The following is a 72,089-nucleotide window of genomic DNA, read 5'->3' as shown; positions in this document are numbered from 1 at the left end:
AAACTAATGAAATGTTCCAGGGAAGGAACATCTTGCCATGGTTATTCCAGGTCTTCATTTAAATGTTGGAGGAATGACAGTGCCTTACTTTGAGTATCTGAAAAATCCAAATCATGCTGGCTATGAATGATCGACTTTCAAATATGAAAAGAATTCTAACTAGCACTTGTTCGTGTCTGTTCAAGAGAAGTTAGAAAGAAAATTTGGAAAGCATGGTGAAACTATTCTTGTTACATCCACTTCAGAGTTCTAAGACTCCATTTATATCCCATCAAAGGGGAAAGACATTGTGCACTCTGCCTTTGCCTACATGATGAAGTGTTTTGCCAGACACATTTTATAATTAGGCAAGAAGTATAACCTGGGCACTTGAACCCCAAAATGACTTTCCATATCAACACATTGGGAAAGTATTCCAGGTGAACTTCAAATAGATGTGTTATAACTCACTTTCTATTTCTCCTTGTTTCTGTGTCTTCTGTCAATCTCTCACCAGTTTACATGTAAGCACTAAAATATTTGTATTGTGACTTATTAAATAGTAGTCACTGTTCTAAAGGAGATCATCTAAATTAGTTCCTTAAGAAAAAAATATTAGGTTATGGCATCACAGATGCCAAGTGGAATTTGGTCTTAAAATAAAATATCACTCTTCCTCTTGGCTGTGTTGCCTTGCTTCAGGGTTCTTCCCAACAGGGTCAGGGAAATTGCCAGAGACAATGTTCAAAAGCACTTACTCACTTTTACTTTGGACAATTCTGGAATATGCTATAAATTTAGCACATGTAAGAAGGAAGTGTTTGCTTTTCAGAAAATGGTATGCTCTTCAAGTTAGTTATTGGTATTTTATATGAGGAAAAAACTCACCTTTATAAACTTCAACCAAAAATAAACTGTTTCTCACATATTTTATTCTTCCTAAGTAAGATGAATAAATGCCACTAGAAGAAAATTACCTTAATCATTAAGCCAGCCTAACTCTCCAACTGTAAGTGCCTATAGACATAAATAAATGAAAAATCAAATAATTTGGAACATAAAAAAGTAAATGTTAAACATCCTTAGTCATCAAGGAAATGCGAATCAAAATAACCCTAAGATTCCACCTCACACCAGTCAGAATGGCTAAGATCAAAAACTCAGGTGACAGCAGATACTATCGAGGATGTGGAGAAAGAGGAACACTCCTCCATTAAGTTGGAATTGCAAACTGGTACAACCACTCTGGAAATAAATTTGGAGGTTCCTCAGAAAACTGGAAATAGACCTACCTAAAGACACAGCAATACCACTCTTGGGAATATACCCCAAAGATGCCCCACCATGCCACAGGGGTACATGTTCCACTATGTTCATATCAGCCTTATTTGTGATAGCCAGAAGCTAAAAACAACCCAGGTTTCCCATTAAGGAAGAATGGATACAGAAAATGTGGCTCATTTACACAATGGAATACTATCCAGCTATTAAGAATAAGGACAACCTGAATTTTGTAGGCAAATGGATAGAACTAGAAAATATCATCCTGAGTGAGATAACTCAGACCCAAAAGGACATGCCTGGTATGTACTTACTAATAAGTGGATATTAGCCAAAAAAAAGAATACATAATACCCAGGATGCAATCCATAGAACTAAAAAAGGTTAACAAGCTGAAGGGCCCAAGTGAGGATGCCTCAGTCCCACTTGAGAGGGAGAAGAAAGCAATCACAGGAGAGGGGAGGGAGGGAAAGGGTACAGAGAGGGCAAGAGAGAAACATGATCAGGTATTGTTTTGGGGTTGGGGGGGTACAGGACTGAAGCCCTGAGGGCCAACAGAAAGAATGGAAACTGGCAACTTCAGAAGGTAGGAGGTGCAGGACCCTCTGGAATGTACCAGAGACCTGGAAAGTGAAAGACTCTCAGATCTCAAAGGGAGGAACCTTAGATGAACTGCCCTACAGTGAGGAGAGGGAACTTGTAGAGTCCACCTTCAGTAGAAAGACAGAGCATCAAGTGAGAGATGGGTTTTTCATCCCCCAATCAAAAACTCTGACCCAGAATTGTTCCTGTCTGAAATAACTGCAGGGACAAAAATTGGAGAGGAGCCTTTGGAAAAAGGAGGCCAGTGATAACCCCAAATCGGGATATGGTTCAAGGGGAGGCCTCAAGGCCTGACACTATTACTGAGGCTATGGTGTGGTCACAAAAAGGGTCCTATCACGACTGCTCTCTGAAAGACCCAGCAAGTAGCTGAAAAAGTCAGATGCAGCTATGTGCACCCAACCAATGTAGAGAAGCTGCTCACCCCCGTGGTTGAATTAGGGAAAAAATGGAAGAAGCTGAGAAGGAGGGAGACTCTATAGGAAGTCCAACAACCTCAACTAGCCTGGACCCCTGAGATCTCTCAGATACTAGGCCACCAATAATTCAACATACACCAGCTGATGTGAGTCCTCAAACACATATACAGTTGAGGACTGCCAGGTCTGGACTCAGTGAGAGAAGAAGCACCTAACTCTTAAGAGACTGCATGTTCCAGGGATGGGGAGGATTGGTGGGGTGGGGACATAATTTTGGAGACAAGGCTGGGAGGAGGTGTGATGTGGGACAGTCAGAGGGTGGACTGGGAGGGGGATAAAATCTGGACTGTAAAAAATAGATTAAAGAAATTTTTTAAAAAAGGTAGGCGCCCATGTCATGTATGTTCAGGAAGATCATTATAATCATCATAATCATGTGTATATAATGATAAAAAGTGTGATGGAAGTACAGAAGACAGATTACACAAACACCCTAAAGCTTGAAGAATCTTGAGGCCAGTGAAAAAGGAAGAAAGTGAGCCAATGAAAGTCAGAACGATGATGGGTAGAAGAAATTTCTTGTTGGTTCTTAAAAATTACTGATAATCTACTAGGATCAAGGAGACAGAAACAGTCACATTAAAATTATCTGTTCATGGTGACCTCCTCCCCCTTCTCCTATGAGGGTGTTCCCCCTCCCTAACTACCCCCCTTCTGACCTCCCCACCTTGACATTCCCCTACACTGGGCAGTCCAGCCTTGACAGGACCAAGGGCCTCTCTTCCCAAAGATGCCTGACAAGGCCTTCTTCTGCTACATATGCAGCTGGAGCCATGGGTCTGTCCATGTGTACTCTTTGGATGGTGGTTTAGTACCTGGGAGCTCTGGTTGGTTGGTATTGTTGTTCTTATGGGGTTGCAAGCCCCTTCAGCTCCTTCAATCCTTTCTCTAACTCCTCCGGTGGGGACCCCGTGCTCAGTTCAGTGGTTTGTTGCTACCTCTGGCAGAGCCTCTCAGGAGACAGCTATATCAGGTTCCTGTCAGCATGCACTTCTTGGCTTCAGCAATCTTGTCTAGATTTGCTGGCTGTATATAATTTGCCTGGATCCCCAGGTGGGGCAGGCTCTGATTGGCCATTCCTTCAGTCTCTGCTCCAAACTTTGTCTCCATATTTTCTCCTATGAATATTTTTGTTCCCCCCTTTAAGAAGGACTGAAGCATCTTCACTGTGGTCTGTTGATTGTATCTTGGGTAATTAGAACTTTTGGGCAAATATCCACTTATTAGTGAGTGCATACCTTGCTATCTTCAGGTACAAATTATTTTAAATGTTTACCAGAGAGTAAAAGAATAATAATAGTAGACAAATAATAGCTTCCTAATGTCCAAATTACCTAGTGAGACTATGGTTTGTTAAAATAACAACAAAAACCTTGAGTTCTGTTTTAATAATAGAAAAGTAGCCTTATTTGCTCTCGTTTTTCATCATAAACTATGACTTTCCAATTTATAGAATAGCTTAGATTTTATTCTTACACATAATTCTTTGTCTATCAAATGTCTGTTCCACATGTAAAAACTTAGAGTTCTGAGTCCTTTTCTACTTGATCTGTATATGCCTAGCCTTGGTTCATCGTTCTTCATGATGTCATTCAGTACCCAAATCCAACACTACCCAATATTGATAAATCTTCTTTAAAAATCACTCTAAATCCTAACTCAACTCAGATTACATTAACTCCAGATGACCTCATTTCATATTTCAACAACCTTTCAATTAGTTTCCCTGCCTTCACTCTTTCTTCTTCCAAATTATCTCTCATATTTCCATTGTATAAATATTTACAAATACCCAGTTAATAAATATCAACCAATGGGTTATTAATTGAATTTATTTTATATTTTAGAAACCTTACTTATTTATGCTTTCAACTGCTACTAGACTCTCAGGTCCTTAAGGTCACCATGAACAGATAATTTTAATGTGACTGTTTCTGTCTCCTTGATCCTAGTAGGTTATCAGTAATTTTTAAGAACCAACAAGAAATTTCTTCTACCCATCATCGTTCTGACTTTCATTGGCTCACTTTCTTCCTTTTTCACTGGCCTCAAGATTCTTCAAGCTTTAGGGTGTTTGTGTAATCTGTCTTCTGTACTTCCATCACACTTTTATCATTATATACACACAATTATGATGATTATAATGATCTTCCTGAACATACATGACATGGGCGCCTTAGGTGGTTTATGGATGGGAAATAGGGAAAGGGAATAAATTTGAAATGTAAATAAAAAATTTGAAATGTAAATAAAAAATCCAATAAAAACAGAAGAAAAAGAAATGTTTTTATTTATTCGAGCCATAGAATGTGCAAGAAATACTCAGACAAAGCAGTTTCAGCAGTCCCTTACTCTAACGATAGCCTTACTATTGGTGATCTTCCTATCTCCAAAGTTCTTAGGATCACAGGAATGTGCTACCATACAAGGTTGAATAGCATAGCTGTCATTGAAATTCACTTTGAAATAATCATTTTATTAATTAGGTAGTCTAAGGTTTGGTGCCTATTTTTGTTTCAGATTCCTCATCCATCCTGAGAACCACATTGCCTCCATATCCTCCCAAATTCACATCTTGGTAGGGTTGGATTGTTCGCCGTTGTGGAGAAACAGGCAGGCAGAAGAGTGAACTATTTGAGGGTTTAAGCCTCAAGAGGCTTCTGTGATTCTACTTGCTCATGGACCTTTACTAGTTTCAGAGAAATAACGTTACTTGGGGTAGTATATTTACTACCAAAGAAAAAAGAGTGAGGAAAAGGAGCGCAGTTTGATACCATAGTCCAAGTCAGTAGAGAATAATCAGTTTCTGGAAAAATTGGGATTAGCAGAGCTTCCCAGCAAATCCTAGCCTGAAATGGCTCACATAAGATATGTGAGCTGGACTGGCAGGTACATAGTATAATTGTGGTTGTAGGTAACTGAACATTTTGTATATGAGATTTAAAAATGTTCATAATATTATGTGATAATATGAATTCTATGTCCATGAATAAAGAAGCAATATATTTATAGAGTAAGAAAATAATTTTCTAAAGAAAAATAAATGTTGTCTACCCAAAAGAAATGTGGCGTCAAAAATAATCCATCAATAAGTTTCAATTAATTCCTGAGAGGACCTTTGGTATTTAAATGCAACAGACTACACATACATATGTAACAACAGTGTGTAAAACAGTGGGGGCATGAAGGCAAAAAACAGCGAGAATAGGTATGAGGAAGTCTTGGAGGGAGGCAAAGTAGTGGAGAAAGGGTATCATTCTATTATAATCTAATGAAATAGAGGAATATTTCAAAAGATAACAGAAAATCATTCAAACACTTTATGAAATATACTGGCCATGTCATATTAATTACCTTTTCTGAGATCTAATAATATGGTCTTCGGACAGAAAAATGTTTCAACATGCAAAATAAGTCATGGTGTTAGAATCTGGACAAATCCTACAAAATGTATCTACGTACATATACTATATGACCAGCGATAGTGCAAACATACTTAAGTGATGATGCTGTTACATAGCCACACATGTATGCGTGCACCATAGGTGCATATGTGACGATGCAGTGCCTCTCTTTCAGGCAGCTGCTTTGTAAGCTTTGGGCACTAAAGTAATGGAAACTCTCAGTGTTTTCTCCAGATCTGTTAATTTGCAAGGATAATTGTAAGAACTCTCTTGAAATATAAGCATCTCTTTGCATTGGTAAATGTAAGCCTCTTCCTAATGCTATATTATTTTGTTACAGTACTTCAAATTTGTTTCACAATTTTGTTTGTTTTGCTTTACAAGTAATGGATGCTTTGTGATTGAAAGGTAATAGAGGAGAAAGAAGATGGAATGTTTTTCTTCTTTGTCATTTTATTTTCTCAACTTAATATGTTTGTATAAATAAAATACAAAGTCATGCATATGCTTCATGGTTTTATGACCCTTTTCACAATTCAGCACCATATTATCAACATATTTCTGCATCAATAAAGACATTGTCCCAGTTACAGACTAACAGTCCAAATAGTATATACCATATCTATTAGGAATTAAATATTCAAGGGCAATATTTGGTAAATTTAACTTTTTTTTAGTACAGAACTGTGATATTGCACTGGACATGGTACTAGGCTGTGATTCAAGCATTTGGGAAGATGGCCAGGGAGAAATTGTGGGTTATAGTTGATTCTTAGCTAGATAATGAAACCCTTTCTTAAAATAAGCAAACAAAAAGTTCCTAACAACAAAAATCCTCAGTGACATTTGCTAAGATATAAACTGGTTTAAGCTAGCATGAGTAATTGTAACTTTTCCAGTTATAAATCTTTGCTTCCAATGCTGTCCTTAATATTATTGTTTTTTCGCTTTCATTTGGAAAAACATTTTACCTATGTTAATAATCTGCACATAGAACATACTAACATGATTTATCTGAAGGTTATTTGCCGTCAATTCTTTATACAACATTTGCTACATGGTCCTTTAAAATTATACTGCTATCAAATCTACCAGGTTTGTGTCTCTGGTCTCTACCTTCTACCACCCCCACCAACACCACCTGTTCCTTTTATTTTAGAACCTGCTGGTACAAGCTTCTGGTTGTTAGATAAATATTAACTGCAATTTATTCTACTAGTTCATGCTTTTACTCTTAGGATATTAATGCTTTGTTTTACATGAGAGTTATATTAATTTTATTTTGTAAATTAATGATGAAACTGACAAGCATGTATGATAAAACTTTGAATAGCAAGAGGTTATGTGTCATTAATTAATTTCAGATTGGTAAGGCTGTTAGAATCTTAATTTACAAATTTCTACTTTCAGTAAAACTTTAATATTGAGACTCACCTAAAATACACAGGCATTGCATGTTTTTATTATTTTATTTCCTTCCAGTTTCCAGTAGCTTATAACACTTTGGTTGGGTCCACAATGACAGACAGAATGCATTTTAAGAGATGGCCTAAAATGATACAGAAAGTATTCTAGACAACTATATGCGCAAGTAGGAAAAGCATAAGGTGTAATTTTTAGTAACATTAGTCTGAAAAGAGGACACTGAAACTTCTTATGGTAAATGTACATGCTTAATTTAATTTTAATTCCCTTGTCTGTTGCATATGATAAGCAGATGTGAAATATTAAGTCACTCGACATTCTTGTGTGTCCATACGATGGCTTAGCAGGTAAAGGTGCTTGCCATACAAATCTGGTGACCTTAGCTTGATCCAAAGTACCCAAATAATAGGTGGAAAGACAGAACACATTCTCTGACCTTTGCACCCACATCCTGGTACACATGCCCCCATAATAATAGCAATACATAAAAAATAAATATTTTAAGATTTTAGATAATTTACATGAGGAAGAACTTGAAATGTTTCCATAGTAGAATATACTAATAAATAAAAAATTAATAGGTTTATTAAACTTACACAAAATTGTAGTTTAGTATAGACAATAAATAATCCCTTCATAGATTTTATTAATGGAAATAAAACATGTACATAAAATATAGTTAAGCACTTCAACCAAAGTAGTTGATTTTGATCATTAAGGTTCATGTTGAGCTTATTTTCCCATACTGAATTGAAAACTGATCAGATTGATTCCACCAGTAAGTTGTTTAACTTCGGTGTTTAGAAATAGATTGTTTTCCTTTTCTCTCTCCATCCCTGCCACATCCTCCTCTCTCTTCCTCTTTCTTTTTCTGTGTTTCTCTCTCCCTCTCTTTCTGTCCCCTCCCTTTTCTCTATTTTCTGAGACAGGGTTTCTAAGTCAAGCTGATCTCAAATATCCTATGTAGCCAAGACTGACCTTGAACTTTTGGTCTTCCTGTCTCTATCTCCAAATGTTGTGATCACATGCTTGTGCTATCTCGAGTAGTTTATATACTGCTGGAGATGGAACTCAGGGCTTTGTGAATTCTAGGAAATAACTTGTCAACTTAGGTATACCCACAGCCTGTAAATTTCTTAAATTACACATACTCAGAGATGCAAAAGCTTCTTTGTGGATGCCTGTTAATCTGTTAATGGCATACCCCCATTCATTAACCTAAAAGTTTCTAGTTTGGAAAAATGACTTGAATACACCGACAATAAAAAAATTCACCTTGACAATAGAAAATAAAATTGAAGTGACAAATAAATATATTTGGAGATGTTCATATCTTGTTTTGAAAGTACAGAAGTATAAATTGGTTAAACGCATTCTTTGAAAGCATGGGATTTGTTTTTAAATTACAAAACAATTGTCTTTAATATCTAACTTCTATCTTGCTTCTGAAGCAAATGAATGCTCATTGACAAAATAAATTCATTTCTAAGTTTCAAGACAGTTTTCCAAATATGCCTCCCATTTACTATCATTTTTAAACAAACAACTATTTTTAAACAGGAAAAAAAACCCCAAAGTAGCCATGCCTCATTTTCTCATATTATGAGACACAGTATTACAGTCACATTCAGTAGTGGAGTCATTTTCGTATGCTGAGTAAGGGCGGTGGAGGACACCAGTCCTCTTCTCTTAGAGAAACTCCCTTCCTAGTATCTTTTGGGGACTATGTGTTATACTAGATTATCTATAAGATGCCATGACTCTGACGAGGATTTAGAGAATTGATGAGACCTAATCCATAAAAGCAAACTACATTCCTAGTAATAAAATGATGCTTTATTTTTAGTTTCATGCAGCTAATACTCAGGGGAACTTCTAGCTAAATCCAAGTTTAAGATATAAGCTTCTTTTTTCCTCTTTTTATATACTGTTTGCAGGAACTCTTTTTAAAAGAATATTACAGAAACTAAGCTTTTTATGTTATTCACACTTCATAACTTTGTTTTTTATGAATTTCACAAACGTCATTGGCCCTTCTTTTGCACACATGGATGCATACGCACAAAAATGAACACATATATTTCTAACAATGCTGTATTATTATAGCTTCTAAAATACAAATATGTATCAGCATATGGCAAGGGGCAGGGATAAAATAGAATTTAATGACAAGATTACAAGATGAAGATTTAACATTTTTTATGTTATCTGTCTTCTCTTTTTAAGGCTTCCTTTTGACCTTTTAAATTCATCTCAGTGAGTACCCTTTTAGACTTTTTTAAAAATTAAAATACAATTACAGCATTCCCACCTTGACTCTACTCCTTACAAACCCTCCCACGTACCTTTCTCATCCCCACTTCCTCTCAAATTAACTCTATAATATCATAACATGTCTACTCAGTATTCTTCAGTATTCATAGGTAATCATTGTGTTTGCTTCAAGTTTTAGTTGTGCCAAGTTAAACCCTTATATTTTCTGAAAAAATCTTTTCTTTTCTCTCTCATATACATAGTAATTTCCCACTAAGGAGGTTTAGTTATAACCTCTTTGCTCTGGAATTTTGGTATAGTTTATTCTATAATATATCTTAGATAAACATTACTTAGGAAATTCTTACACAAGTGGGATTACTGCGTTAAAAATGATAAGCATTTATAAAATATTTATGAAGTCTTGGAGAAAAATATTTGTTGTACAAACTTACAGTTACACAAACAGTACGTGAGTATGTGACTCTGATGACATTTTTATTCATTTTAGGTCTTTTATTGTAGTTGGATTTTTCATGGTTATATTTTTCCCATGGCCACTCTTTACTTTTAAAATTTTCCCTTTAGTCAACTTTAGTAATTTTCATTTTCCCAGACATTATTCATTTCACCAATTTCTATTTTTAGGCCAGTACTATGTACATGATTCTCTAACATCGACCCTGAATCATCCATGTTTATTGATAAATCCACATTTATGATACTTTCTGTGCATTTGTTTGCTTTATCTGTCTCTTGGTTTCTCTTTTTCTCTCCAACTGTCTGCTTCGTTAAATTTACCCATTCTTTTATTTTATATTCTCTTAAACTTTAGTTCCTTATTTTGGGTCATTTCTCTTTTCCTGCATGCCTTAGAATTACTTTGTGTTTTGTTCTTAACTCTTCAAGAAAATTTATTTTTATTTCTTTTTAACAATGAAATGTTATTTAATTAAAACATGAGAAGGCTTTTAAGTTGCTACTTATTGTGATGTTTTGATCTTTGACTTTAAATACACAATAGTGTTCTTATTGTTTGAGTAGTGGTCACAGTTTTTACTTTTTCTTTGATCTAAGAACAACTTTGTGTTTTTTAACCAGGTTGCTTTCTAGTTGCAGTTAATTTTTACCATAGATTGCAACCTGTAAATGGATTAACGGTCTTTTGAAAGTACACCATTGGTGCTTGCCAAAAGTGATATCTTAACCTTCATTTTCAGGTTATTCAATTAAAATTCACCCGAAACTTACTCACTTATAGAAATAATTCATGGAAGATTTAAGTACATTATTTAATCTCCAGATTTAAATATTTGAAGATATTCAGTCTATTTCATTTTCTATTATAATAAATTAACAAAATGTTGAAAATGTACACAAAATACACATACATACATACATACCTATGTGGTTTTTGTTGTTTAGCAATGATTCAGACAGTACACATTCTATTGAATAATCCTAACATTAAATAAAATAATTTTTCATTTTTATTTTTTTCTTCATATATATCACAGATAATTCCTAGTTTTATATTTGACTCATATAGTAAACTAAGACATAAACCCATGATTACTGTTTTTATTTGATTATCTTTAATTGTTTTTCAAAATTATTTTTAAACTTACAGTCTATTTATAACCATATTTGTTCCTAATTTTTGTGCCTGTGTTTCCAGTACTCATTGTTAGTTATTTTACGTTACCCCATAGCATAAATTCCTAATTCCTAAGGTTCAAATTTTTTGTACCAGGCACACACATTTTATAACATTTTTCTTTTTATTTTTGTATTATGTTTTTTAGTTTTAGGATCAGTAAGAGAGCTAATATGTGTGGGGGAAAAAAGGCAAGAAACCTTCTTAGATAAATCTTTATAGCTAATTTATCCTATCTTAGAAACACTGGTAACGCTCACAAAGGTTTTTGTTTCTCTTAAGTTGAAATTTAAGTGAAAAATTAGTGGGTACAACTTATAAGATCTGCATCAAAGTGACAAAGTAACTGATGCTACACTTAGGAACAGACACTCGAGGCATAAAAGAAAATCTCATAGGAAAGTATTTGGAAAATTGGAACATTCTGGCATAACTGTAACTTTGTGAACAAAGGAATTTTGAAACTCATGCACATGCCCAGGCAAAACACATTCTCATTCAGGCAAGACCCAAGACCTCAACCTTTCACAATGGGTTGAAAGCCAGACTTGAAGCAAGTCTAGAAAAGTGTTTTTAAAATGCCACGGGACAGACACAGTCTAAAAATACAGAGAGAATTCTTGGTACTCAAGCAAATCTCCATCAAACATTACTTGATTATGAAGTAAAAGAACAGAAACTGTGATGCTCACACATCAGAGAAAATTTGTTACAGAAAAATTTTTACAGAAATTTTTACAGAAAGATTCTTTTCAGAAACTTTTAAATGTGCCAATAAAAATGATGTATTATTATCTTTAATTGTAAAAAGCAAACCTTGAGTGTATTTTACTAAAATAATTGCATTTCATGACTTATCATAGTTTGATAGTTAAAAGCTAGTTGTCAAAACAGAAACAGGAAACAGAAAACAAAAAGCAATATGAATTGACAAACACCAACACAAGAAATGCCCAGCATTGTAGTAGCATTAGAGTTATTGTGAAATGCCTTTAGAACAACCATCACAAGCATTTTAAAAAAGCAAAACAAAGACAAAAACAAAGACACATTTTCAAAAAGTGAAAGGAAGGGTTGGAGAGGTGACACAATGGTTAAAAGCACTTGTTCTTACAGAGACCTGAATTCAGTTCTCATATATATACATATAAATAATTATATATGATTAACAAATACTATGATTATTTATATATGTATATGTGTATACACATGAATGTATATATATGTATATGTATATGTACATATGAATTAAAGTGTAATACAGAGGTCAGGAATTTGAAAGTAAGTGTGTGTCAGTGGGGGAGGTTGAACTAGCAGTAGCCACTAGAGAGTCCCAGATGCCATGGACCCAAGAGGTTCCCAGGACCCAACAGGGACTTTAGCCAAAATACCCAACAAAGGGGAGATAGAACCTGTAGAATATGTATCCATATTCAATGGATAGCCTCAACCACCATTGAGAGATGGGGCCACCCACCCACTTCAAAAATATTAATCCAGAATTCTCCAGTCAAAAGAAAATGCAGGGACAAAGAGTAGAGCAGAAACTGAAGGAAAGGCCATCCAGAGACTGCCCCACCTAGGGATCCATCCCACCTACTTTTGAATTTCTGACCATCTGTATTTCTCCCCCATCTCCTTCTGTATCTGAACTGAGAAGATGTTCCAACATATAACAAGGACACCTGCTCCACTATAGTCATAGCAGCCTTATTTATAATAGCCAGAAGCTGGAAAGAGCCCAAATGTCCCACAACAGAGGAATGGATACAGAAAATGTCATACATTTCCACAGTGGAGTACTACTCAGCTATCAAAAACAATTATTTCATGAAATTTTCAGGCAAATGGATGGAACCTGAAAATACCATCCTGAGTGAGGTAACCTAGTCATAAAAGAACACACATGGTATGTACTCACTGATAAATGGATATTAGCCAAAAAGAAGCTTGGAATGCCCACGCTATAACACACAGACCATATGAAACTCAAGAAGAAAGAAGATTAAAGCAAAGTATGGATGCTACAGTACTACTCAGTAGGGGTAAGAGAATAATCTCTGGGAAGTAAAGGAGAGAGTTATCTGGGAGGGAGAGAGGAGGGGGAGGTAAAAAGAAAAGTCATTTTAAGTAAGTTTAAACTTCTCTAGGGGTCAGAAATCCCCCCATTTAAAAATATCCACGGGTTATATATTGCACTAATTTGGAGGGTAGCTCCCTTGTGAATCTGACTCAGCCGAGCTGTAACCCATGACCTCTAGATATCCTGCACTATAAAGGGTGGGTGTTTTAACATGAAAGGGAAAGAAGGCCTCCACTTAAAAACCAAATGATGAGGGACTTGGATAAAAAAATCCAAGGGTGTGAAAAGCCTTCTGTGGGCACAGAGGCAGGACTATGTAGGTACTAAAATGGCTTCTGCTGTCTTGCCCCCTAAAACTATCCTCACACAACTGTCATTAACATGATGAGGGTATAACCAACACCACAGTCCCTCTTTCTGCTAGGACACAATGAAATGGTCTTGAGCAAATGTGTGACTCCAAGTATTGAGCCCTCTTAGATACATAGTGCAAAAAAAAAAAAAAAACCCACCAAAAACTCAACATAACTTTGGCCAGATCCAGCTGAAGTCCTGCTCTTGGACAAGTATTGTCAAAAAAGCAGCAGAAAGGAAAACAACTGTCATGACTGCTGCCCAACTTGTGCAGTTCTCCCCACTGCCTCCTCTTGAGGCAAATTCAGATGATGGTTAATGACAGAGTAGGAAGGGAACACTTCTCTTGCACCTGTTACCCTGTCCACAGTGGCCTGTTGAGGGACCCTTAGACAAACGTGTGGATCTGGTTATCACCCCACCCTCAGACACATGTCATAGCTAAAGGGTGTCTACCAAATGTTAGGAAGAACAGCTTCAGCTCCAGCCATCTCACGTTCCATCCGGCGTCAGTCACACTCCCACCACACCATGGCTGCTTTCGAGATTCCAAATCCGCTCAAAGGTCCTAAGTTATACAAACAAACAAAAAAACTTTAAAAATGAATCTAGACTGAGCATATGAAATATGTAGGGAGCTGGACTTCATGGGCCTCAGTTGCCTAGTCCAATACATATTTTTTCACTTGCATACATTTACCTGCAAATTTTATGATTTAATTTTTCTTTCCTGCTGAATAAAATTCTATTGTGGATTTGTCTCACATCTTTGTTTGAACTATTCATCAGCTGATAGACATTCTGGTTGGCTGTACATCCTTGCTCACATGAATTGTATCACAGTGAACATGAATATACAGGTATCTTTTTACCATAAAACCTTTTATGCTTTATATTTTTATACCCAAGAGCAATATAGCTCAGTTATCTGCTAGTTTTATTTTTTTTGTTATTGCTTTTTTTTTCTTTTCAGAAGTCTCTGGACTAATATCCACACTGGTTGGATTATTTCACGTTCCCAAAAAGTATGTGTAAGGGTTCCTCTTTCCCTATATCAGGGCCTGTATTATTGTCATTTATATGCTTGATGATAACCAGTCTGACAGGGATGAAGTGGAATCTCAAAGCACTTGGATCTGCATTCCTCTGATAGTTAAGGTTGGAATGCTTTGAAACCCTTTTCTACAAAGTCATTATTATTCTGATACCAATACCAAATAAAGATATAACCAAAAAGTAAAGTGAAGATTGATCTTTGTGACAACATGATAGAATTTTTTCAATAAAACATGTACAAGCTTTTATTGTATTATGTATGTTAAACTAAACTTCTTTGCCTAGGATTCACTCAAATTGTTCATGGTGAATGATCCTCTTCGTAAGTTCATGAATTAAGTTTTCAAAAATTTTTCTTGAAACGTTTCCATTAGTATTCATTAGCAAAATTCATGTTTTTCTGATCTCTCTCTCTCTCTCTCTCTCTCTCTCTCTCTCTCTCTCTGTGTGTGTGTGTGTGTGTGTGTGTGTGTGTGTGTGTGTGTGTGTATGTGTGTGTGATTATCCAGTTTAAGTTTTAGTACCAGAATATTATGGGCTTCCTGTAATAAGTTTGATAGCATTTTCTCCCTTTCTATTTTGTGCCATCTTCCTTAAAGTTTTGGTAGAGTTGTGCAGTAACTCTATCTAATTCTGGGCTTTTTCATGAGGAGAGAATTTTTGTTTTATTTCTATTTCAATATCATTGCTTGTTATAGATCTGTTATATCTTCTTGGTATAATTTTGTTTGTATATATGTGTGTGTGTGTGTGTGTGTGTGTGTGTGTGTGTGTGTGTGTGTGTGTGTGTGTGTGTGTGTGTGTGTGTGTTCATAGATATTGATATATATTTTTTTTAAGGTTGGGGAATAGAAGACTTCAAGATATTACCAAGTGATCATTTGGATTTTATTACAATTTTTTTCTAACAGCACCCCTTTGGCCCTCAATTTTATAACTTTTGACCTTTTCTCTCTTTTGCTCAACCTACCTAAGAGTTTGTTATTCTTACTTGTCTTCTTGAAAAGTTCACTTTTGCTTGATTAATACTATGTACTGTGTTTTATTTTCCCTGATATTTATTATTTCTTGCTATCTACTGCTTTTAATGTTGTATTGTTTCTGTTGTAAAATATTGTAGTATACCACTGTATTTGCTTAAAATCTGAGTTATTAATGTAATCCTTCATACATGTAAACCTTACTCTTACTGCTGCCTTATCTATATTGCTTTCAAAGGAGTTTCTTAATTTTTGCTCATTTTCAAGATTCTGTTGTTTCCATTTTATTACTGATGTTTTCAAAGACCCACTGATCAATCAAAAGTTCATTATCTCAGCATTTGTGCATTCTCTTTTGCCCTTTAATTCTAGTTTTATTAACAACATTATCTGATATAATACAAAGAAATATTTAAAGTGTTAAGAGTTGCTTTGTGGTCTAAAAATTAGACTATTTTAAAGAAGATTCCATAAGCTAGTGCAAAGAATGTGTAGTCTATCCTTGTTGGGGGGACTATATATACTAGATATCTTTTAAGTCTAATTCATCTATGATATTGTTTAACTCTGTCTTCTTTCTGATGATTTTAAGTTTGGATGATGTATTTAAAGATGAGAGTACAGATAGGTATTTTAACAATATCTATGTGCTATATGGGGAGAGCCACAATATTCAGTCTATATCTTTATAGCATCAATGTATGTATGCTGTAATTATGTAAGACATTTATGAGTATGCATGTGTGAGTGTGAGTGAGTGTGTGTGTGTGTGTGTGTGTGTGTGTGTGTGTGTTTGTAAGTACCCTGGATTTACAAATAAGCCAAAGGAAAACATAGACTAGGGTTCCATTTCCATAAAGCTCTACTCTAATTCCTTGCTAGAAGCTCTTTGATTAAACATGGAGGTGGGCTAGCTGCCAACGAAATCCACTGATCCTTCTGACTCCACCTGTTCAGTGCTCTGGTTACAGCGAGAGCATGGGACCACACCCAGTTTTTCCACAGATGCTGGGCATTTAAACTCCTGTCAAACAGCAAGCATTCTTACCCATCAAGCCATTTCTCCAGCCTCTTGCTTTATTTCTTAATGATTTGTTTCTCTTATTAATATGAATGGCCTTCTTTATCTTTTTTGATTACTTTTAGTTAGAATTTTACTTTAGCAGATATCAGAATAGGTATAGATGCTTATTTTCAGCTTGCATTTGTTTGATATATCGACCTTCATCCTTTGATTCTCAGCTTATTTTTATTTACAAAAACACATGTTTCTTGAAGACTACAAAGAGTTGGATATTGTTTGAAAACACACTCAGCTATATGTCTTCTTGTTGGTTTCCTGTGATAATTGGGGAGTTATTATCTTATGAAAACATCATGCTGTCTTGCTTGTTTTATGTGTTTGGTATGCATATTGGAGTGAGTGTCTGTACGTGTGCATGTGCATGTGGAGTTCAAAAATTAGTTATCAGATAAATTCTTCAATTTATTTATTCTTTATTGTTTTTGAGACAGGTTCTTTCCTTGAACTAATTGATTTGGCTAAGTGGGTCTTACTGCATTTCTACTCCCTAGTGTTAGGGTACAGACATGCATCATTATATCCAGTTTTTATGTGGCTTCTTGGAATCCTAATTTAATATTTGTGAGGCCATAGAGTCAATCCACAGTGCTGCTGAAAAAGGAAAATACAGCATGCATATGTACAAACACACACATACATACATACATACATACATACATACATACATACATACACACATACACATAAAAAATAAAGGAGGGGAAAGGGGAGGCAAGAGGGTCAGAAAGAAAGAAAAGTAAGTAAAAAAGGAAAGAGAGAGGCATTGGATCTGCTTCTTTCTAGCTGCTCACAACATGAATTATGATAAATCTAGTCAACTGAACTTGTACATTCTTCTCTTTCCTGTGAGCTGTGCTGCTGTTTATCTTGTATTAGACACATAATAGATGTCTCTCTGGTTATTTTCCATTTTAATCAATTCCCTTTTTTGTGTACCTGAGCCTTTTCTGGCCATGCTAACTTTGCTGTCTATGAGCTGGACAGCTTCTCTCTCCCTCCCAAGTCTTCCCAGATAATATTCCTTAGAGTGGCTGATGTTCTAGCTGGTGATATCTCTTAAACGCTTTTGGAATGTGGGAAGCAACCCCAGCACTGAGATCTGTCAGATGAAGGCTCTGCCTTTGTACATTCAAGACCTTCTGAGTATTAATCACCATCTATGATGGATGTACCTCGGAATTCTCAGACTCCAAAGCAGTGAAAGGCAGATAAATGGCTCCAGAGAGTGTTCCACCTGCTGACCTCAGGCAGGGGCTACTAAATTCCAGTGTTATTCTCAGCTGATGAGATCTGCTCCCTGAAATACAGGGATATGCATTTCAGTGCCTAAATAAAGACTCATGCAGCCTGCACTTTTTAGCTTGTCAATGTCTGGCTCTCCCACTTTCTACAACTGCTTCCCAGGGCTGTCTCTCACTCTGAGGCTGTGCCAAGTTCAATTCAATCTCCTTGATTTGTGGTTGTTCTCAATTCTCAGCTCCAAGGATAGCTCACTTTTGAGCAACAGATTCCTCTCAAAATGGCACCTGTCCACTGTTCTCCATGTCTTAACAAGAGGGAATTCCTCTCTACTGCTAACCAGAAAGATCACTGTCTCACCAAAACTGCAACTTCCAGCATCCTCAATCAGAAAAATCCACATTTCCTTTGGAAAAGGGGGCGGGGGGGAGTTAGAGATAGATGGGTTCCATTTGGCTTGTTTCTTTTTGATGAACTGCTTCTCCCTTTCTCTACAATTTTCAGATATCCTATTTTTATTGTCAATGTAGCTTTCAGAAATTCTTCCCCCTTTCAATTCTTTCTGTACTGACTCTTTCTAATTAGTAACTTTAAGTCCTCCATTTCCCAGGAGGACTTCCCTTGCTCTTGTCTCTTCCACAGCCATTGCATGTAGCCTTTCTCTTGCTCTGCGTCTTCTCCTTCACTCGCTGCAAGCACACCTTGCTTTTCCACTATTCACAAATATTGTTAGGTTCATTAACTTTTCAATCTAGCTTTATTGTGTTCGTATCCTATGGTCTTACGTTTCTAATGTCATTAATGATATAGTTGGTATTGCCAGGGCTTTTTCTATATTTTATTGCCTGGGTTATTTCGCAGTTGTTTTGGTTGCTCCTGTCTACACAAAAATGTAGTGTTTCATGTTTCTTTATTCATTTCAAAATGTAACATGGCATTTGCTCCACCTTTGATGTATTTTCTTTTGCTTCAGATACTCTATTCATGATATTTTCTACAATCTCTTTTTTATTGAAAAATCTCATTTGGAAAGGTTTTGTTTTGTTTTGATTTGGTTTCTTTTGTTTTGCTTTTTCAAAATCTCGAGTTCCTTTTTTTGAATTTCTAGTCCATGGGGCTGTTTGTTTGCTTGCTTCTTGAAGTCAAATACCATATATAGCACCAATGACCTTTTAACAGAAAGTGTTAACAATAATAATAATTTAAAATAAGCTAGGGAGTTAAAATTTATTTAGGATAAAAATAAAATAAAATATAGATAAATGAAGGAGAGAAGGAAAAAAGAGGGGTATATTAAAGAAAAATTAACGAATGAAAACTCAAGAGATAAAAATATGGTTTCATCATAAAAATTGCACAAATGAGCTTAGATAAATATAGAAAAATAAATAAATAATAGCAACCTGAAGGTCTTAAAAATAAATGAAACCAGTATCCATGTATTGGGAGAAAATATATATATATATTGGAAAACAAGCTGCAGTGCTTTCTTTCAGGGCCTTTTAATCTTGGCGTCTGAGAGCTGGAGATAGTGGTCAGTTGAAGCTGAGTTATGTTACTTTCCTACCATTTAGGGTATCTAAGAACTCAGGCAGGTCAAGCATCAAAGGTCTGATAAGGTTGTCTTCACTTTGGGAGCTTCTCTTTTTTTACATATCAAGAGCCTCTTGGGGCTGCATTCAGCTGTACAGCCTGTGGGAGTAGCAAGTTCTCTCAGGCTCCAGAGACTCCTAAGTTTGTTCACTCTGATGTGGCTAATATCCAAGCCAAGGAATGTCTCCCTAGGGTACTGGGTAAGGGAAGCGAGACATAGCACAGAGATCTGAAGACCGATCTTACTGCTTTGAAATCCCGGTGTGCATAAAAACCCTGTGGGAAGAAGCAAGTTGTGGAAGTTGAATAATTCAGTGGACCTGAGCTCAGAGGTCTCATCCTTTCAACAGTGAGCAGCAGATAGATGGCTTTGCCTATTGAAGAATCTAACTTCAGCATTGGGGCTATGAGTCTACATTGTTTGCCCTCAGAGGGTGGTGGGATTGCCTTCTAATTATAAAGGACAGGGCTACCAACCAAACTGTCCCTCAGTACCCATACTCATCTCTTGCTGCATGAACTAAGAATCTCTTCATACTTGTCCCCTGTTTAGTTGACTTGTGATAGATATTTCATCAGTATTGGCTCTCTACATCAACTTAGTCTAAAAACAATAAATTCACCCTTCATAGTCACCTTGTAAAGATACTACAGTCCCTGGACTACAGTCCCTGAAGCTATGGGAAACCACAACATGGGCCTCCTCTTGATTGTGGACCCATCTCGAAGCAATTGCTTTCTCAGCAAATCCTCTCACTGCCTCTTAGATTTTCACAAACTGCAGGCTTCCTGTAATCTTGAGGATGTTTACTATAAAGGGAGGTTGGATTTTGTCAAAGGCTTTTTCTGTATATAAGGAGATTAACATGTGGTATCTGCCCTTGAGTTTGTTTATGCAGTGGATTATATTTATTGACTTATGTATGTTGACTCATTCCTACATTGCTGGTATAAAGATGACTTGATTGTCAAGGTTAACTTTTGATGTGTTCTTGATTTTGTTTGCATGTATTTTCTTGAGAATTTTTGCATTTATGTTTATTAGAGAATGACCCACAATTTTGTACTTTCATTGGTTCCCTGGGTTTTGAAAATCAGAGTGATAGTGGCTCCATAAAATGAAATTGTAAGTTTCCTTTCAATTTTATAGAATAATTTGATAAGTATTGGCATTAGTTCTTTAAGCTAATGATAGGATTATGCCCATGTCTATTAGTCCTAGGCTTCTTTTAGTTTGGATATATATATATATTACATTGTATAAATATGAATACATTGTAGCTGTCTTCAGAGACACCAGAAGAGTGCATTGAACCCATTACAGATGGTTGTGAGTCACCATATGGTTGCTGGGAATTGAACTCAGGGCAGTCAGTGCTCTTAACCACTGAGCCATCTCTCCAACACCCTAGTTAGGAGACTTCAGTTTACTGTTTTACTGTTTCTATGTCATTGGTTGTTATGGGTATATTTAAGTTGTTTACTTCTTCTTGGTTTAATTTTGGTAGGTCATACATATCTAAAAATATATCAGTTTCTTTGGATATTCCAGTTTTGCAGAATATATATTTTAATATTATATATTATGATTCTCTGGATTTCCTCAGTATCTGTTGTAATGATTTCATTTTTTTCATATCTGATTTTGTCAATTTAGGTCCTCTCTCTTTTGATAAATTTGATTAAACGTTTGTCTATAGTATTTTTTAATGAGCCAGCTTTTTACATTTTTTTTATTCTTTGCATTGGTGTGTTGTTTGTACCTTATTAATTTCAGTCCCTATATTGAGGGTCTCTTCCTGTTGACTAGCTTTGGTTAATATTGTTCTTGTTTTCCCGAGGGTTTTTGGTGTATTGTTAAGTTATTAATTTGAACTTTTCCCCATTTTAGGATGTAGCCATTTACTGCTAAAGTATCCTCTTAGGACTCAGTTCATTCTTCCATAGATTTCTGCAGTGTTGTTGTTTTCATTTTTCATTCCTTCTAGGAATTTAACATTTTGTTTCTTCATATCTCTCTTGGCCTAGTTTTTATTCTCTTGTGTGTTGTTTTGTTTCCATGAACTTGTGTACTTTCTGCACTTTCTATTGTTGATATCCAGCTTTATTTCCTTGTAGCCAAATAGACTGCAGAATATTTTCAATTTTCTTCAATTTGCTTTGTGTCCTAATATGTCATCTATTTGGAGAAAATTCCATGGGCTACTGAGAAGTATACTCTTTAGGGTTTGGGTAGAATGTCCTGTAAATGTCTATTAGATTAATTTTATTTATAATGTCATTTAACCTTAGGGTTTATTTAGTTTTTGTCCGAATGCATTGTATTTTCTTAAGTGTGGGGTATTTAAGTTATATACTATCACTGCGAATCAAACTGTGCTTTTAGATCTCATGTTTCTTTTATGAACTTGAGTGCACATTTTGGCACATAAGTGTTTGGAATTGCAGTTTCCTGTGGTAGATTTTTCATTTAATGATTATGAAATGTCCTTCCCTATCTCTTCTGACTAGTTTCTGTTTCAAATGTATTTTTGTCAGACACTCGAGTAGCTAGATCCATATCTTCTGTCTCTAAACCCTCATCAGGGAAGCTTCTAGTAGTAGATAGTAATTAACACAAAGACCCACAATGAATCAGTGTGCAGCAAAAAAGATTTTTTGTTGTGAAAAAATATTTATTTTTCCAAACATCTTCACTGTATGACTAAAAGAATCATGTGATATGTCACATTAATTAATTTTAATATTTCTTTTCTCCCTCCCTCCTTTTCTCTCTCCTTTTCTGTCTCCCTCTTTTTTAATCATTTTGAAGCAAGATATCACTATGTATCTTAGGCTGCATTTGAACTCATGAATCTCTTCAGCTTTTAGAGTTCTGAGATTACAAGTGAGCATCATCAAGCTTGGTTCTCTTTTCCTAATGTAGAAAACTACTGCTTGTAAACTTTTTAATTAGAAATGATTTTGGTATAGCTCATACATTTTTATGTATCACCACCACATTTTTCCATGCCCCGATATGTTTTGTAATTTTATTTTGAACCTTTTAATGTTCAATTTGTATGTATGTGTATGTGTCTTCAAGATTACCTCCTAGTGTTGTTTTTTCTTAATTATTTATTATGCTCTCATACAATACATCCAGACCACAGGCTGCCCTCCCTCCACTACTCCAAGGTTATCCATATTTCCCCTCTTCCACAGATCTAACTGCTTCAAGTTTAATACAATTAAGGTCATCACCTTACTTAGGGTTTCTATCTTTGTGATACAACACCTGACCAAAAAACAAAACAAAACAAAAACAAAAACAAAAACAAAACAAAAACAAAATACAAACCATCTTAGAGAAGAATGGTTTATTTCATCTTGTAGTTCCACATTCCAGTTCATCATCAAAGGAGGTTAGGGCAGGAACTGAAGCAGAAACCACAGAGAAACACTGCTTTCTGGCTTGCTCAGCTGGCCTCTTTTTACCAGTCAGGACCATCCGCACAGGAGTGGATTGGATTGTACAGTAGACTGGGCCTTCCCACATCAATCAACAATCTGAAAAATGCCTACTGACTTGCTTATAGGCAATCAGGATGAAAGCATTTTCTTAAACTAGGTAGCTCTTTCCAGATAACTCTAGCTCGTGACAAGTTGACAAAATAACCACAAATCCCAAGCAGGACAGTCAGACACAAATTATTTTACTGTCTTCATGAATTTATCCCTTTCTTTTTACATAATGACTCTCTTGGATTCTTATGATTGCTGGAAACTAAATGTCTGTTTTGTTCAACCCCAGTTTAGCCACCCCTGCTCTGTTTTGCTTACCATTTACATGCAATATCTGAGACCATCTATTTACTTGGAGTCCATGTAAAATCTTCAAAGGCAATATGAGTTGTCTTCTGTATGGTATAACATATACAGGTTTGGCAAGTCATTCAACTACTATCTATCTTTTAACTGAAAAAAATGTGATTTTTTTCCAGTTTTTCAGTTCCTTCACTTTTTTTCGTTTTGTATTATTAAAATTTTTAGGATATTTTATGTATTTACATTTCAACTGTTATCCCCTTTTTCCCCTCTCCCATACTCCCCCCCCCATTTCTATGAGGATGCTCCCATTCCTATCCACCCACTCCAACCTCAATGATTGTCTTCCTTTGTGAATTTTTTAAGAGGGTTATTTTCTTTTGATTTTTCTTTTGTTTCTTAAGTTCTCTATAAACTTTTATGAATCTCATGAGTCTTATGTAAAATATCCTATAAATATGATTGTAAATTTTAAGCTACAAACAATATAAATGGATTACACACAAAATATTGTAATTTTCTCCATACTACCAATGATTTGTGTTATTTATATTATGATAGCATCTATTTATTATATAGCCATTAATAATGTGCTATAACTCTGCTTATTTTTAATATTTCTCTATTTCAATTTTAAACTAAAGTTAAAAGCAATTTACTCAATAGTATTATAAGGTGTATTCTGTATTTGGCTATCTTGTGCCTTTACAGGTAGGCTTTTTAGCTTTGTGTATTTTTATGATGAATGCTGTTTCACCTTAAAGAATTCACGATCATTTTTCTTTCATTTTAGTGAGGTCATAGTTATAAGTTCACTCAGCTTTTTCTTGGGAAAATTCTTATATGGTATTTCTGAAGGAGATTTTTGCTTGGTATAGTTTCTTAATTAGGACATATTTTTCATTTGATTATTTCAATACCAATTGGAATATATGTTCCGTTTCTTCCTAGTCTGCAAAGCTTCAAGCTTCTGCTAAGACATCCACATAGACTTATTGAAGCACTTTTGTTTGTGATAAATGGATTTTTCCCTTATAACATTCAAATTCTGTCTTTGAGTTTTCAAAAACAGTGATTATATACTAATGCCTGGTAAAGAGTCCACGATGATGAAGTTGTTTGGAGTTCTTTGATCTTCATGAGACTTGGTACTCATTTGCTTCTCAAAATTTGAAAAACTTTCAGAACTTTTCTATTTTCATTTTATATTTGTGTATTTTCCATTTTGTATGTATGTTTTATATTTTGTACGTTTCCCCTTACCTTTCCTCATCTAACTTTCTTCTCATCTGTCCCCAACTCCATCTCAAACTCATGAACCCATATTCTTTAATTATTTTTGTTATAGATATATGTAATATCTGTAGATATACATACATACATACATACAATGTGCTTAGTACATTTAGGGTTTTTCATATGTATATGTTTTTAGGACTGACCACTTGGTATTTGGGAGCTCATAACAAAGGAGTAATATTCCTTCTCTTGTAACCATTCCTTGCCTATAGCTCTTCATCTAGAGGTAGGGCCTTGTGAGACTTCGCTTATTTGGGATAGCAAATGTGTTAGTCACTTTCCTATCACCGTGCTAAAGTACCATATCCAAGGTAACTTATAAAAAGGAGTGTGTAATTTAACGTGTGGTTTCAGAATGTTAGAGTCTTTGATAGGAGGCCAAAAGAACAGCTTGATCTATGACCATGAAGTGAAAAGAGAGCATTGGGTCTTTAGAAATGCCAAAGCCTCTGTAAGATTAGGCATACCCTGTCCCACTGAGGCTAGACAAGGCAGCCTTATCAGAAACCGATACCATAGTTCCCGTGGGGGGGGGCGGGGGGAGGAGTTACCCAGGGGTGCCCATCTGTGGTTTGGCGGACTGTGAAAGATAGGCCAAATTCCCAGAAACTTTAAAAGGGACAGCAGATGCACTCCCAGTATCCCAGGACATCAAGGCCTCACTAGCTGCAGCGCCCCCACAGAACCCTTTAGAGAGGTTTGAGACAGACCAGACACTAGGGCAACACCACAAGCCGCTCCTCCACAGGGGAGGATATAACCACGGGCTACATAGGCTTAAGACAGATCACACATAGAAACAAGACAACACCCCCAAATATGTAGATGAGGTCTTCCCAAGCTCTTAGACCAAACCAATAGGAAGTACCTGCTGTCAGACACTGACCCATCTAAAATCTGTATTTAAGAATCATGTTCAGGATTAAAAGTGTGCAGGAAATATTCCACTGCCCGAGGGTTTCTGTCATAAGAGCTCTAACACCTCCATTTGAAGAAGAGATCTGCTCTCCTAAAATCGCTGCCAGAAGCTCCCCTGCACCCTTCGCCACCAGCTAGTCAGTTTCCTGCTTACTCAGCCCCAGACCAAGCAACCAAATTGGCAGAGGCAGAAAGGAGCAGAACTAGCAGTGAGGGTGGCAAAAGCTGTTCCCCCTCCTTGCCTGAGTTCTCTCCCCCCTCACCTGAATCCGCACACCTAGCCAGGCCAGAGATCCCAGTAGAGAGACCCCCCAACCCACCCCCCAGCGTCAGAGCCCCACACCCAGCACCCACCCTCTCAAAAAAGAAGGTGGTGGGACTGGAGAGATAGACTCTTCAAGGAGGAGACCAAGAGGGGACAGGATTTGGGACATAAGTAAATATTAATTTAAAAAAAAATCTTGAAGACTTCTCCCACTAACATACCTCCTTCAGTAAAATCACACCTTTTTCTAATCCTTCCAATTCCACCAACTATGGACTAATTTTTTAAACAAAAGAGCTAATGGGGGTCTAGTCTATTCAAACCAAAATACACCACTCCCTGGATCCCCCAGGCTTTTTGCATATCATAATGCAAAATATATTTAGTTTAACTCCGAAGGTTTCCCCCGTTCTCAACAGTCTCTCTAAGAGTCAAGGCAATCTTTTAAGTGCAACCTGCTATAAAGTCAGAAAGCAAATTACACACTTCCGCCATACCATGGCAGAAAGTATATATTTCCATTCCAAAATGGAGGAATCAGGGCAGAGTGAGGAAATATTGGACCAAATCAAGACTGTAACCAGCATGGCAATCTGCACATCCTGTAACTCAAGGACTGATGTCAGAGGGTTTGGATGGTAATATTATTGCAGTTTTGCTGGTGACAACACACTTCTCTCTCATAGCACAGATCCACTCCCTACATGCAGCTCTCTGTGCCCGACAACCCACAGCTCTGGCACCTCCAACATCATGGAGTCTCCAGTGCAATCAGCCTTGAGTTTTAACAGCTTTGCAAAAGAGCTTCTCAAGGATGCCCCTGCCTCATGCCTGACCTTAGGGACCCTCTTTAACTGTGGCAGAAAATTGACAATATCTTTATTCCCGTATCTGTCATGACCCTAACCCAGAACCACGTGGATGCCACCGCCTTGTTTGACTACAGATGAGGTGAACACTGACATTGTTGAGTCACATTTGTAGGAGCTTTGACTGTTGATGTTTTCCAGAGCATAAACTGTCCTAGGCCTTTTCTTTCAATAAGTTCGAATCTTAGCTTGATGGGGGGTGGTCTTCCCTGAGAATACCCACCATTTTATTCCTTTTCTGATTAGGTCTTTGTTTCATCTTTCTCCTTCTGTGTCATGGTGACTCTCTCCTCTCTCCTCTCTCTAGGCCTCTCGACTACACAATCTAAAAGTCCTACCTGGTCTCCCTGCCCAGCTATTGGTTGTATGGCAATTCTTTATTATCGATAGAAGCCAGGTGGGCCAGGGACCCTCAAGTCTAGAAGCACAACTTTTTGGGAGCTAAAATAAGACAAAGCATTAGAACCAATTACCAGTACCTCCCCTTTTTTGTCCAAATAAAAAAAAGTCTGTTCTCTCAGATACAAATCGAGCATAATCATAACAATTGTATAAATTACAAAGTATGATATATAATTAACATTCAGTCCATCATATTTGTTAATTAGATCAAGTACTCTATCCTTAAAGTTTATAATTCTATATTTGAATAATATTCTGACTTTAACTTGTATTATCATCTGGAAATTATTCTTTCTATATCATCTTCCTCAATGCTAAACAATTAAAGTTTGATTATGATACTATAATTAGTCTTCGACCCCATCAAAAATCTGAGAATAAATTAAATATTACCTGAACATACAGGAAGCACAACAACAAAGCTCCCAAAATGTAACCAAATTTGCAGAGACAGCTGACTTCCTGGAGAGTTCCCCATTCCTCAAAACACTGGAGCATCTGTCTTCAGCCTTCTGGCCCACAGTCATCTGACAGACCTTGAAGCAGGAATTATGAAGAACTTGTTCACTCTGTCTTGGCAGAGCTAAACTGTCAAATATCCTGCATTGTATGCCCTTCCTTTCTTGGACAGTGTCTTAGTTGAGGTTTTACTGCTGTGAACAGACACCATGACTAAGGCAACTCTTATAAGGACACAGTATTTACTTGGGGCTGGCTTACAGGTTCAGTCCACTATTGTCAAAGCAAGAACATGGCAGCATCCAGGCAGGCATGGTACAGGCAGAGCTGAGAGTTCTATATCTTCATCTGAAGTCTCCTAGCAGAATATTCCCTTCCAGGCAGCTAGGGCTAGGGAATTAAAGCCACACCACAGTGACATACCTATTCCAACAAGGCCATACCGCGTAATAGTGCCACTTTTGGCCCAAGCGTTTACAACCCATCATAGACAGTATGTTTTGTCTGTAGATAGAGTAATTTTTGTCCAGTGGCCATTTTCTCATAACTGGAACAACTCCATATGGAGGTTTTGATGCTCGGTTTCTTTTTTGAACCAAGAATGGCATATTGTCAGGAGCAGACATGTCTCTAGTCAAGTGATATTTAATAGTGAATTAATATTAAATGTTATATTCTGTGAATTTCTGATGTTTTTAATTATAAATTATAAATTATATATAAATTATAAATTATATAAATTATAAATTATATAAATTATATCTGAATTGTTGAACCTTGACTACTCTTAGCTATTTCTATTTTATTATTGTAGAAAGTACCTTAAGATAATTAGATAAAAATCTAATAGAACCATGGGTTTATTACCTGGCCCTTAACTTGAGTTACGTAATCATTCTAAACAGTTTGTAATAGTGGTTATTAGAGGACTGGGTCTTAGCCTTATATTTTTCAATTCTTAAATGAGTTGCATAGGCACAATGCCTATGTAAGAATAAAATTATTAGAGTAGGTCGTTCCAGCATCACAAGGATGAATCTTGCCCAAGTTGTACAATCTGTAACATATGAATATCACAATCAAAATTGTAGTACTATTAAGATATCCATATGGATTGTACAATGTCAATGTGCACAGATCAGTTAAGAATAAATTTTGTTCCTTGTTTGAACAGGTGAAAGGCAACTATCTTTTTATGATTTAATTTGATCAAAAACCAATTGTAATAAATCTTCATTCATGCCATGTGAAGAACGGCATGATGAATCTTAAGAATTCCATAACCAACAAAATTTATTGTCTAAATTTAGTTGAAATTTTAGCTAGAGACATTTCCATGTCTAAACCAGTTATTGGACTGTTCATCTGAAAAGGAATTACCAGACCAAGTTAACTTTAATGTTTGGTCCTCTTGATTTTTTTCTTTTGTGTCTGTAGCCAAGAACTTCAGGGGGGTCTTCCTATATTGTATCTGATCCATATCACTCTGGAAGGGGTCCAAAGCATTTTCTCTTTTCCTGTCAACACAAATAAAGAGCCTTTCTCCTAAAATAGCATGTCTTTGGCCTAGTAACCAGAAATCATTAAAGATATAGTTTGGACCTCTCCCAGTGGAATTTCAATATCATAAATACCACCAAATTTACAATCCTCTTCATTCTCATAATTAAAAGAACTTGAAGCAATTAAAACAATCTAAACAAATATTATCTACTGAGATAGTACTCCTTCACTATCTCCTAGTTGTTTGTTTGTTTGTTTGTTTCTTTCTTTCTTTTACACAATAAATTTATAACAGTGAGATCAAGGCCTAAGTTTCTACTGTCTGAGATAGGTTAGGCTTCCTACCCCCTGCTTTTTGACCTATAATTGAAGACCGAAAGCTTCAATTATTTATTCATCTAAGTATATTTAAATCTTCCCTTCTACAGAGATTAATATTTTGTGGATATATATATGTACATATATATTCTTTTCTTTATATAACTTGAATTAACATAAGCTTTTACTATCTGTCTAAGTTTATTCTACTTACCCCTTGCTCTTTGACCTATAATTTAAGATCAAAAGCCTCAAAATATTTATTCATCCAAGTATTTAACTTTAATTAAAATCCCTTGTCCTTGCTGTATAAGCCTATGTCCATGTATACTTAAAAACAATTAAACAATTACCATTATACTCCCTTCTATCCTTAAAAACAATTAAATGGCATTTTAATTATCTCTATCTTTTATTTATTTAGTTGTGGGAGGCAGGCAGCTTCTATTGCTTGCCTGTCTCTACCTTTCTCTGAGCAGCCAGCCTGTCTTTTTGCATAACAGGTTTGCCCAGCATCTCTGAGCTCATGCTCTTTGTATAGTACCAAACTATGGGGAGAAATTCCCATGTGGCTTGGGAAAAATCTATAGCCTGCTAAGAAGTCGATTCTCCCCTCCTCCTAATTGTATATCATGGCATGTGTGTATTCCATTCAAGTATCTTTTAAGTAATTTTTAATAGTGAGTTTTTGCCTGGCACATTGCATGCCACCTGTAGCTGTGAGTTAGTTAATCTGCTTTGGCTCCTGGTGGGTTGTGCTCACGATGTACCTGTCCAAGAGCTCTCTGGATTCACAAATGAGACACACACACACACACACACACACACACACACACACACACACACACACGCACCAGCTAATTTTGATTTACCTTGACTAACTCAATGGCTGGGCATTTCTCATCTGCCTTGCAGGTAGCAGGTTAGTATACATTCTCCCCTCCAACTTTCCTAAATTTCCAATTTGCTAAATCAACATTTCATCTCTGTTACCCCAGAGCCAACTGGGGAAGTGGCCTCTAGGACCATTTTCCTGGATTCTTACATGTAGATGAACTTTTACTTTTTATCCTTCTCCTTCCCCATTATGGCAATTCTCTCCTCTTCCCTCTCTAGGGCTTTGCCCAAACAGCCTACAAGTCCTGCCCTGTCTCCCTGCACAGCCAATGGCTGTACAGCAATTCTTAAGTGGAAGCCAGCTGGGAGCAGAGACCCTCAAGTCTAGAAGCACAACCTTTTGGGAGCCAAAATAAGACAAAGCATTAGAACCAATTCTCAACATCTCTTCTCCTGATTTGTTGCCTTATATGAGGAGCAATGAAAAGAGCTGACATTTTAGTTACTGGAGTATTCTGCAGTGACATTTTAGACAATAGAAATCTGTGTGTTTCCTGTAGTTGTGATATGAATATTTTGTTTTGATAATAGAAGTAGACATTAGCTGTGCAGGGAGGTGTATGACAGTATTCATGAATCTGATTTGAGCGAGGAAGATCACAAGTTTTGATAAACACCATCACCAAAAAAAAAAAAAATTGGGTATTAAAGGATGTATCTTCTTCCACTTACATTTTCAGATAATAGTCCATCACTGAGAAAACTTGAATGGGAGTTGAAGCAGAAACCAGGGAGGAAGGTCGTTTACTGGCTTTTTCTCTGTCCTCATGGTTCAGGTCCCAACTAGTGTCCTTATATAGACCAGGCCCACCAGCCTAGAGATATGTTGCACACACAGTAGATTGGTCCCTCCTACATCAACTAGCAATCAAAGAAATCCCCCACAGGCATGCTTGAAAACCAATCTGTTTAAGGCCATTCTTTTATTTAGGCTTTCTAGCCCCAGGTGACTCTAAGTTGTGTTAACAATGAAATTTAAACAGAGTTGGCTGAGGGAGGGAATAAAAGGAAAGAGAAGGAGAAAGAAACAGATAGGAAAGAAGGAAGGAAGGAAGGAAGGAAGGAAGGAAGGAAGAAAGAAGGAAAGAAAGAAAGAAAGAAAGAAAGACAGACAGACAGACAGACAGACAGACAAACAAGAAGTTAAGAGGAAAAAGTCTTCGTTGTGGTAGCTGTTATTTAACTTAATTTCCAGAGTTTCACCTATTCTGCTTGTATTCAAGGTTGACTTTTGGACACTGTATCAATGTGATCTGTTTTCCATCTGGCTTTAGTTGAGTTCAGCCAATGCGTGACTGCAGCAGAAGATTAAAGGCTAAATTCAGTGTATCCATTACTAAAAGCAACAGCTTCTGTCAGGGACAGTTCTTCCCTAGTCTTTCTATGTTCTCAGAATAGTCTTGAATTTTCAAAACTAGGGGTTTTAGCTTACAGTATTTCTCCTCTTTTTAGTGAACTTCATTAAAGTTCATTTAAAATAATATTAAACTTGTTTTCATTTATTTGAAAATTGTATACCTATACACAATGTATGTGATCATATTAACACCCATTTTCCCAGTCTAACTTTCTCAAGACCTCTCATCAAATCTCAACCCCATGTCTTGCTTTCTTTTTCCATGAAATAATCTACTTTGTAGGGTTTTGGGGAGTAGAGAAAGCCCTGAGTGAATGTGTTGTTGACATGAACCAGCTCTATTAAAGACCCTGGTCTCAGACCCATGGGAAAAACGCAAAGCCTTCTCTCTGGAATGTGCCTCAGAGGGCTAACAAAGCCTTCCTCTGGTCCACGTGCAGATATTGATAGTCTGTGAATCAAATGTCCACCATAGCTTTCCCAGATTCCCAGAAGTTTGCAGCCTGAAGGCTGTTCCCCCCACAGAGAGTGCACCTACTAAGATTAGCTAAATCTGTTTCCCAGATAGGGTTGTATACAATAAACCCTGCCTCCTTGTTAAGCTGTAGGCACTAACCTTGCATCCTAGTTCAACTGTCTATAATAAACAAGCTGTTTTCCCACAGCACTGAGGTTTCTTTATCTCACAGCGCAACTGAATAAAAATCCCAGCTGTGCGTGCGTGTGTGTGTGTGTGTGTGTGTGTGTGTGTATGTGTGTGTGTGTGTATGTGTGTGTGTGTGTGTGTGTGTGTGTGTGTGTTTGTGTGTATGTTTTTCTTATTTTCTTGTAGCCCTAGTCATCTGGAGTCATGATAGATGTGGCAAGTAGCTTCTCACCAGAGACAAGAATATAGATACTGGCTGTTGGGAACATCTATGTCAGACGAGGGGAGGCTCCCCAGAGAAGGTAAAAGACAAAACAAGAAGATAGAAAAACTATGGGAAAAGAAGAAACAAAAGTAGCGAAACAAAGAAGGATAAAGGAATAAATAAATCGGGGAGGTGAATAAATGGACTATATTTCAATTCATCTAGTATAAAGAAATTATTAACAAGTAGAATCTAGGGATTGAAAATTATATGTCAGTACTTTGAGAGAAATTTTGAGAAATCGCTGAAGCAGGGTACAAATAGTACAGCTGCACCAATTCTTATCTTATGTTCAAGAGACTTGTTTTGGTTTACTATGAAGAAGAAACAGATAAGTTTAACCACTTAGGAGATGATACGGAGAAAGGTGAAGGGATACATACAGGACTGAAAGACCTGAATATATTCCCATTTTCACTTCATTTTATGGAATTTTACACATCATACATCATTCCGTAGATGATAACCTGGAACGGTCCTGCTTCATAGGTTTTGTTCTTCAGATTAGGAAGAGCAATCTCTTTCCCCCTGACAAGCAGGCATAGATAATGATAGGGGAGCCACAGACTTAGCTTCCACAGCACCCCCAGAACCCTCACGATTAGACGGACACATTGGATTTAAGGGTCAGGCCTGTCCTGATGTGTCTGATGCCTCAGAGGCTGATACATAGGAGACTGATTACAAAGAGGAGGCCATCCAACCATGGCGAGACGGTGCCTTGATTCCAGGCCACCAAAAGATTCAAGTGCCTTATTCAGGGTGAGTGATTTGGGGTTAACACACTGATAATTTTGACTGCTTTTCTGTATTTGAGCAACTGGACCCAAATAACCCAGGGTAAATGCTGTGCTGTAGTGATGCTGTGCTTCCAGATCTTTAAAGGAGATCAAACAAACCTGTATGACATATGGGTCTACGGTTCCACATACCCAAGAACTCGTTCTTATACTTGTTTTCAGTAACAATACCTGTCTTCCCTCTGATTAGTTATTCATGGCAAAACCTCACATAAACCCTGGAGATTACCTGTTATTCAAAACAGGATCTATACAATTATATCAAGACCTGTTCCAGCATAATTTAGGCCGTGGAATTGCTATAACTGCAGACTTGCTCTTAGGGCTTCATGAAGGATCAGGAAACCAATTATCTTATCCTTTGAGAGCCTACCAACAAATTAACATAGCTTTGGTAAGGGCACGGAGACCGTTGCCCACAGAAGAGACAAAACCTTGTCATTGCCTGAGATTCTCCTGGGCTCAGAAGAGTCTTACCCAGAATTTGTGGTTCAGCTCTTAAAAGTTACAAAGTGCCTACGAGCTAACCCAAAAGCAGGAAAAATACTTATAAAGTAATTGACTTTTGAAAATGCTAATATTTCTTTAAAGGGGTCTCTTAGGGTTTCTTGCAGGAACTTAAATTTAGAAGAGATGATTAGGTCCTAAGCCCTGAAAAGGTGCAGCTCTCACAGCTGCCCTTAAGGAAGGTGTGCGTGCCCTGAGAGAATAGGTGGTGCCTGTTATGCATGTGGAAAACCTGGACATTTAACAGAGTGATTGCCACCACAGGAATTTCAAGTGAAAAAAAAAATAAGCTGGGCCTTTGTATCCACTAGATAATATGCACAGCCCTGGTATTATGTCTGTGTCTTCAGTGACGAATCCATTGGACTAAGAACTACCGCTCACAAAAGGATATTCATGGGCAACCTCTTTGAGAGTGGGAAAGCAGCTGATCCAAGCCAGGTTGCAGCAAGCAATAGGGCCTATGTATCTCTAATGAGCCCCATAAACCAAAATGGTAGACAGGTGATCCTCAGTCACCAAAATGTGACATCAGTTAACAAAATTGGGCAACCTCAGGCAGCAGATGATGGGACCTCAGTTCTGCCACCTGAGTACATTAACCTCGAACTGAAAGAGTCCAGGAGATCAAGCCATTTCCCACCAGGGCCCCCCCTGCTGCCAGGCACAGTGGGACTTACTTTATGAAGCAGCCAGACCCTAAGGGGACTAAAGATTCACCAGGAGGTAATAGCTGATGGTTATACAGGAGGAAATTAAAGTTCTGGGTCAGCTAACCAGACTTGTTTTGACATTACAACTGAATTAAAAATAGATCAACTAGTGATCATCCCCAATGTTAAATAAGCAAATTGCTCATGACTCAGTTACACGGACAGAGGTTTTTGATACTCAAAGTATGTTTATTGGGTACAAACAGTTATGGAGAATCATCCAAAACTACAGTGTATCTGTATATCTGTATTTAAATGGTAGAGCTTTTCCTAGGCTTCTGTGATTTCAGAATGATACTGGTCCCACCATGGCCACCTCAGCCAGCTGCTGCTCATTTGCAGGGAGTTGATGAGGCACTGGCACCACTACAGAGTTCTACCATAATCAGCTGGTGCAGTGCCAAAGGTCAGCCATGTCTTAAGGCCATGTGTTCTCCCCAATATGCCAGTAAATTTCTGGGGATGAGATATTCTGAGCCAAATGGGAATTCTCTTTGCATAAACCTTATTATCTCTCATCAGACATTATATCAGAGATTTAGTGCTTCATGGGGTTTAGGTGAAACTCAAAAGGTGCAACTACTCTGACAAATCCTTGAAGCAATTATAAAAAGCTGGGATTGGGGTATCCCAGGACAAAATCTTTTCACTAACAGCTTTGGTAGATCTATCGTAAGCCAAGCTCCCATGGAAATTTGCCTCCTGGATCACTTGGCTATGAGAGAATCCCATCTGGATTCTCGCTGGAGTGGCTGCTTGCTGGAGAACTGTGGACTGCTGACATTGCTTTGGTGGAGAACCAGTTACAGACAAGATACATATATCAGTCCAATTGTCCTCAGAACATCTCTTTCTTTGTCATAGAAAAGAAATCAGTTAAATGGATGCTGTTACAGGACTTCAAACTATAAATATAGGCGTGGAGGCAGTGAGGTCCTATAGCCAAGATGGCCACTGCCTACTGCTGTACTAGTACACCATTATTTAATTATAGTTGACTTAAAGAATTGTTTGCTCACTAGTCCACTGTGTCCCTGAAATTAGGAACAATTTACTTTTACCTTTCTTACTCTTAATCATACTCTACCAGCATAGTACTTTCAGTAGACAGTCTTCCCTACGGGTAAGAAAAACAGTACTACTGTGTGGCAGGAATTCATGCTGAGATTAGTTAAACCGGAAATGACAAAAACCCTAAGGTTTATATCACCCACTATACAGAGAGCTCCTATGTAGTCAAAGTAATGTTTGGCACATGCATATTCAAACTTCCAATATACATTTGGTATATCTTTCCTTTAATGAGTATGAAGTGTGGAGAGCTTTTGGTGCTGCTTATAGAAATTTGGCACGTACTTGTCACTGGGCTCAAGGAAGTAGGCTCAGATAAGAATATTCACATTTGGGCTAAATCAAAGCTCAAGGTAAACTCAGCCTGGGACAGTGTGACATTCCTTTTATCTTAGTCATCCTGACAAGCCCCTAGAAACAGTGACCAGAGGGCTTAGCTTATTGCCTTATTTGATCTCTTTGCCTTTGATCTAAGAACTAACCCATTCTCTGCAAGTACATTCGCTGCAAGTACCTAGAATGGTATAAAAGCTGACTGGGAATAAATAAACCCACTTCAGCATCAGCACTGGCTGGAGTCATGTTATAATGTTGTATAATTGCCTTTTTCTTTTCAATCCTTGCTCACTCCCTTGAGACCCTGTTGGACTGAGCTGGCTTGGTCAATGAAGTGACCCTTATTATTTATTCTGACTAGTTTTTTTCTTTAAAATTTATTTTGTCCAGTACTACAATAACTATGCATATGACTCCTGGTTTCTTGATTCCACTTACTAGAACATTTTTTAAAGCTTGCACTTTAAGGTGGTCCCTAAGTTTGATGGTGAAGTGTGTTTTTAAAAGGCGTGTGTGTGTGTGTGTGTGTGTGTGTGTGTGTGTGTGTGTGTGTGTGTGTGTGTGCTGTGCACCACATGCATGCAGGAACACTCAGGGGTTAGAATAGAGCACCAATCTTGGAACTGGAATTACAGACATTTTAAAAGCTGCTATTGGTGTGCTGAACCAAATACAGGTCCTCTGTAAAAAGAGTAAGTGATCTTAACCATCAAGCTATTTCTCCAGCCCTGCACTACATTTCTTAGAAGCAACAAAAAGCTAGAACTTGTTTTGTCATCCAGTCTTTTGGTCTCTGTCTCTCTATTGTGGAAATTTATACCATTATTAGTATTAAATTAGTTTTCAATGATGGATATTAATTACTAATTTTGGTGTTTTCTTAGACATCTTTTGATGAACTATTCTGGCGTTGCTTTTTATTCCCTGTGACCTCTTGGACATATTTATCCCTGTCTTCAGACTAAAGTGCTCTTTCACGTAGCCTCTGCACACCTCACTTAAAGGTCATAAATTTTTTATTCTATTTTTTATCATGAAATATTTCTTTGCCCAATTTTATAATGTGGTCTTTCTGAACTTGTAGTATACCTTTCCAAGTTCCACTGAGTAATCAGGCATTATTCTCATGGGCCTGCCTTTGTTAGTGATTTGAGTTTTGTTCTTGCATGCTTTAATACCCTTTCATTTTTGTATTCAGTGCCTTTTTTATTTTATGTACATTGGTGTTTGGCATACATGTATGTCTTGGTGAGGGTATCAGATCTTGGAGTTACAGACAGTTGTGAACTGCAGTGTGGTTGCTGGGAATTGAATCTGGGTCCTCTGAAAGAGCAATCAGTGCTCTTAACCACTGAGCCATCTCTCTAGTCCACTTTTGTGTTCTAAGTATTTTAACCAGAATATGTCATGGGGAGTTTATTCCCTTGTCTATGTTTAGGGAACTTTCTTCTACGTTTTTATTGAAATTATGCTTTACGTGTCTTTGCTGTGGCGTTCTTCTCCTTCCTTGCTCCTAATCCTAGGTTAGTTCTTTTCTTGGCCTCCCAGAGCTCCCTCCCATTGCCTTCACATATACATTTTTACATTTTCTCATTGACCTTTACTAAATGATCCAGTGACTCTACTTTGTTTTCCATTCCCACATCTCTGTTTTCTAAGTGATCCATTCAATTGTTGAGACATTTCACTAAGGGTTTTTTTTTTTTAGCTTGTTGATTTTTTTTCATTCCTACCAGAATTTTCATTTGGACTTTCTTCAATAGTTCTCAATTTATATCTGGGATTAATCATTCCATTCATCTCCTTGAGTTTATTCTCTTGGAGTCTAGTCATATCTTCTTTGAACTGTTTTAAAATATTTAAAAAACATTGTTTTAAATTCTTCATCTAGTAGTTATTCAGAGTAATTTTAATGAGGCACCATTATTATGATATTAGTGAATTGTGGAGGAGATGTGTTGTCTTATATTTTCATGGTCCTGATTGTGCCTTGGTACACCCATACCCAGAGGTAGTTCACTAGCCAAATTTTTCTTTCTTTCTTTTGAACTTTTTTGTTAATTTGTCCTTTTTCTGTGTCAGCAATTTGGAGTGTTTAGTGGAGGCTTAGGATATAGTTTCTTTCTGTGGTACTGGCATTTAGGGACAAATGTTTTATAGTGAGTCTTCTTCAGAAGGCCAGGTGTTGTTCAGTGCTTACTGAAGCCTCTTGTTTGGGCCTGCAACTTTTAGAATGAGTTGTGGATCTCTCCACATACCTGTGGAACTTATCCGAATCAGATCTGATTCCTAGCCTTAGTCTGTAGCATCTGAATATCTGTTGTACCTATAAGCCTAATCCAGAATCCAATTGTATCCTCATCTTGGGTCCACAGTTTCTTCATCTTGTTGGGTTTTGTTTTTAAGAATTATTTATTTATTTTGTGTATATGAGTATACTGTTGCTGTCTTCAGAAACACCAGAAAAGGGATCCCATTACAGATGGTTGTGAACCACCATGTGGTTGCTGGGAATTGAACTCAGGACCTCTGGAAGAACAGCTAGTGCTCTTATCCTCTGAGTCACCTCTTAAGCCCACAGCTTCTTCTAAATCTACTAAAAATGTGGACCTTCTCAAATACTGGTAGACCTTACCTTAAGGACAGGTCCACACCCTAGGTCTGCAGCTTCTACTGGAGCTCTCAGATGATGTGGAACTAACTGCATGCCTGCAGTCCTAACCTGGAGTGACATTAAGTTCCTGCCCTGGATACTTAGCTTCCATTGCTGCTGTGGGAGGTAAGCAGTGGCACTCCCTCCACTAGTATCCATTAACTGCCAATAATTCCACAGTAAAGCATGGGGCCTCGAGTGTCTTTTCTTTCTCCACACTGAATATTTTAACTGACCTGATCTTGTGCAAGCTTCCCACAGGTAACTACAGCTGTGGTGAGTTCATGAGTTCAAAATCTAAACACTGTCCAGCATTCCTCCCATGCTCTAGCTCTTACATAATTTTGGTCCCATAATCCACAGTTCATAAGCCTTATATGTTTTGTTATCAGTCCTCCTTTATCTAATTTGAAGGTGCCATATGTTTGCTGTTAAGACCCTGGATAATATATTGAATATTAATTTCTCAACTTTCAGCTCAAGTTTCACATTCTTAAGAGCTCACAAATGGATCAGAATTGTCCCCACTTACAAACTCTTATAAAACATACTTTAATTCATTAGTTATAAAATTTTGGAAAGACTAGGTAGATAGCTATGAATATTATGCTCTTTCATAGTGTGTCAATTAAAACTTTTCCTTTTTCTTTTAGCCCTTTTCAACAAAATTTGATACACAAGATATCTTTCTACAAACGCTTGTGTCAAAGTGTGCTATTTTGCATGGTTTTATTTTTTTGAGGGGGCATTAAGTTTTCTAACTTGATGAAAGTAGTTGTCATAATTATACATTTAGCTTTGATTTAATGGCTGTTGATATAAGGTATCTTTGTCTTTAATTACTTTTCTTTGCTTATTTAGTTATCCCCAATTAATCATGTTTCTAGAAAACCTTTCAAATAGTTTTTGACAGGCTTGGAAACCTATATCCTTCTGTCATCTTTGTTGGAATGAGGTTAAACAAATGAATTTAATTGGGAAGATTTGTTTTTAATGATGTCTTTTCTTTTGAGTTACACAAAAATCTTCATTTGTGTTTTCTAACTAAGCGTTCTCTTTTTTTTTCAAAATAAACAGAAGTTTCATTTATTTCTCTGTTGCTACTGAATGCAGTGTGCTTTATTTTACGTGCTGGGATTTATGTATACATGGTCCCTAGTGGTATAAAGGGAAGTCATTCATCTTGTGTTTATCATACTGAATCGTCGTATTAAGGTTGATTTTTTTTAACCCACTAGTCTCTAGTGTCTAGTCCTTATCCAGTAACAAATATAATTTTCTCCTCTCTGAAAAATATGTTTGTCATATATTCCTATGTTGACCAGCATGCCAAGAACACTGAATAGATACAAAAACCATCCCTTCTTTTTGTGACTCACCATTAGACATAATAAATTTGAAAATGATGCATTTTCTTTTTTCTAATGTAAATAATATATAACTTACTATATATGTTTATAGGATTACTAACCAAATTTTAAGGAATGGTTGTTGAACTTTCTCAAGTTCTTTGTGTATTTTCTTTGATTTATCCTTTAAAAATATTTACCATATCATTTCTTTTAAATAAAATTTTCTTTATTTTTATGTGGATGGGTGTTTTCCTACATGTATGCCTAATGCCCGTGGAGGCCACAAGGAAGAATTTCCTGGATGGGATTCCCTTGCACAGTAGTTACAGACAGTTGTGAACTGCCATATGAGTGTTGTGAATCAAACCTGAGTCCTCTGGAACAAGAGCCGATGCTCCTAAGTGTTGATCCATCTCTCCATTCCCTGTCCTTCTTTAAAATAATCGGTTCTTTTTACTATTATTTCTGTTTTCCCCCAACCTTTTAAATTATTTTTGAGATTATAACCTATTTCCCTTCAATTTCCTCTCTCCAAACCCTCCCATGTACCCCTTCCCATTCTCCTTTAAATCCATGCCCGCTTTTTACACTGTATTTTACGCATATCTGTATAGGTGTATACATCTGTATCCCTAAGTATATTCTTTTTGGTCTGTATAGTGTCACTTGTATGTTTGCAGGGCTGATCATTTGTTTTTGTTGTTGTTTTCTTTTCAAGACCCAGTGTCTATATGGATTCCCTGTGCTGATCTTAAACCCAGAGAGTCAAGCTATCTTCTACCTCAGCCTCCTAAGTAGCTGGTATTATAAATGCTACTCTGTATCCAACTGAGAACTAGCTCTTGAATGAATTAGTTACCGTTGCTCTATAACTACTGAACCTTTATTTTCTTTCTATGTTTTTCAAAGTTTGTGATATTTCTGAATTTATGATGTTAAATAATTGTTTTTGCTTTAATTTAAAATAATGCTGATACTTTAAAAGCCTAGATTTAACTAAGGCACATTGCCCATTGAAATTAAGCAATACTCACTACCAGCAAATAGAAAAGAAACTATAGTACTGCTTGGGGTAGAGTTTATACTTCTAGGTAAATGGGGAAGGATGTCAAGCCTTTGAAATTGTTAAAAATCATCAGTGTAGAGCCAAAGGTTAAAGAACACGTTTCAACAAGCATGACAACCTAAGTGCCCGACTTCCGTCTCTGGCACATATGTAACGTTGGAGGGAGAGGAGCCCCTTGAGAAAGTTGTTCTCTGACCTCCACATACTTGTCTTGGTACACACCTCACATTAAATAAATTAATTCAAAAAGCCTCGCGCTCGATGTCCATCTTTGGTGAGCTGCTACAGATGCATATGGCTGCATAGGGTTTTTTTTTTTTAAAGGAAAACCAGCAAAATATTTTCAATTTTTCTGAGCGGAAAAATTTCAGTAAGTAGTTGGATTTGTAGGGCAAGAAAATGATAAGATATTTATAACAATTCATACAAAGTGAAAATGAGGAAATTTGAGATATGAGACATAAATATGAAGGAATGGAATGGAAGCAGAGTTATGCTCATAATTTTATAACTGATTCATGTAAACAAAAGCTAAATTAGTAATTTCCACATTAAGGATCTGTCAAGTGATGAAAATGAAGCGTGGTTGAATATGGTAAACTTTATTATAGGGTTGTAGAATTCATACAACCAGAGCTCCTTACAGCATTCAGCACCCGTACAGTTCTGTGGATTTCACAATACAGATATCAGTGAGAAAGAATCATTACATGAGTAAAAAATTGCTTTCTCATGAAGATTGTTACATATCAGTCAGATTAGATTACCACAGGCACCCTGATAGAAATGCAAAAAATGTAACTTCTGAAATCAGGAGAGTTGAACACAATGAAGAAGAAAACAAAAGAACGGTAAGAGCTTTGGCATGCTTCACACACAAATGTCAAGAACAAATTTCAAATCTTTTCAATTTAAAGCATGCTCTGGTGAAATGATTTTTGTCAAGAACATGCTTTAAATAACACCAGAGAATGGGCTTTTTTGTCAGGAGAGTAAGATGACACATTCATGCTGCTTTCAGAAATCTAAACCCTATAAATTCAAGAGAAAAGATAATCATTTGATTTGTTGAAAACAGCAAGCAATGTCAATTAAACTAGAATTGCACAATCGCTTGCAGTGGTTAGTAGTTTTCTCCCCCCTTTCCTTTTCCAGTATAAGCAATGGAGTAAATGTATGGGTAAATAGGTTGAGTATCCCGTCAATTTCAATATCAAAGTCAGACGGCAAGTTTCTGACTTCTTATTACCAAGGATACTCTTTATCTGTCACTCTTCACTCTTGACAGATCTTGGTTTCGACGATGAATTCATTGGGGAAGTGTCTGATCTTCCAGCATTTGTCAATGGCACGCTTATTGAAACCTGTGAAGGCATAAAAAAAATGTCTTTTGAGTTTTCTGCACACGAGAAATGAGAGTCCCATGCCGTCTCCCCTCCTCTCTTCCACTCATCCAATAATAATAAATTGCCTACCCAGCAGGAGGTCTCTGCGTCTAAGGCGGAAGGACTTTCGGTTGTTGCAAAGTTGGTAAATAAAAATACCAAGGTTACTAACATCTCGAATTTCTTCCACAGCAACCAGGTCTTCACGAACCACATAAGTATGAGGCAAATACTTGCCACTCTATAAATGAAAAGAAGGGAGATTAAAAAGATACATTCTCAAAGAAAGTATTTAAATCCCTACTCATAGTCTTTTAAATAGATATTATTAAAACTGGAATTCATTTAGAACAGTTTTGTATACTATACTATTTTTATTATACGCATGCATTTATGGGTTTCAAGTTCAGTGTGCTATTTGCACACATACACACTGCATGCATTGATCAAATCCGACCTCTCTTTATTCACCTCCCCCTACACACTTTCCCTTCTCAGCCTCTATTAATCAGTGTTCTGTGTTCAGGTGAACATTTTTAGCTACTACATATGAAGGAGAACATAAAGTACTTGTCTGTCTGACTGGCTTACATTGCTTAACATAAAATACTTCAGTTCCATCTATTTTGGCACAGCACACACTTTTCATTCAAAAACATTTCAATGAAATGGAATGTCTGGCCCAACTCATTAACTTCTCTAGAATAACGAAGCAAAATTATTTGGAAATGCTTATAGAAAAATTTGATCTCTAAAATACATACTGCCAGTTTGCCAAAAAGCTCCACCAGATTCTTTGGAGTCATAACAATGGAAGTATTGAGTGGCATCAGGTAACAGTTTCCCAAAAGCAAGTCCAGGTAAGCAGTCATTCCCTGTTGGGAAGGTGGGAAAAGATAGATATTAATAATGCAGATTTACTAAGTACCACTGGAATGAACAGCTTGAAAATTCACCACTTTCTACTCCATAACAACACAGTGAAAGGGCTTTGCTTTGAAAAGAAGTTCATTTATGAATAAATTCATTGCCTTTCAATGATGCAGGAAAGAGACAATTCTTAAATAGCTGCAAGAAAGAGAAACCCACCTTCTCAAAGTCGTGAATAATTGCCGCAGGGTCACTGTCGGAGAAACTGGGAACGGGCACGTCAATGATTGCGATGTTGTCATCCTCACGAATATCGGCCTCCTCAGTCACGGGCAGAAAGTATGGCTGTCCTCCATGAATGGAATTTACAGCATCCTCAGAGTCAAAGAAGCACATCTCACCATGGTAAATGGTGCTCTAAGAGACAAAAATGGGGGAGAAAAACACTCTAATATTCGCCATCATGGTATTTGCATCGTTTCTTAGACTCATGTCAGTTGATCTTACTGTGTTAATCTGAGGTTCCTTCATTCTAGCATTACGAAGCCTAAACGATAGAAGAGATGGAACGGTAGTTTGAAAACGTTCAAGACTTCACTTTTCTAGTCACCACCACATAATTCTTTAGGTTGATAATGAAATACATGGCAATTAGTGATTCAAAGCGTTAATAAATAGAATTATTACCTTGGGCATGAAGTACTTATAAATGCAGGCTCCACCAACAATCAGTCCTGCCAAGATGAATGAAAGGCCTAAGAGAGTAAGCATACATCTCCCAGATGAGCTATCTTTCTCCTGCGGGACGACTCTGAGCTCCTATTCATTAAAAAGCAAAATAGAAAACAAAACAAGATTAAACTTTCAGACAGTTGCTTTTGTGTGCAATTTATCACCTCTAAAAACCAAGATATTTTAAAAATAAACACAGACATTCTAATCGAATGTCACTTCAAGACAATTTCTGATGTAAACATAGAGTGTCTCCACCTACCTAGCCTTGCTTCTAGCATTTCCAAACTTCAATAGAGATATAGCACTATTTCAAAATATGCACTTGGAGAATTATATTAAAAATAATCATTAACTTATATAATGACATATTGTATTTTTATTAAAAAATCAAAAACATTTCATATAGGCCTACCCCTTTAACACATGTTTAATGGATGCAACAGTATTTAACTATACAGATGATATAGTACTGCTTAGAAAGTCTCTAGAAAGTATGTTCTTTAAGTAATTGGGGCTAGATATATTTTTATAATCGCTGACTTTCTAGAATATAGAAGTAGACTCTTAGCTATTTGCTTAGAAATCAGTTTATTAACTTAAAAGAATGTTAGCAACCTTCAATTTGTTGGCTAGTTTTCAAAAAGCTTTATTGTCAGGTTGAAAAAGAGTTGTTTCCTTTCATTTTAGAAATTAATTGATTAATTAATATTTTTAATTTTATTAGTAAGAATAATGCTTCTTGGTATTATCCATTATTCTATAGACTGCAGTAATGTTATTTTCCAAGCCTTAGATTAAACACTAAGTTTGCATGTAGAGAATTTATTACATACAAAGGCTGTCTGTGAAGCAGTAATCTAAACATTCTGTGAAATCAATAATTTGCTGAGGAATTCTAAAAAGAAATCAAAACAAAAAATAAGTGATTAACTGTATTTCCTCCACAGGGCATTAAGAACTGCAAGGCCTACTATTTTTACTTTGCATGTCACAACATACCCCTCGGCCACACTCTATCTCAATGATAGAATTAGTGAAGGCAGGAAATCTCAGCTCTGATAATGCAAGCTGATATTAAACAATTATTTTAGTTGGTCTTCCACTGGAATTTTTCATGAAATTGCTATAATGTTTGGACATTTAACTGACCTTCTATTAAATTTAGTTAAAAAAAAATGCTTGTTAATATGGAAAAAGCAAGGGTAGAAAATAATTTGATAATTTTGTTCTCAAAACAATATTTTTAGTTCAAAATTTGAGATTCATATTTTCTTAATAAAGTTTATTGAAGCTTATTTCATCCGTTATATTCAACATGCACTGAAATGGTTTAATTATTTTCATTAAAAATCTATAAACTATTCAGCACTACAGAAACTGAACTTTAAATTTTGAATGGAAACTACCGAAACACAACGGTGGGATCTTAGAAGACATTTGTATGATTAAATTTAGGTGTAGAAAGATGAAATGACTTGCTAAAAGGCACATAATAGCTTAATTTAAAATTCTCTGAGGAATGAAAATTTTCTTGTTATTGAGACAGAAGAACAATTTGAACTGTAATTTCATTTCTCTTTTCCAATGAATCAGAAAATTTATTATTTAGCATGCCTAAAGTATGAGGGTCTTGGCTTCACTGGATGTCCCTGTTTATTAGGAATAAGAATTTCTTTTGTTTTTATTTAACTTTTTTGGAATTCAGTGTAGTTAATACACCAATTATCATAGATAATTTCTTTTGAAGTGTATTTTAAAAGTGCTCAACATAATATTAGTCAATGTGTTCCAATCTCTGTTGATCCACGCTAATCCATATATCCTGGCAGTAATGTCAGATATTACTGACCAAAGTGACCAGGATTAATTCTATTGCAGCTTTTCTAAAAGCTAAAAGAAATAAATATAATCAAAGTGAAAAGGTTTGTTTTATTTTAGTCCCCATCATCACACACAGGATTGGTAGAAGTATTACATATTAATTGACTCTTTCTACAAGTCATGAAGTTTTTGGTGGCGAGGGGAAAAAAGGATTACTGTGTGGCTATTTTTAACTACTGGCATCTACTTAGACCTCCCCTCAAATCTGGCCGTGGTTCATTTACAATGTTAGTAGGAAGACAACTACATATTTGTGACCTTGTGTCACTTAATTAAAACCTCAACAATGCAAGGGGGTGTTACTTTTGAGTTCTAAAATGTAATACACAAAAGCTAGTTTGATTGCACAGTTAAATATTGAATGTTTCCATGATGAAAGTTCTGCAGCAAATTGGCATTCCAAATTTATTATGCATAATTAAGTTTTACTACGTGAATTCAGATGTCCTCAAGCACTTTTCCAAATATCCAGTCTGAACCTGAAGAAAATCTCTAAAACAACAGGACAAGTTAGGGCATCGAGCTCCAGGTTCTTAGATTCCACAGATGTAAAGAAAAAAATATGATCGCTTTTAAAACTAAGATTATACTGAGGAAAAAGAGAGTTTATCGACACTCCAAATATGGTTGGCGTTTAAAGGAAATATAAATTTGACTAGATAAACAACCCAGGAGGAAAGAACTTCTCCAGTGCCTGGAAAATAAATTGTTTAAATTGCAACATGGATTTGTTTCAGATGTCTATATGAGGGCTATTGCTCAAAAGAAATAACAACCAAAAGAAGAGGTTCTCAGATTTCATTTTTAAACATGTTTTGTCAAGAATTAAAACCAATATATGTTTTAATAGCTCCATTATCTAACCGTTAACACTGTCTAGTTAAAAGTGTGTGTGTGTGTGTGTGTGTGTGTGTGTGTGCGCGCGCACACACACACACACACACACACACACACACACACACACTTTCCCCAACACATACAGTTTGGAATTCAGACTGCTCCTTGCCTCCACTCAAGTGCCACAAAGGCAATCCTATAAAAACACAGATACATGTAACTTCATTCACATCAAATATAAAGAACAGTTAATTCTCTTGCCCTCGTTCACCCCCGTGTGGCTCTCTGCCCTGTAACTATACTTGTGTTCTGGACAATTCCAGAACCCATTCTCAGAACAAAATGACATGCAGAATTGTTTTGAAACTCCCTTCCAACAACTTCCCTGGGATAGGTGGTGTTAAGCGATAGAGTTGCATGGATACAGAGGGAATGAGTTGAAGCAGAGTAAAAGGTGACCCACTCAACATTGCAAATTGGCCTGCCTGGAACTCTAGGGCTGCAGGGCAGCCAACAGTTTGTTCTCTGCACCTGCATATTCCCCCTTCTCTCTCCATCCCCAAACCCCAGAAGACAGAGGTGGGCCCAGTGGGAACTACCTTGCCAGTCAGGATTTGAGCTCGGACAGTGCGGCTGACGAGTGCCTCCACATCTTGCCGTGCCTCCTCCTTTTGCACCGCCGTGGGGGTGTTGAAGGCGATCTTCACCATGGTGAATCTTCGGGCAGCGCGGTAAGGCGCGGCTCGAATCAGTATCTTGGGCTGCAGGTTGGAAGAGGAGAGGATCGCGCTTGCTTGAGCAGCACTTACAGTCTCTCCCAGTCTTCCACAGGCTGCAGCGAGCTCAGGTCTGGGCTTACTTATGACGCAGTCCCAGGCTGGGTGGGAGAGCGTGGGCGGGGCCAGGGAGGTGCTGAGGGAGGAGCGGGAGGGGGCCTGAGCTCTGCAGTGGAAGCGAGTGGGGGTGGGAAGTTGCTAGTTGGGAAGAGAGGGGAACTGGAGCTGATGGCCGGTTTTGGGTAGGCATGCCTCACCTGCACCCCAGGCATGCTCCTACTGCCTTCTGCACCCTCAGATAAGAGCAAGGCAGGAAGGAAACCTGACTGTCGTGTCTGCTTCTGTCTGGACCACAATAGCCCCTGACTTTGACTCTGTTTTCCCAAACTTGGCCTGGCCCCCTGCGGGGCCCAGGACTGTAACTTGGAGCCAACCCAAGGTTTCTGAGTTCTGCAACCCACCCAGGCCAGAGAGCACAGTTCTCTATTATACACCTTTAGAATATCTTCCGTTTAAAGAACACCTAGAAGTTAGTTTGTAGTTGCTTGCTTCAATCACTCACCACTGTTTTTCTGTCATGTTTTTTGTTGTCTTTTATAATTTTAATTTTCCAACTTAAAGCAATGTTAGATGAGGAAGATGGAGCTTTTGTCTCCCTAACTCCTCATTTTGCAGACAGTACATGATGAGATCCAGAGAAGGGAGGGTGGAAAGCTCCTTCCTAATGAATCAGTGAAATAACCCAGATCTTTTCATTCTCCCTGGACGGGATAGCCAGAGTAAGTTCTCAGCCCAGAGCCTGTTTCTCTTCAGCCAGCAGCTGTGTAACCAGCAGGGAAAAAGCAGGGGTGTGTGCACCTATGTGTTTAGGGAGGTAGGGCATACACAATTTAACCACATGCTGGTATAGTTCATAGAAAAAAATAACCTCTGAGGGACTGGCTTACAAAGCATTGTGAACATTTACATGGACATTCATCTAGTAGAGTTAAATTGTTTTTTCAGTCCTCTCTCCTAAACTGGTGACATAGAGAGTCTAACTAATGAAATTCAAGCTGTGGTGGTTGGTGATTTAGAGTCGGTGGTAGAGAGTTTATAAATAGTCGTGCTACATAAAACAGAATAGAGGTCTGTTGTATGAAGGGAGCAATACAAAACAAAGCCCCAACAAAACAAAACAAAACACCGTTTTACTAGAGAATTCCCCACCTACTCATCAACTTAACTGAACAGACTTGAATATGCTGAATTGCTTCCCTTCTGTCCAAGAAATTCTAACTTGGAGTTTTTCCCATGGAGATTGTTTTGCCTCTAAAGCCCTCTCCTGTCTTGACTGTGGGGGCTTTGCAAAGAAAGAGTTCATATTCTCTGATAGGTCACAGATGGGAAGGTGGACGGCGAGGAACAGTGAGGAGTCTGTGCCTCGTAGAGGGTCAGGACCTTATAAGCAGGATGTTAGAGTTTACTTAGAAACACTGGCATCTTTTGCTCTTTCACTTTTTACTTAAGTCTGACTATTATAATTCAACATTTGTCAGGCAATCCTTAGTTTAGCATAGGAAATCTCAGTTTTTCCAGTATGTTTGTCTTTCTATGTTTCTCTTTCCAGTTGCCCTCTGTTGGGAATCACCTTTATAACTCCTGAGAATCTGTACGACAGTGACCCACACCACCTGCATCACGGAATGCATACCTATTTCCACACACTTAACTACTAAATGCAAGCTGTTGGATCAGATGACAATATGTTATTTTCTTATTATCTGTCCTGAAACGTGGTAAGGCAGGAGGAAGAGGAATTTTTCTTTCCATTTGTTCAAAGAAGAGACTCAAGCTCTGATAACTACCAAAGAGAGCATTTGCTCACTTGCTTGGTATGTAGCATTAGCTAAACTACCTGATCTCCTCAGGCACTATTTTTCCTTCTCTGTATTGTACTGCTGGGAGGAAGGCGTCCATGTTGTATTATTAAGAAAAGTAAGAGAAAATGACATGTTTGGTTACCCTAGGACTCCATTTGAATCTGTAGCGTATACATATTTCAAGCTTATAGAGCCTGTTTATTTTTGACTTCTTAAAATTCTTTCCACTTCTATAACTCTTAAACAACCTCAGTGTCTAGATATGGGTCTTCCTGGACAAAGTTAAACTTCTAAGCATAGTCACTTGTATTTATGTATAACCACTTTTTTAAAAATTATTTTGTATTTGTTATTTAATTTATTTACATTTCAAATGTTATCCCCCTTCCCAGTCTTCCCTCTGCAAACCCCTCTTTTGAATGGTTCAGCCACCATCTTTTTTATTTTTTTTCAGTTGTATTGATTTTTATTTTATTTTTTCTCCATATTTATAGAATTGTGTATTTCTTATTTACATTTCAATTGTTATTCCCCTTCCTGATTTCTGGACCAACATCCCCCTAACCCCTCTCCCTTCCCTTCTCTATGGGTGTTCCCCTCCCCATCCTCCCCCCATTACCGCCCTCCCCCCAACAATCACGTTCACTGGGGGTTCAGTCTTGGCAGGACCAATGGCTTCCCCTTCCACTGGTGCTCTTACTAGGTTTTTCATTGCTACCTATGAGGTTGGAGCCCAGGGTCAGTCCATGTATAGTCTTTGGGTAGTGGCTTAGTCCCTGGAAGCTCTGGTTGCTTGGCATTGTTGTACATATGGGGTCTCGAGTCCCTTCAAGCTCTTTCAGTCCTTTCTCTGATTCCTACAACGGGGGTCCCGTTCTCAGTTCAGTGGTTTGCTGCTGGCATTCGTCTATGTATTTGCTGTATTCTGGCTGTGTCTCTCAGGAGAGATCTACATCCGGTTCCTGTCGGCCTGCACTTCTTTGCTTCATCCATCTTATCTAGTTTGGCAGCCACCATCTTTTAATTATTAGTACCATACTCCATTTTCAAAATGCCAGTCATACCTCCCAAGGAATCTTTCCTGCTGTTGGCAATATGTAATACAGACATAGTGTCATTTTGTCAGATGTCCCTCTTACTTCCCCCCACACCATTTATATATCTCAGTCTCTGTCTTTCTCTCTCCACCCTCTCTCTCTGTATGCATAAGCACAAATGTATATAGGTATGTATATTGGGTAAGGAATTGTGCAAGTTTTGAAATAATAATTTAGCAATAACCTCCTATGTTAACCATTTGTCCATTTCAAGAAGTGGTTCCTACATTTCTTTAAAATTTCAGAATATATGCTTACAACTTGCTCACTTAGTTGAAACACCAATAAACACGTTTTAAGCTACGAAAAATGTTTCATATTGACTATGCTTTTGTTGAATTGTCTCTTTCACAGAAGCAACTTCTTGTTTCTTAGCACCACTGTCTCAACTTTCTTGTCTTTGGACACTGGACGGGATCTGGCTGCCATGCTGTATCTAGCTCACATTGTTAATCATGTCTGAATGCACACCATTCATGTTTATAAATGAGTTCCCTGTTCGCACATACCAAATGATGACTAAATTAACATGACTTGGCTGAATGGAACATGACATACAATTGGATGTTAAGTAACAATATCAACTCTCTTTGAATCATCTTCTGAAGTTACTACACATCCAATCTACTACACTGAAGTCATTAGAGGCATCTGTGATATAATTCCACTCATTATCACATTTATTCTTTTATACATTGTTAGCTGAGGATGTAGTACATGCCCTGTACTGTGAATTGTGATGGTAATATGAGAATGAGCAAAATAACCACGATTTTTCCTTTGTAAAGTATATTCTAACTGCACAGATTGCTATAACATATACACTGCAGGTCCTTCAGTGTTTGAGGCATACAAAGACATACTAACTCTATTAACTATTTAGGAAGACATAACAAATTAGTGGAGTAATCCCACCCTCAGATAATGGTTTTGTGACTGCACTAATTCTTAGCTTAACTGTAATGGTTTTATATCTAGAAGACTAGGAAAATTAATTTAACAGGATATGAGTTGTGAAACTAAATAGGAGGCATTCCCAGGTAAGAGACAGTAAATCATGTTGAAGTCTGACATACCAAAAGTAAGGCACGACCTTTGAAACAGATTCAGGAGAAATTTCAAATACCCACTACCAGAACAAGTCATATTAAGGACAAAATAAATAAGAAAAATAATTTTGCTTTTGCATTTGAATGATATAATATTCGCACAGCGATGCCACCCCTGACAATAATAGAAAACATTAATTGAACCCACTAAAATTGAGTGGGTTCTCTGCAAAGTTTTTAATGTTTTTACCTGTTCTTTACTATTTTGTGGAGGAAAGGTTGATTTGGGTTCATAGTTTCGAAGGTTACAATCCATGGTAGGCTGGTTTTCTTGTGTTTGAGGTAGAAAGTTACTGTACTGGTGTGGTATAACTGAGCTGCTCATCTCTTGGTGTTTGCAAAGCAGAACCAGAGAAGGGCCTGTGACAAGATAAAGTGCCTACTTCATCCAATTAAGGCCTACCTCTTAAAGTGTCCATTATCTCTCAATAAGGCCATCAATTTATGAGTCCATCAGTGCATAAACTCTTTGATTAGCCCTCATGATCCAATCACCTTTCAATGATAGTATCTGAGGACCCGACTGCCAACATGTGAGCCTACTAAACTTGTGGGTCACATCAACTTCCATTCCATTGTTAAGAAAACACATTTTTTGACAGATAGGTAACTTAACTTGTTCAAAGTCAACTCCTAATTCAGGTGGTCGGATTCCATATCTTATACTAATAATCACAATGCTTTGAGCCCACTAAAAGAAATTATAAAATCAGGTGAAGAAAGTCAAGAAGGGACCTGGTTGAAAGCAGGAAAAATAACTCACTTACTAGTTCAGCAAAGGGCAAGTTGCCTGCTCATATTGTAAAAATAGATTCCTGCTTGGATTTATTCAGTGCTAATTCATTTGGAGCCTTTGAAAACTTTCCTGGCCTCTCCATGACTGACCATAGGCTACCCCTCTTCAAGCACATTGCTTCTACATTCTGCAGTTGCTTATGTCAGCAGAGGAGCAGCAAAAGGCATAGCTCACAAGCCATCTATTTCTGGGTACAACTCCAGGAGCTTAGTTTAGCTTTGAAGGAGCCATGCTATTTTTTTTTTAGATCCACAAGTTCCTTGCACATGTAGTTAAAGCCTAAGAACAGAGCTAGGGCCCTTCACTCAAGGTAGCATAGGCAACTTGCTTTCATAAATAGATTCTTAATTCTCCATTCCATTTACAGTTTTCCCTTAAAACTAGGGAGCTCTGATAAAAGGAAGATATGCCAGGCTGGAGGTTCAAGCTTCTTTAGTCCCAGAATTCAGGGGGGTGGGTATCTAAATTCAAGTCAACGACTACATAGCAAGTCCAGGCCAGCCTGGAATACTAAGACATTGCTTTAAAAATAGGGGGTGGGTAGGGAATACACATTTCCATAATTAATAGTTTCAATCATCTCTTCAAAGCTGGTCATACCCTTGAAGTTAATCCCTACATAATTCCTGAAAATCACTTTTTATTTTTCTCAATTTGTAGTAGTGAAACCAAGTCAAAAATGTTTACTCTTTCAAAGTGCCCTTTCTGCTAAATTGTAAGAATTGGCAGACTCATTGCAAATTATCTTGGGGATTTTAAAAATATAGTCTTGAATCCATATCTGTGTGCTTTATCTGATCAAACTTACAGAAATTCTAGTCTTGAGTAATGCAATTGAGAAGCTTAAGTCTTATTCCAGGAATGCTTTTGAGAATGTCCAGTTGTTTCTGTTGCTCCATAATACCTCACCAAGAGACACTGAGAGGCCCTTGTGACTCAGAATTTTGATCCCACTCAAAGCAAGCATAAGCAGTTGCATATTAGACATATGCTCCAAATGTTACTTTGGCCTTCATGTTTAGTTTTGCTGTGAGCGCAACATATTATGTTCTTACCTTATAATTTAGTTTTAAGGGACTCAAAGTTCCAAATTGTTTGAAATCAAGTGATTTCCTTTGATTCCTCTTCAAACGCAGTTTTCATCTTCACCTTTTAAAACTAAATTTTTAACTGAAATTATTAGCTCAATACGTCTATGTACTAATATCTTCAAAATTCCAAAATGAAATCCTGTTTTGATAAGGAAGCCAAAAGAGCATTCTTAACAAGAGTACTGTTGTTCAAGTGCACAGTACGTGCTGCAGTTCTTGTCAAGCTGAACATATCAAGTCAGACCATGCTTATAAATACCCTGCTTGAGATTTCTGTGATTTAAATTCAAGGATCATGAACAGTTGTTTACACATCAATGTAGGTGCCATATTTTTGTGCAAGTGCAAATGGGAGTTTTTACATAAAAGAACACTGCAGTGTGCGACATATTCTCAAGCTATTTTCACCTAGACATCAATGATGTCTTGACTTTCAAGTTAGTGAAGATTTTCTTTCAGAACTTTCACTTTGGTTTTGAAGCATAAAGTTGTAAACCATCAACCATATTAAGAATTCTAATAGAAAAAAAATATTCACATAGCTTGGGAAAGAAGGAATATTTGAATTATGTTTATTTGGAAGTTAACACAAAACAAGTGGCAAATTAGAATTGGCATCTTAGAAATGGAGCTAACCATTTTTATTATATAACTATACAACTGTCAGCATTCATTCTAAATACGGCCTTTTCCATTCCCACTGTTATACCATCCCTTGACCTTTAACATTTAAAAATACCTTCTACTCACTTAGTTAATGAAATGCCTACTTGTCAAACTCCTGTAAACTTTTCAAGATAGCTAAGGGATAGATAGGTCATTCTGAGATAACATTAGATTAGGAATTATTTTTTTATTTTAAACATTTAATATAGTCATATTAGTATATTATTTGTTTTTTATGGAAGACATTGAGAATAAATCAAAACACCCTAAGAATTGTCATTGAAGCATCCATAGGTAAGAAAAATTCATGTCTGTGTAGAAATGTCCCATATTATGAGCTCATTCAGGAGATAATTATAAAAAAATTTTAACTGTGATATGACATTGTGAGGGAATATGATGATGACTGAAAACAAGTCAGCAAATGTTATGATGTATGCTGATATTTTAAGATTATAATAACCAATTAGAAAGAAACAGGTTTGTTTTGCCTTATGATTTCAGATTTCAGTCTATACTCACATGGCCCTATTGTTGTGTGCCTTATTTGTAGCTGAAAGGGGACTGCTATTGCTGAGGAAACTGATTCAGAGAGGGAGATAGTGGGGAATGGACAGACAGAGATATCATTCTAACAATCCCTCCAAGGACATGAGCCAATAAACTCAATTCACCTCACCTCATCGTGATTCCCATACTGCCCAACAGTGTAACAGATTGGATACTGAGCCCTAAAGATACATTGACCTTTGGAATACATTCGACAGTATTCCTTGAATCAACAAAGCCCAGAATTTATTTTCACTGTTTCTGTCCTTTGTTCCCCTGACTGCTTCTGTCTTTATCTCTTTGTCTTCCTATCATTCTATGTGCATAAACACATTCGCTCACATGCGTGTATGTGAGTGTGTGTGTGTGTGTGTGTGTGTGTGTGTGTGTGTGTGTTTTAGTGAGCATATTCTCATTAGTCTGGTTTTACTATGTCACAATGCCACCATGAACATCCAAACTAGTTTTAAGCAAAAAACTTCCAAAGCATATTCATTTCACTTTTTTTCTTTTGTATATAAATAGTATATAACATGATAACAAGTTCTTCCTATCACATAAATCAGATTAGACTAGAAAAATATTGACACAGATCTTAGAATCACCTTAATTTTTGTTCTCACTTTGTGAAGGTATCATCTTTGGAGTTTGTAATTTGGGCTTGCCTTTCACTATCCTTCCAATGGAATTACAGTGATTCTGAAATTCACTTTTGTCTTTCCTATGGTGTTGGGAGAGGGTGAGTGGGTGTGGGGAGCACAGAGGCAGAAGAAGGGGTATGGGATAGAGGGCTTACAGAGGGGAAACCAGGAAGAGGACATTTGAAATGTAAACAAATAAAATAGCCAATAAAATATATAAATAATAAAATTAACTTTTGTCAAGAAAAAATGGTCTAGGTTTGAATGATGATGTGATTTTTAGGTATTGTTTTGTGCTATAGTGTTTTCATATATATCTCTTTTACCTCTATCAGTTTATATCTAACTCACCTTTGAATTGTTATAGCTTTTAGATCATTGCCTATTACGACAGACACAATGCATTTATCGATTGAATTTAATTTGCTATTGATAATTGTTTCTCTGTAAAGAAACAGTGAAAATAAATGTAAATTTAAAGTGAATTATATTGCCCATATTGTCTTATTCTTTATTTCACTGAACTTCATGTATATATGCATAATTCTGAGCTATATAGAAAATACAGAAATACGAAGTAGATAATATGCATACTAAAATCATTTACAATAGCCACACTCCATTTCTTTATAGAATGGCATGTGTCTGGGAACACTCATTAAATTTAATTCTGTAAAAATCTGTATCCATTTGGATAGTCTTCATCAGCTTCTTTTGGTATATAACATATTTTAGTTTCCCAGAAGTTCAGACTTGTGCACAGTTGTACAATTAGGATGTGGCAAAGTGAGGATTGGAGCAGAGATCTCTGAACTTCACATTCAGTATTCCATCCAAGACATCATTCTGGCTCAGAGTATAACAGGTGTCCTTTTCCTTTCACCACCCGTATCACATACCCTTAGTAGCAGTTTGAAAATATGACCTCTAGAGCTTGCCATATGAGGCCTCTATCTCACCAAGGGATTTCATGTAAACCAATATGAAGACCATAAAACTTTCTAAACTAGACCATGAGAAAGGTTCCCAAGAGAAACCTCACATATGAGCATGAGGATATTTTATTTGCATAACAGCATAAGTACATATAATCCAGTGATAAAATTATTGTTCTTTGGTTTTCATAAAAAGTAACAATGTCAGCCTTGCTGGAATTATAAAAAAACAAAGTTAGTCACATAAGCCAGTGCCCCTTACTTCCATATTGATCTTTGTATAGTCTATAGTACTGGTTATAAACACAGTTCAGGGGTCTTCAGAACATCTCTATTTTCTTATTAATCAAAGGAAAATATATTTCCATTTGCAACTCAATCATCAAGAGAAGGAATAGAATTACTAATATTGATGAGGTTTATTAAGTCACCTTGGATTCTGACGGAAAATCATATTTTATGGGAAAAAATGGTTTCCTGTACTAGAAAGAAAAAAGTAAATGGAAACCAGAAGTGCTTACACCAAAAAAAAGAGAAAGGAAACTGAATCAAGAAAAAAAGAGAGGAGAGAAAGGACGAGGCAGGAAGACGAGGAAGAAAGAAGGAAAAAAAGGATCAGAAACTTGTGTAAACATTATCCCCAATGAAATCCCATGGAGCCTTCTCGTTATCAGCAAATCCCCACAGCTCTGGGACATTTAAAGCAGGATTCTCTTACTGTCCTGTTTTGGACCCTGCAGTTTGTTTACAGACACTCTTCCTGTAGTGACAGTGACTGCTTTAATTGTGAGAAACTAGCTTTGGCTCTTCCATTTATAGGCCTTTCCCACTTCTTTGCTTACCAGAACGCCTATGAACGTGGGCTCACATGGAGGAATGAGGAAACACAGTTGGATTTGGCCTGAGAAAAAATGTTCAGACAAGTTTTCAAATTTAGAGCTGACAAGTTGCAGGCTAGACGTCTTTTGCTCTCAGTTCCCAGCAGTATAGTTCTGACCAATCTGTGCCTTATATTCTGTAGCATCGCCTTTCTCTAGTGCTGTTTTCTTAGGTTGTTTAATAGAAGGCTGTAGCAACATGAACTCTTTACTGTTTTACTGTAGTTATTTTTTTCCTGGCAAGTAGAGAGGATATTATATTTTACTAATCACAGCCCTTTGGGCTTTAGATTTCGAAGTTACTGAAATTGCTGCTGGAAGTGGCAAACTTTAAACCCATAACATTGATTACAATCTTTATTTGTGTTCAATATTATAGCCCAAGAAAGAAAACTTTGTTCTTTCTAGTGACTTACATTGATCAGGTTACTGGAGAGCCCTGTCTTTTGCCTAATAAAAATAGAGAAAAGAGGATGAGTGACAAGGGATAGGGTGAGAACTGAAGGCCACAAGGACTCCAAACAATTTCTCTAAGATCATCCAGGAACCTAGCTAGCATAAAAGTATTTCCAGTCCAAAAGGGTGGCATTGAAGATGAAACTTTCCCACCTTTCCCTATGTGAGTATTAAAATTAGATCTTTTTACAAGTTGATAATTTGTTGTTGTTTTTTTTTAAATAAGGGATGCAAATTCTACTATCCATAGGATGAAAACCTGGATTTCAAGGGAGTTTGTCGGTAACCACATCCTTTCAGTATGGATGTCATTGGTTTATACATTAGCTCTTTATGAAAGAAAACGTATTCAACTAGTGAGAGCAGGAGCTGGCGTTATAACGTCAGTGACAGACTGCTATCATGGTGTATCATTTTGTATTAGAGAACATGGTACCTTCAGTCAGAGGAGGTATCTCAGTTGGCAAGTGCTTAGCTAGTACGCATATATCATGGGATTTGATACCCTGTGCCATGTGAAATTGGGCATGGTAGCATGTTTCTATATTCAGAGCTCTTGGGAAGTGAGGGCAAGAGTATCAAAACGTTCAAAGTCACCCCTCAGCTGCATAGTAAATTGGAGGCCAGGCTGGCCGACTCTGGAGATCCTCTCTTCCCCAAAAATGAGAGAAAAAGAAGGACGAGGTAGCCTATCATATTTCCATTATTTTCTGTTTGCTCAACTAATTTGCGATGGCATGGATGTGCATTTTGAGATAGATGTTGAACTGCAATGCTGTTGTTTTCCTTTTGAACTTGAAGCCTCTGCAAAATACAGAAGTAAAATTAACCCCTTTGCTTTGTGACTAATTTAGAGAAAAATACTATTTTTTTTCAGAAAGGTCGTGTTTTTTTTTTCTCTTTTCATATGTTTACCAGTAGACCACCATCGACACATAATGTCGTACATACTGAATATTTGCTAAAGTTCATGACAAAATAAGAAGTGTGTCTTTGGGGTTTGGGGATGAAGAAAACAATTTCCCTTTAAGATATGATGAAATTAATTTGTCTTTTTCCTTGTTTTCATTCTAAACAAGCATAAGAAAAAAAAGAAAACCATCTAGTACCCTCCTATGTTTTCCTGCCATGCTTAGCCTGCACAGTGATTATACAGGACACGTTTCTTGAGCACAGAATCCCCATTAAAATCACAGAGGGCCCAAACAGGACTTGAGGCCTCACCACTTGTGGTCTATTTGAATTTTATGTAGTTTTGGAAGTTATGATGAACAGATCTCCATCAGAACTGTAGCATTCTCCATGTCCTCCCTGCCCATGATGTGACTTAGGTTTGGAAGCACATAGACAGGATTTTGAAAGCTGAGGCTGTCAGGTCCCCATTATTTATTCACTGGCCTTTCTTCTATGACAACAGAGCTAAGTCTGATGAACATTGTTTGCCCTTTTTCCCTTGTAAAATGATGCTTGCTTAGCAATAAGAAGTGTTCACTTTCTTTTTTTTTTTTTTTTTCCGGAGCTGGGGGGGAACCCAGGGCCTTGTATTTGCTAGGCAAGCACTCTACCACTGAGCTAAATCCCCAACAAGTGTTCACCTTCTAGCATGTACTTTCTATTAGAAAACACGATGTGTTCAGATTACAGATCGGTCGTACAGCACTTGCACAGAGTCAGCAAGGTCCATCTCCAGCACATTTCAAAGAAGAAAAACAAAATGTGAGGATGGTTCTGTATCTCTGCCATCTTCCTATTCCTTGCTGATTGACTAATTATCTAACAATATAATTATGTAATTTCTATCAATTGGGTGTATTATTTGGAAATTAAAGGGAAGAGCTTTTAGTAAAAAAAAAAAATCTAAATCATGAGTTCTATTGGTTCCCAATGCCCAAAATGAAGTTTCTGAAATTATAAAGATGAGATTGTTGTTATTAATATACTTGTGCCTTCTCAGGAAAAGCACTACTAAAATAGCTATGTTTGAAGGATTTTCTCTTCTGAAAACAAACTTAAGAAGAATGGGACCTCATGGGATCAAAATCACAGAGTTGGCAGGAACCTTCAAGGTTGGTTTAGTCCCTTTCTGGCTGTTCAGGAAAGGGATATCTAGCTTGAGTTTCCCAATCAGTAAGTAAGCAAAGGAGCCTGGAAGTCTTTTTTTTTTTTCCTCAATCTCAGCACAGGGCTCTTTCACTCATGCCTGAGCACTTCAGTTTAGCATCTGTCCATGCTTCAGCTGTTACAGATAGTTAAACTTAGGCTCTTCCTTCACAAATGCTTTTTACAGATAATCCAAGAAAAATAATGACTGTCACTGTTTTATAATGTATTTTATTAAAAAAAATTAGATATTTTTAGTTCCCAATCTTTTGATACCGAACTGTTGATTTTAATTTTAATTTTGTTGTTTATTCCCCCAGAGTCCATGAATAGTGGGCTGTGTAGTCTATATTAAAGGGTTTTTAATTTAGCAGCATTGGGTTCCACATGACTGATATCCCTAAGAGTACACATATGAAAATTTTTTAAAAAAATAATTAATTAAATTAAATAAAAAGTTGCCGAGAGGTTGGCTGGACACAGAATATGAACAGGTGCTTGGGATAGCCATTGGAATCTGTAGCCTGGCCTTCAGGCTGATCCAATGTCACACTAGGATAATTTATCCTGGGTCACAGTAAGCACAGAGCCATTATTATGGAGCGGCCACCTAATATTATCCTGTCTACAGCTATCACTAGCAAACAATCTGGGCTTTTCCCATTCTTTCCTTTCTCTGGCTGCCCTCCATTCGCCCTCCATCCTCACAGAACCTGCTGTCTTTCAGTCTTGGTTGGAACGTCCTGACAGTATGGTGTTCGTGAGAAAGCAGGCTGGGACATGTCCACATTGGCCTGAGGGCATGTTGTGAAGCTTTGTTAATATGTGGCACTAATTGAGCACATAAGTTAGGGCTATTAACTCACAGTTGTTCCTTGTATGTTCACTCATTGTCTGCGTGGCTACAGATTGATTTGCAACAGCAATTTACACATGAATAAACAATTTGGTTTACATATTTCAATTTCCATGCATGATCCAGAAAAGAAGTTTTATAAATCATCATTGCACTCTCTTTAAATGCCCTCTGGTCATATTTTTAAAAGGTCTCCAGACAAGAGGCCCCAGCACATTGAGTGGAAAGACTATAAAAAAAAGCTTCAGAACATTTGACATAAAACTGATATATTATGTGATAATGTTTCTAGTAGAAACCAGGACCTCATTCATCATGAAAGACACCCCTTGGCTAGGTTCCATGCTGTTTGCTGAGGAAACTGTCACCCTCAAGTCACATTGCATATTGTCACCCCAGTACAAGTGGAAGAGAAAACTGGGGGGAAATGCTGCAAATAAATGAGTTTTACCAAATAAACTATATTGAAAAAATCCAAGCAACGAACCCTTTAGTATCCAAGCAACGAACCCTTTAGTCAGAGTCCTCTTTTGATATTAGCTTTATTTACTAGAAAATTAGGACATACGCCTATGAATCTATGCTTTTATGATAGAACTTACTTTTTTTTCTCTTTTGTGATAATAAACTTTTTGTAATTGCTACATGTGCCAGAGTTCACCTTACACTTGATGGGCACTAAAAAGCTAGAAATAATACTATTTTGATTAGCACTCTAGTGGGTTTCTAAGGATCTCAGAAGACCTTATGAAATTCTTCAGAAGTGGAAAAATAGGGTAAAAAATGCAATGTAAAATCATCTGAACTGAAAATAGGAGCCAACAAAGTTCAGCATTTGTGTGGAATTGAAAGAAGGAATATTAAAAGAAAAAAAATCCAACAATGTCGTCCCTTTTCCTCACCCCCATGTCTAATCAGTCACCACCGGGCTCTGCCAAGTCTTCTCACACAATATTGTTCGCATCTGTTCCTTTCCATTTTCCGCAGTCACTGCAGCCTTCTATCAGCTCACCCTTGGGTTACTTTAAAAAAAAACCTGGAGGATTCTCTCTGCTTGCTCTTGTCCTCTTTGGCTATCATCTTAATCACTGGAAATGCAACTTGCTTCAAAGAATAAGAAAAAGATGTGAAAAACATCTTTCCATTGCTTCTTGAAACTAAATAGAACTCTTTTGATTTAAAATTAAATTTCACTTTTTGGGACTCCAACTTCCCTTCTCAGGCTTCTACAACTCTTTCACATGTAACCTTCCCTTCAAAAAGGTTTCATGACTCTTTGCTCCACAAGGCCTATAGTCTTTATTGGAAAAACATTTGTTCCTGTCTGTGCACCTTATTCCCTCAACCTGTGTACTTTCTAATTAAATGTTTCAAAATAAATAAAGGAATGAAAAATCTGTGGTAAAATTGTAAAGTGAGAACAAGTTCACTTTTTAACACTTCCACAAGTGCTATTCCTTTTTAAAAATCATTTTCCACTCACTCCCTATGTCCTGAAAATAATTCGTTATGCTGATCTCCTATACAGCTAAGCCCCACATTTGGGACCTCAAGGCTGCCAGGGTATCCTTTTCATTCTTTCTCAAAAGAAAGGCTCTAGCAGCTGCTGCACACAGAGCTGGCCCAACGGAATCACTTGCTATTTTCTGTAGAGCATGTGAGGTGGGGACTGGATTTCCTGGTCCCTGCTGTGTGCCGTGACTGTGTTGATGAGCCATAACAAATCAGACAAACTGCACATTTTTGTCTTGTCTGATTTGACTGCACTCAGAGAAAGTTTCTATTTTACTAGGCTCAATGACCTTTCCCCTTCTGCTGTCGTGTTTCTCTCAAACAAAGAACTTTCTTCCACGTGACTATTGTTAGTATTTGAATTAACAGTAAATTCTTTAACATCTACTCCTGTTCCCTGTGGCGACTTATTGTTTGAAACTCCCTCAAAGAGCTGGTAATTTTCCAGAAAATATTTATAATCCAAGAAAGGGATCATTTATCATAAAAAGATAGTCTAACATTGGCATATTGATAGAAAAGCTCATAAGAATCATTTACAATCACTAAACTAAACTATATAGGACACAATGTGACTGTAATGAAGAGAGCAATAACTTTGGTTCCAAAATCATGATCATTTGACCAAATCAATAAAATGTAGCCCTTTATCTTCCCATGTTAATACAGTTACCACAGACCGAATACATCAACAGTGAACCTAGATTGCCTCTTTGTGACTGTAGTTTGGGGCCATTTCTATGTCAAAGCATCAAATGCAATTTAAAAATGTTTACCATTTAAATGTCATCCTAATTCATAAAATATGTTGCTTTCTCTATGAAGTCATCCTGTGCCTTGATCATCTTATCACTCCATGGAAAGGAGCTTATGAGACTCTCTCTCAAAGCACTTGGATTCTTCAAAGTTTCAAGATTGAATGGGTTCAATAGGGCACATTTCAGAGGGTCACAACACTGATGGTATCCACTGTTGAGATAAGGGAAAATATCAATAGGATAAATATATGTAGTGTTTGGGATTGGTGGTCGGATGTTGCAAATGAGCAAAATTTCGTTAGGGAGCCATAGTTTTAGTGCTCCATGTTTTAAAACCTCCCCATGAAACTTTTGGTAGGTGGCTTAGCACTTGTTTGCCTTGCATAGAAGCAACATTGCTTTACATAAATGTATCCCTACATATTGATCTTTGTAAGTGATAAATAACCATATATTTAAACTTCTTATTTTCAACAATACATTATCAAAATGTTGCCGAAAGATAAAAGCTCTCACACAAATAGTCATAGCAGTTTTATTCATTAACATAGTGAAAGATTAGAACAAACTCACATTTCCATCACCAGATGAATAAATAAACAAAATGTGGTACATTGTATTTGAGCATACGTACCAAAGACTATTTAGCCACCAAAAGAAGAATGGAATATTTTCACAGGCTTCAATATGAGTTAAAACTGTGTTATAGGTAAGAATTGGTCACATCTTATATATGATAACACCACGAGTAATATAAATATAAAGAGTAAGGCAAATAGAATTAAAAAGTAGAATAGTGACTGTCAAAAGCAGAAGTGAAGGAATGATGGCGTTGGCTGCTGTGTAATGTGGGGTTTCCTTTGAGGAAGATGAAAGTGTTCTGGGATTAGGACATGGTAATGGTTGCATAACCTCTTGAATAGACTAAAAGTCATCAAGTTATAGTCCATTAAGAGCTAAATGTTATTGTATGTAAATGAAGTGTAAAACTTATTTAAAATGCATGCAGTGCTAGTTTTTAGCCAAAATATTGTCTAGCATATTATATGACTCTCAAGGCAAAGCAGATGCAATAGAAATGAATAAAAAAAATCATTCATTTCTGTTCTTGGTATGAAAACAACTACAGATCAGCATTATTTCTTTCAGCCACACCATCATTCACACTGGTAGACAGGAAGTAGATTTTTAGATTTGTTTCAGAAAATCATGAAGTGTATAAGTGTGTGTGTGTGTGTGTGTGTGTGTGTGTGTGTGTGTGTGTGTGTCTGTTCATATAGTCCCTCCTTTCACATCTACTCATAGTGATGTCATAAATTTTCTGGCTACTTAGCCTTGAGCTTATACTCAGACTCATGTAAGACAATGAGTTCATTTGTTTATAATAGCATTTGCCTTTGACCGTGATCAGCAAGTTTGACCATCCTTCTTATTCACTCATCATAACCCTGAATAACTGTTTTGTATTTAGAGTAATCGGTACTATGTTTGAGCATTTGACCTACAGATAAAAATCGCATCAGAAATGTTTTACTCAGGCACTGTGGGCAGTCCCAGAAGAATGTGTACTCCAAAAATATAATACTGTATCCAAGAGTAATTATGGAGAAGGACTATATTTGGACGTATAAAGCACATTCAGTCTGTCTGTCATGAGTCTAGATATATTGTATACAAAAAAATCAAGGATATTTCTATACTTTTTATTTTAATATGAAATAATGTTAAAATTAATTTTAAGGATTTAAAATTAATAAGCAAAAATTGAAAAAGGAGCTATATCCAACCATCTGTTGCTATAGAGATGATGTGGATAAAATTATAGCAAAATATTCATTATTCATGGGAGCATCAACCAGACAGTGAGTACTCAAGTCACTTATTTGCAATTTCATGTGATAAGGGCAAATATTAGCCCGATAATGATGAAAAGGGTTATATGTTCTTACAGTAACAAGACTGTTTCCAATTATCTAGAGAGTCTTCAGTTCTCTACATTCCTTTGGGTAGACTTAGCCACAGGAACATTGGAATACAAATATTATTCCTTGATTTGATTCCAAGAGAAGCAATTGAATCACAAAATGGAAAGGACAAGAACCAAGAATTAACTGACCTTTTTTCCCCCTCTGCTGGCTATAGTCAACTTACTCAGATAGGACATATCTACCTTATTCAGATAGGACATATCTACCTTTGTGAAACCAATGAGACTTTTTATGAGGAGCATGAGACTTCATGAACTTGTCTGTCACTCAACTCTAAAAATCATTAGTGACTTTCCAGGTTTATTTCTTTTGTTTCCCAACTGTTGAAAGTTAAAAATTGGGCAGGAGTTCTAGGAATGAGGCACAATAGGTAGTGCATTTACTTCTCAAATATGAAGATATGAGTTTGGACTTTACAGATGTATGTATGTATGTATGTATGTATGTATGTATGTATGTATGTATGTAAAACCATATATACATACATGCTTCTTAATTTGGGAGTTCCAGGGCTGTCAAGATTGGACTAGACAGCAAAATCCAAATCCATGAGAGATCCTCTCACAAGCAAAAAGATGGACATCATCTGAATACTAATAACTGAAGCTGTCCTTTGTTTTCCACATTCACATGTGTGAGCACATGCGCGCGCACACACACACACACACACACATACACACACATACACACACACACACACAAAGAGAGAGAGAGAATTAAAGTTGGTATTACATTAGATGATTTGTTAATATTATTCTTCTCCATTTGCTTTAAAGAAAGTTAATAGTACAAGCCTATGTCATGGGCTTTACTTTAAAGAAGCAACAATAAACTCCTCCCAAAAATTCCAAACAATTGCATAATACTGAGCCAGATTTTATGCTAATATGATAAAAAAGGATGTTTTAAAGGAGAGAATGGGGAGATAGAAGAAATTGTTTCATTGTTAAATGGGTCCTTTTCTAGGAGAAATGCATCACAGATGAGAGTCACTGTAAAGTTTACATAATCTAATTTTCATACTGATCCCTAAGTTGGCATTTTTAGGTGGTTGATAAAATTTGTATATTTTAATGGTTTTACTCCTCATGTACATTTAATGTGTTTGTTGGTGTTGTAAGTTAATTAACAAATACATGTGACTGGTCAAAAACTGGAATTTGTAAACTCATAGAAATTCATGTTACTTTTCAAAATAATCTGTTGAATTGTAAATAGGTATTGTATAAATTTCAAAACAGGGTATGTTTTGTGACATAATGATGCATATGTATGTTTCTATTTTTTTTTTTCATTGTGGGTTGTGTACAGGAAGTAGGTAAGAACATTCAATGAAGATCTTAAGAGGAAATGACTTACATGCTTGCCTGGCTTAGGCGCCTGGAAACTTGAGAAAACTTGATGCTAATTTGGTATGCAGTAGGTATACTTGAAATGTATCTTAAATCTGTCGTCTGGTTTTGTAGTTTTCTATACAGAGATAGTGGTAGATAACAGAACAAAAGCAAATGCCAAAGTGTAAAGTCAAAGGAAAGCAAGTATCTGAGAAAGAGCTGTGAAATGTGACTAACTTCCACATCCACTTATCAAAGATGTTACATTTAATTACAAAAAAGAGTACTGTATTTGACTAATGCGCTGAGATGTATATTTCAAACAAATGGTAGTGTGACACGTTTATGTCTATTCTATTTTATAGATAAGATTGGATCACTGAATACACTAATTCTACAAAGCAATAATAATTTCATATATATTATGATTAAGCATTAAGTAAATGAATTGAAATATCATTGAGAGGTTGTAGCTTCGTGTATACTATACTGAGGAATTGTCACACTTCTGGGTCAGGACACAATGGAACAGGAAGTACAAAAATAATACTTGTGCAATTATGCCTAATAATTACTCTAGATAGATAAATTATATAAAACAACACTATCATGTCAAACTGGATTTTACTTTACTTTTACTTCCCTCTCTGGTGTGAAATAAACTATATGTTAATGGTCTTTAATAGAAATTGCATTATTTTACTGTTACAATTTTATGCTAAATTGACATTTATATATAAGGTAATATACTCACAGTTTTCATGCACTGTTTAACGACAGGGCCCAGATAAACCAAACAATTAGGTTTTTATATTTTGTTCCTTTTCACCCTTCATATAGTTCAAGAAGCCAGAGTTTTCTACTTGTAGCCAATTTCGTTTGTCTCCATGTCTGCCTTTACCACTTGCCTTAGATAGAAATTATTTTAGCTAAAATTTTCTTTGAATATGAATTATAAGAAAATGTCTATAAATTATAAAATTATTAATAAACCTCAACAAACATGCTTTTAAAGTAACAATCATCCACAGAAAAATAAATTAACTATCTGGAACCCATGAACACTATCAGATAATTATTCAAAAATTAAAATCTTCATTTTTGGTAACAAATGGAATATATTTGCCCATCACTCTCATTATAGCTTACACATTCTTAGTCATCATAATCAAATTATTAGATGCAAAATTTTAACATGCTTTTAATTTATTATGAATTATGAACTATGAATTCTTTGAATATTATGTTCCTAAAAATTCTCAAATCTTTCCAAATATATGATCAATATTAACATAGAAATGTTCAACTCTATTACCTCTCTAGAATTCTCACTAAAATTAAAGGTGTATTACAAGTTAAAGTCTTGTCATGCACTATAACTAAATGACAAGGCTCTTGTAATGAAATTGTGCAAAGAAATAAGGTGCAAAGCAACTGATTTTGTGAGCTTCTTTTCTTTGTAAAACTTTAACACATAGAAGGTCAATCAGACAAGTGCACATGGGAGAGATGGGCATTGTCTATATATGTAGATGAAGTTGATAATGGTGGAGAACAAGAAACATCTAGTCTATGTTTAGATGTTGTTATGGTTTAGCTGTGATGTGCAGGCTCATGCATTGAAACCTTGTCCCTAGTTCATGGTATTATTTTAGATATTGGTGAAAACTTTAGGAAGAAAATCCTGGATAAAGGAAGTAGTCACTGGGGGAATGTCTTGGGGGATTAGATCTTGCCCTGGCCCTTTCTTATATCTCTTGTTCCTGACCACCATGAAGTGAACAGACTGCATAGCTTCACTTTGGGTCTAGAAATACAGAGCCAAATGAGCATGGACTGAACCCTCAAAACCATGAGACAAAATAAATGGGTCCTTTCTTAAGTTGCTTTTCAGGTTTTTTGGTACAATGATGTACTTATAACAGAATAATGCAAGGTCTTACAACAAACATATTCTAGAGAGTCTTTGAATTAATAGGTTTTGATGGGATTTCATATACTGCCTTCATGATAGATTTATAGAAACCATGAAAGAACATACATACTAAAGTGTGATGTATTTAGCACACCTAACAAGATGAGTATCAATAACAATCATTTACTAATTGTGCTTAGGGCCAATAATTTCAAAAGTGCCAGATTTAACATTAATGTTAAGTTTGATTTGGTCCAAATTGTTTTAACTTGATTACTACCCAATTATTCCTCTATATATCTCTAACCTCAAAAGGAACATTTTAAAGATAGATTAAATTGTCAAATGTTAATTACAGTACAACTTTTCTCAAAAGGAACAATTTAAAGATAGATTAAATTGCCAAATGTTAATTACAGTACAACGTTTCTAATTATTGACATAGTCTGTACATTATGCATCTCTTCATCTTTTTGAGATTACATTTTGAGAGTTGTATAGCACTTCCTCAGCAAACTTTCATGTATTTCTTCATTAGATGATTACAGATTCTGACCATTGTTTTCTCAAACTGAATGTTTCCCTTTCCTTCCTCCTTTAGTAGTGCAATGAAGACAAATGATTTTAATTTGTTTAGACGAGCTATTTATTTAAGTTGAAAAATATTTAAAAATTTTTCAGTAGTTGGAGGGAGGAGAAGCACACTGGGATTGCCAGCAATTACTGATCTCTGTAATTGAATTTAGAAGTCTGAGGGAAAGTTTCCAGTACATTATCAACCTACAGATAATGGAGCTCTCTCTTTTGTATGGAATGAGGTGAGTAAATTGGCTAGAACCAACTTGGGGTTTTGTTTTTGTGGTTGCTGTTGGCAGCTCCTGAATGACACTTGGACTTCATAACTCACAACAGAATGGATCTGGCAGGGGTTAGAGTACAGGATCCAACAGAATATTTAGGATGGATAGCTGACTAGAACAAGACGATGACTGGCTGGCTGACTGAAGAAATGACTGAATCAGTGATTGAATGGTTAAAATTTAAATAGATAATCGTATAAGATAGAATAAGAAGGAAAAATCAACAGGCTGGACACAGAGGAAAGATGTTAGTCCAAAAATGAGTTTAAGGTAGTATTTAAACATACAGTGTCAATATTTTTATAATTTTTAATTCCTTCCTTATTTTCACATTACTTTTTTTAGAATGATGAAAATGAATTAATTCTAAGGACACTCTTCAAAATATATGATGGGTGATTCAAAATTTAAAATTTGGAGCCAACTTACTATAAGTTAAAAGCACCTGTTCAAAATCAGGGCTTGTTTAGGGAATCTTTGACAGCATGTGGAGAAACCATTGGCCGTGAACCGCTGGAAGGATTGGGGTTACTAGCATCCAGTGTTGGAGAGCAGAGAGGATGCTCTCATTCTGCAATGCATAGTACAGTCTTTAACAACCAAGACTGAGTCAAGCCTGAATATCTATATGCCAGAGTAGAAAACTGTGGTTCAGTGGGGTTGACAAATGAATGCCTTTGACCTCTACTTTCCCATGGTGAACTGGAGTATTTTCTGACTAGTGGAGTGATTGTTGAGATACACAAGTACCTCCAAAATTAACTCTTATCCCTGAGTTTTAATGTTTTCCCACATCATTTAACTGCTGTTCATAAAGTCAGAAGTCTTAGTTCCTTAACGTTTTGCTCTTAGTAAAGCTTGAGTTAAAATACATGCTAATGGAGGCATTATATGGAGAGAAGTATCCTAGAGACCTTTAATGCTTCATGATATTTAGGTCTTGTCAGTAAACACATTCAGGGAGTGTTGAGCCAATTCGGCAAATATTGCATGAAGGGAAGCAATTTTACATGTCATTTATTATTTTTTTCTTTCTTATTTGGGACTCTCTGGATTTTCTTGTTTATCACTATACCAAGAGGAGACAGCACTTCCTTTTCTTTTCTTGTTTTTTAACATAATACTTTTTATTATTGAGAACTTTATATAATGTATTTGGTCCTATTTATTTGATCATTACCCCTTACCTCACTCTTCTCTTTTTCCCCCCATCTTTATTAACTTGAGTATTTCTTATTTACATTTCGATTGTTATTCTCCTTCCTGGTTTTTGGCCAACATCCTTCCCTTCTCTATGGGTGTTCCCCCCCATCCTCCCCCCACTATTGCCCTCCCCCCAGAGATAACACTTTCTTTTATGTATATTTTGTCTGAAGCCCAATAAAAATAAAGTTGAAATTCTCAAAATTATTAAAAATTTAAATTAAAAAGAACTATTTAGAATATCTTCTTAGCTCGTTTTGGTATGCACTAATTTACTCAAACCCATTCAGTCTTCTTTTTGAATTCTAGAGTATTTTATTGAATTTCTTACTGAAAAAATAATTTTAATACAATGTACTTTTTGTCATGTTTTCCTCCTGCTCCAATACTCCCAGATTCTCTTCACCTTGCTACCCATACAGATTTCTGTTCTTTCAATCTATATCTTTCAACAAATAAACAAGAAACAAAAACAGTAAAACCAAGAAACACATAAGCAAAAAATGTCCACCCCTCCCCTCAAAAAACCTAGAAACCAAAACAAGCAAAAGACCAATAAAGAAAAAGAAAGAAAGAAAGAAAAGAAAGAAAGCAAAAGAAAAGAAAAAGAAAATAAATCAAAACAAAAGTCCTCGAAAATATTATTGAGTTCATTTTGTGCTAACTATACCTGGGCATGAGGCCCACCCTGAAATAAGGTTAAGATACCCAATGAGATTCCATTGGAGAAAACTAATTCCCTTTTATAAGTAGGTATCTGCTAGGGAAACCTTCTTGGTTAGAAGTACTGTTTACTCTCAGTCCTGAGAACTCCGGGCTTGAATTCACATAGGCCCCTGTGCATGCTGCCGCAGTCTATATGAGTTTGTCTGCGCATGAATCCTATTGTGTTAGAAGTACACCGTTTCCTTGGAGTCATCCATGACTTCTGGCTCTTAGGATCTTTCTGTCCCCTCTTCAGCATCGATCCCTGAGCATTGGTGGGAGCTTTTTCATGAAGACATCGCATCTGAGACTGAGTGCTCAAAGGTGTTTCACTCTCTCTGTACAGTGTAGGACAACAATTTTATGGGCTTCCTTGAAATGTAAGCACTGCCTGCACTATATCAGTCACAAGTTACACCCCTGGGTAAATAATGCTGAAGAAAGTTCTCTTTTTCATGTTTAAAGAAATTTTTATTATTCGGAGTAATGAAAAGGCTGCTTAGATTGTAATGCTTGTTACAAAAGATATTCACATTCAGATTTCCCCTTCATAGCTGTTATTTCTGCTAGGGTATGGTGACACTTAGCCTTGGGAGTCAGTTTGATTAGAAATGGAATCAATTAGGATGCATAACTCTGAACAAGTATGCGAGCATATTTTCAGGAGGATTAAGGGGAAAAGACCTTCCCAGCTTGTTTGCACATGCCACTGTGCATTTGCAATGGAAAATGTGAAATTTAGTATGAAAATGCAGTTCTGTATCTGTCTACATTTTTATTGTTATTGTTGTTGTTGTTGCTGTTATTATTATTATTATTATTATTATTATTATTATTATTATTATTGGTGGTGGTGGTGGTGGTGGTGGTGATAGGGCTGTTTTATTGTTAATGTGCTCCCTTTAGTACTTTATAAAATGCTTTGTATGTGAAATGCATAAAGAGTATAACTAAAGAGAGTTTACTTGTTTAAGAAGCTTAATACATACCTTAAAAATGTTCTTAATTTACTTACAGAATAAAAATATAAATGGTAGCAAGACTAGTATATATATAGTGAATTTCCAGGGGAAGAGAGGATCCTATTTACCTGAAAAAAAAAAAAAGACTCAACATTTCCAGGAGAAAGGTATCACATTTTTCTTATCAACACTCTCATTTGGATATGTCTTACCAGAAACCACAGAATGCTATAAATTAAAGGTATTTTGTTTCACTATCATATTTTACACTTTTGGAAATTGAGTCTGATAAGAAATTATTTTTAAAATGTATCTGAGGGATAATTATTCTTTGTGGGTTTTTTGAGACAGGGTTTCTC

General features: G+C 36.5%; 1 protein-coding gene across 1 annotated transcript; it reads right to left on the bottom strand.

The window, feature by feature from the left end:
* Positions 1-41,559: 41,559 nt before the first annotated feature.
* Itm2a (integral membrane protein 2A) lies at positions 41,560-47,536 on the bottom strand. The gene is made up of 6 exons (XM_032890203.1): positions 47,281-47,536; positions 43,916-44,047; positions 43,448-43,645; positions 43,123-43,233; positions 42,449-42,599; positions 41,560-42,337 (listed from the first exon to the last, which is right to left on the bottom strand). Exons 1-6 carry the CDS (start codon positions 47,389-47,391, stop codon positions 42,249-42,251), a joined length of 792 nt encoding a protein of 263 aa, XP_032746094.1. The 5' UTR covers positions 47,392-47,536; the 3' UTR covers positions 41,560-42,248.
* Between the last annotated feature and the right edge of the window lie 24,553 nt (positions 47,537-72,089).

This window comes from Rattus rattus, chromosome X, assembly GCF_011064425.1.
Source record: "Rattus rattus isolate New Zealand chromosome X, Rrattus_CSIRO_v1, whole genome shotgun sequence".
Classification (NCBI taxonomy): Eukaryota; Metazoa; Chordata; class Mammalia; order Rodentia; family Muridae; genus Rattus; species Rattus rattus.
Note: the sequence above shows the minus strand (reverse complement) of the source record. Positions and strands in the feature narration are given on the sequence as shown.

Bases quoted from the DNA above. Each gene is read 5' to 3' on its own strand.
- Itm2a (XM_032890203.1), bottom strand. From the start codon at position 47,391: ATGGTGAAGATCGCCTTCAACACCCCCACGGCGGTGCAAAAGGAGGAG. The intron at 43,646-43,915 runs GTAATAATTCTA...TTTGTCTCTTAG, and splicing joins ATAAGTACTTCATGCCCAAG to AGCACCATTTACCATGGTGA. The intron at 43,234-43,447 runs GTGGGTTTCTCT...CCTTCCCAACAG, and splicing joins TTATTCACGACTTTGAGAAG to GGAATGACTGCTTACCTGGA.